Here is a 72089-nt window from a genome sequence, read left to right as displayed (position 1 = left end):
GGACAAAAATTTTGCTTTTCTTTAAAAAACAAGGACATTTCTAAGTGACCCCAAACTTTTGAACGGTAGTGTGTGTTTAACAGTTGCTTTTCGACTATGCTTCACTTTGGTCTGAAAGAAAGCCAGACAAGTGTCTCACAGTGGCTGATCCGCCCCCTCACAACGTTGATCCATATTATAGGGCTCTTACCTTAGATACAGCTGTCTGTCTGGACTATCAGTCATTTAAAAAACATGTTTAATCTGGGAGGGATAGAGGAGAGATGCTCAGCTAACCCTTTAGAAAAGTGTGTGTGTCTGTGTTGTCTGGAAGCTGTGAGAGACCTGTTGTTTGACTCAGCCACCATGTTGCTCTTACCTGTTCAGGCAGTGTGTGTGTGTGTGTGTGTGTGTGTGTGTGTGTGTGTGTGTGTGTGTGTGTGTGTGTGTGTGTGTGTGTGTGTGTGTGTGTGTGTGTGTGTGTGTGTTCAGTTCACAGAGGTTAAGAACTTTAGGAGACTGGCAAGTTTCAGAAGAAAGTTCTTTGTTTCTGGCCATTTTGAGCCTGTAATCGAACCCGCAAATGCTGATGCTCCAGATACTCAACTAGTCTAAAGAAGGCCAGTTTTAATGTTTCTTTAATCAGGACATCAGTTTTCAGCTGTGCTAACATAATTCAAAAGGGTTTTCTAATGATCAATTAGCCTTTTAAAATGATCAACTTGGATTAGCTAACACAACATGCCATTGGAACACAGGAGTGATTGTTGCTGATTATGGGCCTCTGTACGCCTATGTAGATATTCCATAAAAAATCTGCCGTTTCTAGCTACAATAGTCATTTACAACATTAACAATGTCTACACTGTATTTCTGATCAATTTGATGTTATTTTAATGGACAAAAATTTTGCTTTTCTTTAAAAAACAAGGACATTTCTAAGTGACCCCAAACTTTTGAACGGTAGTGTGTGTTTAACAGTTGCTTTTCGACTATGCTTCACTTTGGTCTGAAAGAAAGCCAGACAAGTGTCTCACAGTGGCTGATCCGCCCCCTCACAACGTTGATCCATATTATAGGGCTCTTACCTTAGATACAGCTGTCTGTCTGGACTATCAGTCATTTAAAAAACATGTTTAATCTGGGAGGGATAGAGGAGAGATGCTCAGCTAACCCTTTAGAAAAGTGTGTGTGTCTGTGTTGTCTGGAAGCTGTGAGAGACCTGTTGTTTGACTCAGCCACCATGTTGCTCCTACCTGTTCAGGCAGTGTGTGTGTGTGTGTGTGTGTGTGTGTGTGTGTGTGTGTGTGTGTGTGTGTGTGTGTGTGTGTGTGTATGAGAGGATACAGGTGCAGTAGAGAGTACTTTATACACCAGCACAAACAGCATGTCCTGAAACATGGTAATCTCAACAAGTGACTTTCTTTCCTTCACAAGGTTTATCCTAGCTTTCAGGTCAATCATGTTCCCCCTCCCTGGAGATGAGGCCTAGATTCTCCCAGAATCCCTAGATTCTCCACATGGTCTGTGTCCAAAATGGCACCCTAGTCCCCATATAGTGCACTGCTTTACGAAAACAAGGGGCCCTATGAAGGGAATAGGGTGCCATTTGGGATGGAGTCAATATAACTAGCGAGTGCTTTCTTCAGAGCCATTTTACCGTGACTGTGCCTGTTTCTGTGAGCCAGATTACACAGTGCTGTCTGTCTGTTTATGAAGAAACTCAGATGATCAAAGAGCAGGCAGAACAGCACTGTCAGTCAGCCAGAGGAAATCCCCTCAGAGACTTACACAACAGTGTGACACAAACATCTGGGAGTTTGGTATGAGTAACTGAGTACACTGAGTAACACAGCAATGTATTTTGGCTCTGTACTATACAATCGATTAAAGGTTGCAAGATTGTTGCTGTAACCAATGGCAAAACCCAGAACATTGTCACCCTGCCCTCCAATCAAAGCTAAGTAGGACAAACAACAACAAACATGGTATCTGCAGTGCCCTCACGTTCTCCCACCTGTCACTCCACGACACACTCCTGTCAGGTACACAACATGCCACAAACACCCCTTTCTCACCTTTTCAATCATTCTCTTTTCTCTTTCTGTCTTTCTCTCTTTCTTCTCCTTTCTGCATCCACCTGTCTCACCTTCTTTCTCCTTCAGTCTCTCTATTTTACTAGCTCTCTCTCTCTCTTTTTTCTAATTTCGCTACCCCACCCTTTCCCCCCCTCTCTCTCTCCCCACCCTCTCCCCCTCTTTCTCCCCACCCTCTCCCCCTCTTTCTCCACTCTTTCTCCCCTTCTCTCCCCCGAACCCTCTACCCTTCTCTCTCTCCACCCACCCTCTCCCCTTTTCTCTCTGGCCCCACCCTCTCCCCTTCTCTCTCTCACCCACCCTCTCCCCTTCTCTCTCTCACCCACCCTCTCCCCTTCTCTCTCTCTCTCACCCTCTCTCTCACCCACCCTCTCCCCTTCTCTCTCTCACCCACCCTCTCCCCTTCTCTCTCTCACCCACCCTCTCCCCTTCTCTCTCTCTCACCCACCCTCTCCCCTTCTCTCTCTCACCCACCCTCTCCCCTTCTCTCTCTCCACCCACCCTCTCCCCTTCTCTCTCTCACCCACCCTCTCCCCTTCTCTCTCTCACCCACCCTCTCCCCTTCTCTCTCTCCACCCACCCTCTCCCCTTCTCTCTCTCACCCACCCTCTCCCCTTCTCTCTCTCTCTCACCCACCCTCTCCCCTTCTCTCTCTCACCCACCCTCTCCCCTTCTCTCTCTCTCTCACCCACCCTCTCCCCTTCTCTCGCTCACCCACCCTCTACCCTTCTCTCTCTCCCCCACCCTCTCCCCTTCTCTCGCTCACCCACCCTCTCCCCTTCTCTCTCTCACCCACCCTCTCCCCTTCTCTCTCTCTCTCACCCACCCTCTCCCCTTCTCTCGCTCACCCACCCTCTACCCTTCTCTCTCTCCCCCACCCTCTCCCCTTCTCTCTCTCCCCACACCCTCTCCCCTTCTCTCTCTCTCTCTTCCGCTTTCTTTTACTGTTCAGTGCACAGCTTGAGGTTAACATATCAGCTCCAGTCATCCTTCTCTCCCTCCCTCCCAGCAGTCTCTCTGTCATTTGGGCCCTGACCGTGGCCCTCCACAGCCCCACATATCCAAACCATCAGTCACTCTGATGGGAGTTCTGCCGGAGTCCTGCTGCATGTCGGGACACACACACATATACAGTGGGGGGGGAAAAGTATTTGATCCCCTGCTGATTTTGTACGTTTGCCCACTGACAAAGAAATGATAAGTCTATCATTTTAATGGTAGGTTTATTTGAACAGTGAGAGACAGAATAACAACAAAAAAATCCAGAAAAACGCATGTCAAAAATGTTATAAATTGATTTGCATTTTAATGAGGGAAATAAGTATTTGACCCCTCTGCAAAACATGACTTAGTATGACTTAGTACTTGATTCCAGGGTTGGAGGGATGGAGGGTTGATGCCAGCCAGGGTCCCAGAAATAGATCACCCCCTCTGCCACCCTCTGTCACCTAATAATTTGCCATTTGGCTGCATATGCATTTGGCCATAGATAGTACCGGAATTAGACTTGAACCCTAGGATGGAGTGCCTATATCCCCTTAAACCATAGTCTGTGGTGTAGTTTGTTATTACGCCCCCTGGGATAAGTGGTGTCCGACTGAGTCCTGCTGTTCTGATTGGACCTCACTGATAACCCGCTCTGCGCATCACTTCCTGCCAGTGGGGTGAACCACGTATGGTGGGGCCAGATTGCACCTTACGAACATGTCATTTCCTCCTGGGAATGAGAGGATTATTTGCATGCCAGGTGCATTGTGGGGTATTGGAGGAGTAACTCCTTTCTCAGTTTGTCTTTCCTTGGTTACTTGTGTCCTTTCTCCTAACCACCTTCTCAAAATGCATTGGATGAGAAGACCTAAGGGAAGAGACCTTGAATCTCCTCCCCCAATGTGTTTTGAGAAGGAGGCAAGGAGAGAGGACATGAGGAATTGAGGAAAGATGAATAACTAGTTAGCTTCAAGAACCTTCTCCACTGAGAAAGAGCCATAAGGTTCTTCAAGAACCTTCTCCTCAGTGAACTAGCTGTAGACTTTGAAGACTGGCCTCCAACAATATGTCTGCCAACGTCTCTCTGCCTGATATAACACTTTACTAAAATTACATTTCATTTAATCATCAGGAGAATCCGTATTCTCTGTCCAGTGCAGGTGTTAACTTTTGTCAATTCAGTTCAATGGAAACCATTGGAGAGCAGGACCTCAGTTCAGAGCGTTCAATTATTTACACCGTCCTCACGGCAGGTAAAACGTCTCTCCTCTCGTCTCTCCAACAGGTTGATAAGCGGGTGTGTAATTGGACATAAAGGATGTGTAACACGTTAAAGCTGCTGTGGAAAATGGATTGGTGTCAACACTGTGGTGGAGAGAGAGAGGGAGAGGGAGGGAGGGAGAGGGAGGGAGGGAGGGAGAGGGGGAGAGGGAGGGAGAGGGGGAGAGAGAGGGAGGGAGGGAGGGAGGGAGGGAGGGGGAGAGAGGGAGGGAGGGGGAGAGAGAGGGAGGGAGGGAGGGAGGGAGCGAGGGAGGGAGGGAGGGAGGGAGAGAGAGAGAGATGCCCTGACTTAGCGCCGGATAATTGTTGAACGTAATGGGAACCGGCTTCACAAAATACCCCTTGAGGTTCATCTGGAAAAGAAAAGAGAAACGTTCTCTGAACTGTAAGTATGTTTGGTGTTTACTTTGTTTTAATGAACACAGGTCATCACCACCACTAGGCTGGAGAGATGGTGCTTATTTACACAAACAGTATGCTAATGTCTGTTGGTGGCAATACAAATATACCAGTTTGTTTGTGTAAATACAGAAACAGGCGGAGAGGGAGGGTGAAATAGAGAACATTTTAGATTTGGTTGGGTTTGTCTCTCTTTGTGTTTCACTCGTTTAAAAAGCACTTTGGGGCCCTAATGTGGAACAGCCCTTTGCTGTCTAAATCATCCCTGTGCGGCCGTAGCGTAGCTAGCCGTATCTCTAAATGCCTGTGGTTGTTTAGTATTCACCAGGCCACTGTCTCCTTTCCTAATAGGCTGTTAATCACACGGCTCCTATTCATCTAGGGCCTGTCATCACACCCACGTTCCAACACTAGTAAAGGAGAGGTTAATTACAATGTCTGTTCGTTTTCTCATTCAATCACTCTCTTTATCATTCTCTCTCTTCTGCTCTTTCTCTCTCTCTCTCCCTCTCTCTCCCTTTAAGATTTATATTCTTCTACACCTGAGCTGTCATGATTCCAACTGAGCTGTCTTGAGTCACAGGATGTTTCTCCATAGCAGCATTGTCTGTCCTGCTAGTCGTAGTCAGTGAGTGCTAAATGCCTTAGCAGGTGACCAGTCACTTCTTATATCAAAGACCCGTCTCCAAAGCCAGGATTCAGCCAGATGTTTTCCTTCAGGCTGTCTGCCTACACTGTATCCTGTATACAGTCGTGGCCAAAAGTATTGAGAATGACACAAATTTTAATTTTCACAAAGTTTGCTGCTTCAGTGTCTTTAGATATTTTTATCAGATGTTATTATGGAATACTGAAGTATAATTACAAGCATTTCATACGTGTCAAAGGCTTTTATTGACAATTACATGAGTCAGTATTTGCAGTGTTGACCCTTCTTTTTCAAGACCTCTGCAATCTGCCCTGGCATGCTGTCAATTAACTTCTGGGCCACATCCTGACGGATGGCAGCCAATTCTTGCATAATCAATGCTTGGAATTTGTCAGAATTTGTGGGTTTTTGTTTGTCCACCCGCCTCTTGAGGATTGACCACAAGTTCTCAATGGGATTAAGGTCTGGGGAGTTTCCTGGCCATGGACCCAAAATATCGATGTTTTGTTCACCAAGCCACTTAGTTGCCACTTTTGCCTTATGGCAAGGTGCTCCATCATGCTGGAAAAGGCATTGTTCGTCACCAAACTGTTCCTGGATGGTTGGGAGAAGTTGCTCTCGGAGGATGTGTTGGTACCATTCTTTATTCATGGCTGTGTTCTTAGGCAAAATTGTGAGTGAGCCCACTCCCTTGGCTGAGAAGCAACCCCACACATGAATGGTCTCAGGATGCTTTACTGTTGGCATGACACAGGACCGATGGTAGCGCTCACCTTGTCTTCTCCTGACAAGCTTTTTTCCGGATGCCCCAAACAATCGGAAAGGGGATTCATCAGAGAAAATGACTTTACCCCAGTCCTCAGCAGTCCAATCCCTGTACCTTTTGCAGAAAATCAGTCTGTCCCTGATGTTTTTCCTGGAGAGAAGTGGCTTCTTTGCTGCCCTTCTTGATACTAGGCCATCCTCCAAAAGTCTTCGCTTCACTGTGCATGCAGATGCACTCACACCTGCCTGCTGCCATTCCTGAGCAAGCTCTGTACCGGTGGTGCCCCGATCCCGCAGCTGAATCAACTTTAGGAGACGGTTCTGATGCTTGCTGGACATTCTTGGGCGCCCTGAAGCCTTCCTCACAACAATTGAACCGCTCTCCTTGAAGTTCTTGATGATCCGGTAAATGGTTGATTTAGGTGCAATCTTACTGGCAGCAATAACCTTGCCTGTGAAGCCCTTTTTGTGCAAAGCAATGATGACGGCACGTGTTTCCTTGCAGGTAACCATGGCTGACAGAGGAAGAACAATGATTCTAAGCACCACCCTCCTTTTGAAGCTTCCAGTCTGTTATTTAAACTCAATCACCATGACAGAGTGATCTCCAGCCTTGTCCTCGTCAACACTCACACCTGTGTTAACGAGAGAATCACTGACATGATGTCAGCTGGTCCTTTTGTGGCAGGGCTAAAATGCAGGGGAAATGTTTTTGGGGGATTCAGTTATTTGTATGGCAAAGAGGGACTTTGCAATTAATTGCAATTCATCTGATCACTCTTCATAACATTCTGGAGTATATGCAAATTGCCATCATACAAACTGAGTCAGCAGACTTAATATAAAATTAATATTTGTGTCATTCTCAAAACTTTTGGCCACGACTGTACCTGGTCCTGTGATTGGAATACATATACTGTGTTTTGAATTACATTCCAGCCCGAGAGTAGAACTCCACTGTGTGTCTCTCTGTATGCTTCTCTTTTCACTGGTATCTTCATCCTCTTGCCTGGTCCCAGATCTGTTTGTGCTGTCTTCATCCTCTAGCCTGGTTCCAGATCTGTTTGTGCTGTCTTCATCCTCTAGCCTGGTCCCAGATCTGTTTGTGCTGTCTTCATCCTCTTGCCTGGTCCCAGATCGGTTTGTGCTGTCTTCATCCTCTTGCCTGGTCCCAGATCTGTTTGTGCTGTCTTCATCCTCTAGCCTGGTCCCAGATCTGTTTGTGCTGTCTTCATCCTCTTGCCTGGTCCCAGATCTGTTTGTGCTGTCTTCATCCTCTTGCCTGGTCCCAGATCGGTTTGTGCTGTCTTCATCCTCTTGCCTGGTCCCAGATCTGTTTGTGCTGTCTTCATCCTCTTGCCTAGTCCCAGATCTATTTGTGCTGTCTTCATCCTCTTGCCTAGTCCCAGATCTATTTGTTCTGTTTTGACAACTCCTATACTGTATATGTCAATTATATTTCGTTTTTTTGCCATTTGAATTAAATTCCAGCCTGACAGTATTAATATCCAATCTCTCTGTGTATCTTTCCATTTCACTAGTGACTTTATCCTCCCCCGCATGCTGAAGGATGTTGTTGTTCTACCGTTCCCCGGGATAGATGGGGACAAGATGTCACCTGGAAAGAATTATGGTTGTGGCGTTGGTGGTGAAATTACCCATGAGGGGGAACCAGCCGTAAACAGCTCAATAATGGTTAATTACTGGTTTTGGTTAATTACAAGTCAAAATGGGACCAGAGGACATTTATAGGCAAGCTGTCGAATAGAGGGGAGAGGTTGTGTTCCAGTCAACTTGATTTATTGTTGGAGAATGGTTATGAGACATGAAGGGCCGTGTGTTCGAGGTTGCCAGGTTGGAGTATATCCTAACCATGGTCCTTTGTCTCAGCTATTCAATAGAAGGAGAAGTTGTATTCCAGTAAACCTTTTCTTGTTGGAGAATAACAGGTTTTGACACATGGAGGTTGTCATATTCAGGGTTGCCAGTTTGGTCATGTCCGTGTATGCCAGGTTGAAGAATAACAATTATTTACCCCTGGCTCAACTGGTCTGGTTAGGAATAAGGCCCCTCATAGTATTCTGCTGTGTTGTGCTGTTCTGTGGTGCACCAATAGGAAATGCAGTGCTTTACTAGTCAGACAAGGTTAAGGAGAGCCAACGACTCAGTTCTGTTTTAGTTTGTTACTCTGTTGCCCTGATAGGGAGTGAGTTGCGTTGACGATGAGCAATGTGACATTGTGTCTTTTCCAGTCAAGTTCCAAGCAATAAAGTGTCAAGAATGAATCAATAGTACAACATTCAAATCAAAATATGTTGATCCATCACCGATTACTCATGTCTGTATTCATGTGCTCACATCTAGTCGATAAGTAGCAAAGTGCTCAATTGAGTAAATGACAGTTGGTCATATAGAATGTAAATAAGTGGGGAACGCATTTACTGTGGGAGACATTGTACACTGTCCTGAATTGGGTATTACACACTCTACTCTCCTGAATCACTCTGTTCTATAATATTCAAAAAGACGACCCAAGTTTAACTCAATTATGTCAATTAAGGAAGTAAGTTGAAATTCCTAATTTAGGTTTCAGTTTACTTCCTGAATTGACTGAGTTGAAATTGAATTGACCCCAACCATGATCTCAACCATAGACATGACTGTTTTAATGTCTCCTTGGTTTACATTGTAAACACAAGTAAATGGCCCCTCTAACATCTTCTGTCTCCATCTGCCTCCCTGTTTATCTGGGTGAGTAAGGTTGTGTACTCTCAGGCAGGCTCTGAGGGCATTCATCAGCCTGAAGAGGTGGCCTGGAGGCTGGGTTGTGGAGGCAGGGTCTCCCCCTCCCTTCCTTGGCCCATGGTGCCTCTCTCCTGGGTTATTACCTGGGTTGTGTATATTAGGGCACACAAAGGAAAACATTTTAAAACGCTTTGCAACGGAAATTAGCGTTTCTTATTGGATGAGTCAAGGTATTCCAATAAGTTTGTTTTCTTCTGTTTTGGAGCCTAATGAACTGAGCCCTGCCTAAACATCCCTGACCTCATTAGCGCTGAGTACATTAAAACACAAATCTGATTTCCTATAGTGAACTCAGAGGCTAAAAACACCCTCAGACAAAGGAATGGCTTCTCTCCTAACAGGCTGAGGAGGTATGAGTGTTGAAGACAGATAATACATGTAGTTATCTTCTTATAGCCAACCATCGTCTGTCCAGATGGGCATACATTACAGAGGTTAGAAGTTGTTTTCACACACACACGGCTACATGCATGGCGCACACTGCACACTACCAGGGTTGGAAAAAGTACTGAAATATCCTACTCAAGTAGAGGTAAAATTACTGGAACGACTCATATAAAAAGTGCTCAGAGTAAAAGTATTTGAGTTAAATAAAAACATTGACCTTGACAATTAGCTAATTTCAGTAAGGTTACCTGAACGTTGTTTACACGTGATCTTTTCCATGCATTACAGGAAGTGAGGAAATGAATGTACAGTAGGAACTAAGTACAAGAAGGCACATCTGTATGTTAAAAAAACGTAAGTATTTGTAAAAAAATATACTATTAACATTTGAAAATAAATTAAACATTCAAAGCAATTAGTGTATTGATAAATAAAAAAGCAATACAAAATAAAGTGCATAAACCATAAAGTTGCCAGACTTCAATATACTTCAGCCTCCATATAAAAACATGTCTTTCACCAATTCAACCCTCTGTTTCTAATTACTTTACACCTCTGCACACTACACACACTACACACACTACACACACTACACACACTACACACACTACACACACTACACACACTACACACACTACACACACTACACACACTACACACACTACACACACTACACACACTACACACACACCAGAGGGACCCAAACTCACTCAATTACTATACAAATACAACACTGACAAATTACAACATAAACAGAGAAGCCTTCCCTTGGTGGTTGGTAATGGAAAACACCTGGCTGTACTGCAAGACAACTCAACTGTCTGGATTTAGTTAGTAGTAACTGTCTGGGCTTAACAGCACATTGATAGACATGCTAATGGAAATATGGCTAGCGCTCCATGTTGGGCCTAATGTAAAGCCTTTTACAATAGCCATCAACCGCACAATACAAGATGTGAGAGAGGGAGAGAAATGGGGAGGAAGAGGGAGGGGAAGAGAGAGGGAGTGGGAAAGAGGGAGCATTCCACGCTTTGCCTTTAAAATAGCAGTCCATCAAAACCCTATTCTCCTGGATGTCATCACACAATGCTGCACTGAGTAATGCTGCCCTTTTATGTAAAAATGAACATTCAACAATCAGCCATCGCACAGGGACGAGCACATGGAGGTTGCAAAGTAGATTTTCAAAGTGCATGCTAATTCTGGTTACAGCTGAAGTGTAAATTCACAACACCACAGAAGGTTTTTGCTCAGTCGTGAATTGAACACCTTGTTTCCGCCCCCCTTTTATGTTCAAACTGGGCATTGTGGGTATGCTACGATGCTACACTACAGCCATCGGACCATTGAGGGAATGCTTCCTTTGAAATCAATGAAAGCTGCTATACTGCCCGTGTTGCGTCACGTCCAATGGCAGCATCCAAGCTCAAGAATCGCAGAGGTAAAAAAAAGGCTGTAAGACTGACGCGGGTTCATTCTATTTTGTGAATCGAAATAATGAGAAATAAAGTTGATTTTGGTTGCATATGGCCTCCACGAGACACCACTGGCTATTGTACTAAGATTTATGAAGTCAAGAAGCTTCTAGCTAGCAGAAACTCAAGCTAGCTAGCTACATTGACTAGTACAGTAGGGAAAATAAAGATACTCTTCCATTCCTCAAAACAACACGCTCTGTGTAGGAGGTAGAACGTTGCATTGACACGACGCTGATGACAACGCAACGCTTATAGTTGGGCTGAGGAGTTAGCCTGGTCCCAGATCTGTTTGTGTCCAAACATGACAATGACCATAGGAGTTGGCAAGACACAAACAGATCTTGGATCAAACTATTACACAGTGTTTCTACAGCTGATCCCACCCCCCTGTACAGTCATGGAGATGTTGTTTTGTCAGTAACTCCACTTGAGTCTATGAGAGACCCATTGGCTATTAAAGACGCACAGACTCACATTAGGATCATTAAAGTGTTGACATGGTATCCAATGTGCTCTAATGAGTCAATGACTTCACCTTTATCACTATTATTCTGTTTGAGTGACTAACTAATGGCATCCCACTGGGCACAGACGTCAGTTCAACGTCTAGTTTTGATTTACATTTGGTTGAGTTGTCAAATGACATGAATTCAACCTGAAATCCTCCGTCATTGTATTTCGGTTCAAAGTTGGGTGAAAAAAATACATAATTCCCTTACATTGATTACTTTTTTCAAATCAAATCAGTTTTCCACTTTCATTTAATGTCATCACATAGAATTTGTGGGTTGAAATTAGAGGTTGACCGATTATGATTTTCAACGCCGATACCGATACCGATTTTTGGATAACCAAAAAAAAAGCCAATACCGATTAATCAGCCGTTTTTTTTTATATACATATATTTGTAATAACGACAATTACAACAATACTGAATGAACACTTATTTTAACTTAATATAATACATCAATAAAATCAATTTACTCAAATAAATAATGAAACATGTACAATTTGGTTTAAATAATGCAAAAACAAAGTGTTGGAGAAGAAAGTAAAAGTGCAATATGTTCCATGTAAAAAAGCTAATGTTGATTCCTTGCTCAGAACGTGAGAATGCTGGTGGTTCCTTTTAACATGAGTCTTCAATATTCCCAGGTAAGAAGATTTATGTTGTAGTTATTAAAGGACTATTTCTCTCTATACCATTTGTATTTCATATACCTTTGACTATTGGATGTTCTAATAGGTACTATAGTATTGCCAGCCTAATCTCAGGAGTTGATAGGCTTGAAGTCATAAACAGCGCAATGCTTGAAGCACAGCGAAGAGCTGCTGGAAAATGCAGGAAAGTGCTGTTTGAATGAATGCTTACGAGCCTGCTGCTGCCTTCCGCCGCTCAGTCAGACTGCTATATCAAATCATAGACTTAATTATAATATAATAACACACAGAAATACGAGCCTTAGGTCATTAATATGGTCAAATCTGGAAACTATCATTTCGAAAACAAAACGTTTATTCTTTCAGTGAAATATGGAACCGTTCTGTATTTTATCTAACGGGTGGCGTCCCTAAGTCTAAATATTGCTGTTACATTGCACAACCTTCAATGTTATGTCATAATTATGTACAATTCTGGCAAATTAATTACAGTCTTTGTTAGGAAGAAATGGTCTTCACACAGTTCGCAACGAGCCAGGCGGCCCAAACTGCTGCGTATACCCTGACTCTGCTTACACAGAACGCAAGAGAAGTGACCCAATTTCCCTAGTTAAAAGAAATTCATGTTTACAGGCAATATTAACTAAATATGCAGGTTTAAAAATATATACTTGTGTATTGATTTAAAAAAAGGCATTGATGTTTATGGTTAGGTACACATAGGTGCAACGACAGTGCTTTTTTTTGCGCTTGTTAAATCACCCGTTTGGCGAAGTAGGCTGTGATTCAATGATAAATTAACAGGCACCGCATTGATTATATGCAACGCAGGACAAGCTAGTTAAACTAGCAATATCATCAACCATGTGTAGTTAACTAGTGATTATGTTAAGATTATTTGTTTTTTATAAGATACGTTTAATGCTAGCTAGCACCTTTACTTTGGCTCCTTGCTGCACTCGCATAACAGGTAGTCAGCCTGCCACGCAGTCTCCTCGTGGAGTGCAATGTAATCGGCCATAATCGGTGTCCAAAAATGCAGATTACCGACTGTTATGAAAACTTGAAATTGGCCCTAATTAATCGGCCATTCCGATTAATCGGCCGACCTCTAGTTGAAATGATGTGGAAACAACATTGATTCAACCCATTTTTGCCCAGTGGGATGTGTTTCAGAGGTTTATCAGATAGTTAAAGGGATAGTGAATCCACATTACAAAGAAAACAGGATTCAGAGTAAGGAAACCAATATGTCATTTGGTTGAACTATCCCTTGAAGTTTGATTAGATATCAAGTCAAGTATCTTTTATCCTTTAGCTTCACAGTTTAAAGGCACAGTACAACATTAAAACATCAAAGCAAGCTTACCAAGTCCAGACATAGGCCTTCAACATTTGAAAAAGAGCAGCACAGCATAGAGTGTGGCTGTGCAGTGGCATCTGCTTTGAGTTTGGCCATCCAATGCAAATGCGCTAGGTTTATTGTGGCTCATATATCATTCTGTTCGATGTGGCTGGATGGGCAGAGCTGGGAGCCAGGGTTTCTTCCTTGGTTTGGAGGTGTAGCTGATCTGAGACCTGGGTTCAAATAGTATTAGAAAACTTTGAGTTAGCGTTAGCCTGCCTGAAGTGGGTGGGGTTTTGGGACTACTCCATTGGTTAAATTGTGCCAAGGCAAGCTCAATCGATCACATCTTATCAAACATTTTGAACCCAGTTCTGCTGCTGATCCAGGTGAGGGGATGGGATGATGTGGCAATAGGCTGGTGTATACATGCTGCAGATGGGTGGGGGGGGGGTTATTTGGCTGCAGAGTGTCCTCATCCCTTATTCTATCAGATGTGGGCATTGCCTTACAGAGGTGATGATGGGCTTGAATGTGAATGAGAGGCTTTGAAGATGGAAACTCCACCTCCAGTTGGACAAAAGTTGGCCAGACAACTCCACACTAGTGTGTGTCATCAGATTAAGGCAAAAGTTACGTCCTGATTCTCCACTCTTCTCCCAAACAGTATGCTAGATGCACACTCCTAATCATGTTTTGAAAAGGATTGGATAAGTGTCAGCATTGCCTGGCGCACCGTTCTGCCATAGGGCATGGATGGATTGAACAGTCTCTTTTCCCCCAACATGACCACTGACGTCAGAGGACTTTATTGGTAGAAGGGTCATGTTTCCCCAAGACGCTGATTTTTTTCCCCATTAATGGTTCAGGTTAGGATAGAGGGAGGGGAAGTTGATCCTAGATCTGCACCAAGGGGAAACATCCCCCGGAGCACTTTATAGGCCTCTAATTAACAGGTCATCAGTATGTGACACAGCTGTTAACAGAGAGGTCATTATTTAACTTCTCCTACTAAAATGTGCTCAACATGGACCGTGGTAGACCTGATGTCATCACCGATTTCCCTGTAAGGTCTCTAATGGGTTCACCACAGGGTGTCTCTCCCATTCCTCACACACAAACGTAAACACACACTTACACACACACACACCAGGTCATCTCCATGTGACCGAGGGGTTAAATCGTTACACCCACCACGTCATCTCCATGTGACCGAGGGGTTAAATCGTTACACCCACCAGGTCATCTCCATGTGACCGAGGGGTTAAATCGTTACACCCACCAGGTCATCTCCATGTGACCGAGGGGTTAAATCGTTACACCCACCAGGTCATCTCCATGTGACCGAGGGGTTAAATCGTTACACCCACCAGGTAATCTCCATGTGACAGAGGGGTTAAATCGTTACACCCACCAGGTCATCTCCATGTGACCGAGGGGTTAAATCGTTACACCCACCAGGTCATCTCCATGTGACCGATGGGTTAAATCGTTACACCCACCAGGTCATCTCCAGATGTAATTAGAAGAGTCCCAACTTGGAGAAACAGACTCTCGTCTCCATGTTCAAACAGAAAGGAGGATTGATTGCGGTGCAGTCAGAAAGCCAATGTGGACTTTTTCACTGGGATGGAGCAATTAAGCATCATTATAGTGGTGCTCTGCACGGAGTACAGCTGAGATGAGGGATATTATGTTGGTGAGGGGTGGATCTATGCCCCAGTCGATTTAAAAACCTATTAACGATGGCATTGATGTATGGCCTGGCCTTCTTGCTGCTCAGTGGTCAGAAGTGTTACTGTTGTTGTTGTGATGATGAGGCATTGGGTTGCCAGGTGACAGTGATTATATGGGCTGGTGTGTAATAAAGCTTTTTATTATTTCCCTTATGCCCTGTCCAGGCCTTGTCTCTAGAGGGGTTTATTACTGCTGATGCTGTTTGGACTGTACTCATTCTATTCCCTCTGTCTCTCTCCCTCTGTCTCTCTCTCCCTCTGTCTCTCTCTCCCTCTCTCTCTCCCTGTCTCTCTCTCCCTCTGTCTCTCTCTCCCTCTGTCTCTCTCTCCCTCTCTCTCTCCCTCTGTCTCTCTCTCCCTCTGTCCCTCTCCCTCTGTCTCTCTCCCTCTGTCTCTCTCCCTCTGTCTCTCTCTCCCTCTGTCTCTCTCTCCCTCTGTCTCTGTCCCTCTCCCTCTGTCTCTCTCTCCCTCTGTCTCTCTCCCTCTGTCTCTCTCCCTCTGTCTCTCTCCCTCTGTCTCTCTCCCTCTGTCTCTCTCTCCCTCTGTCTCTCTCTCCCTCTGTCTCTCTCTCCCTCTGTCCCTCTCCCTCTGTCTCTCTCTCCCTCTGTCTCTGTCTCCCTCTGTCTCTCTCTCCCTCTGTCTCTCTCCCTCTGTCCCTCTCCCTCTGTCTCTCTCTCCCTCTGTCTCTCTCCCTCTGTCTCTCTCCCTCTGTGTCTCTCTCCCTCTGTCTCTGTCTCCCTCTGTCTCTCTCCCTCTGTCCCTCTCCCTCTGTCTCTCTCTCCCTCTGTCTCTCTCTCCCTCTGTCTCTCTCTCCCTCTGTCTCTCTCCCTCTGTCCCTCTCCCTCTGTCTCTCTCTCCCTGTCTCTCTCCCTCTGTCTCTCTCCCTCTGTCCCTCTCCCTCTGTCTCTCTCCCTCTGTCTCTCTCCCTCTGTGCCTCTCCCTCTGTCTCTCTCTCCCTCTGTCTCTCTCCCTCTGTCTTTCTCCCTCTGTCTCTCTCTCCCTCTGTCTCTCTCCCTCTGTCTCTCTCTCCCTCTGTCTCTCTCTCCCTCGGTCTCTCTCCCTCTGTCTCTCTCCCTCTGTCTCTCCTTGCTTAAGATTTCTTAACCTTTCTTAACCTTACAAAGATATGTAAATAAGTCTGTGGGTGCTGTACCCAGGAGTAATTTGAAAATGGCCAACAGTCGTAAATAAAGTTTATTTCTGTACATTTATTGTATCTGCAGTCTCCAGTCGTTCTGCTGATGTAATAGATCCAAAGACAATTTATGTGCAAGTGCTGGCCATCATTTTCATTCAATATCTCTCCTCTACCTTTTTTATGTGTCAGCTGCAACAGCCTCTCTGTTCTTCCTTTGTCCTATGTCTTATTGGATCCCCTCTCCTTACTTGTCCTTTTGTGTCCTCAGACAATATGTGTCTCTGTCTGACTCCTCTCTTTCTCATGAGCATCTCTTCTTCCATACTTGTCCTTGTTTTTCCTCTGAATGTCTGACTGTCTGTCTCTCTCCTTTGTCTCGTCTATGCCTCTCCTCTCTCCTCTCTGTTTCTGTATCCGGAGTGACTCTCCTCTCTGTCTCTGTATCCTGGGGGTCTCTCCTCTCTGTCTCTGTATCCTGAGTGACTCTCCTCTCTGTCTCTGTATCCTGAGTGACTCTCCTCTCTGTCTCTGTATCCTGAGTGTCTCTCCTCCCTGTCTCTGTATCCGGAGTGACTCTAATCTGTCTCTGTATCATGAGTGTCTCTCCTCTCTCTCTGTATCATGAGTGTCTCTCCTCTCTCTCTGTATCATGAGTGTCTCTCCTCTCACTCTGTATCCTGAGTGTCTCTCCTCTCGCTCTCTGTATCCTGAGTGTCTCTCCTCTCGCTCTCTGTATCCTGAGTGTCTCTCCTTTCTGTATCCTGAATGTCTCTCCTCTGTATCCTGAATGTCTCTCCTCTCTGTATCCTGAATGTCTCTCCTCTCTGTATCCTGAGTGTCTCTCCTCTCTGTCTCTGTATCCTGAGTGTCTCTCCTCTCTGTATCCTGAGTGTCTCTCCTCTCTGTATCCTGAGTGTCTCTCCTCTCTGTATCCTGAGTGTCTCTCCTCTCTGTCTCTGTATCCTGAGTGTCTCTCCTCCCTGTCTCTGTATCCTGAGTGTCTCTCCTCCCTGTCTCTGTATCCTGAGTGTCTCTCTTCCCTGTCTCTGTATCCTGAGTGTCTCTCCTCTCTGTCTCTGTATCCTGAGTGTCTCTCCTCTCTGTATCCTGAGTGATTCTCCTCTCTGTATCCTGAGTGTCTCTCCTCTCTGTATCCTGAGTGATTCTCCTCTCTGTATCCTGAGTGTCTCTCCTCTCTGTATCCTGAGTGTCTCTCCTCTCTGTCTCTGTATCCTGAGTGATTATCCTCTCTGTATCCTGAGTGATTATCCTCTCTGTATCCTGAGTGACTCTCCACTCTGTATCCTGAGTGTTTCCTTATCATGTCACTCCTCTTGTTGTCATCTCCACCCCAGGCCTGGCTGACTGAGATCCATGATTACGCCCAGCAGGATGTGGTCCTGATGCTGCTGGGAAACAAGGTGAGGTTTCCTGGGATAGGCCTGAACCCAGACGGACACACCTGCAGCCACACCAGACGGCAGCCCAGACACAACACAGACCGACAGGCATACACAAAGAAAACAGACAGACACAACAGCCATAAACAATAGACAGAGAAACTAAAACAACTGTACAGTATAAACGTAGCCCAGGACTTGAAGGATCTATTCACAGTATATCCTCATAGTGTAACACTAAACACTAAATCTACCTTTTAAGTGAGAATACGCATTTTTCTGAAGCTCAAAAAGAACGGAAATTCACATGAGCACCACAATGCCTACTCCACCCATGCTCTACCAAGGTTTTCCAGCACACAGCTTTGACCTAATACAGTAGCTGTGTTGGTCTACTGTACTTTAAAACTACATGTAGGCAGGTTGCAATCATTCTGGTTTTAACATTGAGCATCAATCTGAGCCTACTTAGTAACCCAGCATCCGGATTCACTTGTATATGTTCTATGAGTACTTCAGTGTCTACTTCCTGATTCAAAACTATGTGTCCATTGGAACAATAAAGTTAACTCTAGTCTACTGGAATTGCTTCTAACACTGACACATCTGCTGCCAGATGACAACACAGACACAACACCGGATCAGCACATTAGGAGGGATGTAACAAATCACTGCTACTATAAATAAGTCCCATCCATATTCTACTAGAACAGGGAACAGATGCTTGATCTGGAAGTTTAGTCTAATCTAAACAGTCCCCACACACCGGAAATCATCCCCTCATTTGAATGCTCACACATAATCTAGACTCATTAAGAATTCTAGGTCTGATCCCATATTATGTATGGAATGTGTTGTTTTCCATTATGTAATCCTCCTGGAACAATATGATTTTAAGACAATGCCCCTGCGGTGATGATAGTGAGACTGAGGACTGAGGCTAGTCATGCATGGTGGTGCTACGGTGGTATCAGGGAATCTCTACCTTTCTCATTTCTCTCTTTTTCTCTTTCTGTCTTTCTTTCGGTCTCTCTCTCGCTTTTCTTTTTCTGATCTCTCCCCAGGCTGATGCCACACAGCAGAGGGTGGTGAAGAGAGAGGATGGAGAGAGGCTGGCCAAGGTGAGTGTCACTTTAAAGAAATGAGTTAATAATGAGGAAGATGCAGATTGACTCAAGCAGTGAACGACACCACAGTCAATTAACTGTCTCCCTCTCTCTCTCTCTTTCTCTCTGTATCTCTCTCTCTGTATATCTGTATCTCTCTCTCTGTATCTCTCTCTGTGTATCTACGGTTGAAGTCGGAAGTATACATACACCTTAGCCAAATACATTTAAACTCAGTTTTTCACAATTCCTGACATTTACTCCTAGTGAAAATTCCCTGTCTTAGGTCAGTTAGATGACCACTTTATTTTAAGAATGTGAAATGTCAGAATAATAGTAGAGAGAGTGATTTTATTTCAGCTATTATTTCATCACATTCTCTGTGGGTCAGAAGTGTACATATACTCAATTAGTATTTGGTAGCATTGCCTTAAACAATTTAAACTTGGGTCAAATGTTTCGGGTAGCCTTCCACAAGCTTCCCACAATAAGTTGGGTCAATTTTGGCCCATTCCTCCTGACAGAGCTGGTGTAACTGAGTCAGGTTTGTAGGCCTCCTTACTCACACACATTTTTTTAGTTCTGCCCACAAATTTTCTATAGGATTGAGGTCAGGGCTTTGTGACGGCCCCTCCAATAGCCTTGACATTGTTGTCCTTAGGCCATTTTGCCACAACTTTGGACGTATGCTTGGGGTTATTGTCCATTTGGAAGACCCATTTGCATTCAAGCTTTAACTTCCTGACAGATGTCTTGAGATGTTGCTTCAACATATCCACAGAATTTTCTTGCCTCATGATGCCACCTATTTTGTGAAGTGCACCAGTCCCTCCTGCAGAAAAGCACCCCCACAACATGATGCTGCCACCAATGTGCTTCACGGTTGGGATGGTGTTCTTCAGCTTGCAAGCCTCCCCCTTTTTACTCCAAACATAACGATGGTCATTATGGCCAAACAGTTCTATTTTTGTTTCATCAGACCAGAAATACGATCTTTGTCCCCATGTGCAGTTGCAAACCATAGTCTGACTTTTTTATGCCGGTTTTGGAGCAGTGGCTTCTTCCTCGTTTAACTGTGGATATAGATACTTTTGTACCTGTTTCCTCCAGCATCTTCACAAGGTCCTTTGCTGTTGTTCTGGGATTGATTTGCACTTTTCTCACCAAAGTACGTTCATCTCTAGGAGACAGAACGCGTCTCCTTCCTTAGCGGTATGACTGTGTGGTCCCATGGTGTTTATACTGGCGTACTATTGTTTGTACAGATGAACGCGGTAACTTCAGGCGTTTGGAAATTGCTCCCAGGGATGAACCAGACTTGTGGAGGTCTACAATTGTTTTCTGAGGTCTTGGCTGATTTCTTTTGATTTCCCCATGATGTCAAGCAAAGAGGCACTACGTTTGAAGGTAGGCCTTGAAATACATCCACAGGTACACCACCAGTTGACTCAAATGATGTCAATTAGCCTATCAGAAGCTTCTAAAGCCATGACATAATTTTCTGGAATTTCCCAAGCTGTTTAAAGGCACAGTCAACTTAGTGTATGTAAACTTCTGACCCACTGGAATTGTGATACAGTGAATTATAAGTCAAATAATCTGTTTGTAAACAATTGTTGGAAAGATTACTTGTGTCATGTACAAACTATAGTTTGTTAACAAGAAATTTGTGGAGTGGTTGAAAAACAAGTTTTAATGACTCCAACCTAAGTGTGTGTAAACTTCCGACTTCAACTGTATCTCTCTCTCTCTCTCTCGCTCTGTATCTCTCTCTGTTTCTCTCCGTATCTCTCTCTCGCTCTGTATCTATCTCTCTTTCTCTATGTGTCTTTCTCCCTCTGTATCTCTCTCTCTCTGTATCTCTCTGTATCTCTCTCTCTGTATCTCTCTGCATCTCTCTGTATCTCTCTTTCTCTGTGTCTCTCTTTCTCTGTATCTCTCTCTCTGTATTTCTCTCTCTCTCTCTGTATCTCTCTCTCTCTCTCTGTATCTCTGTCTCTCTCTCTCTGTATATATATCTCGCTCTGTCTGTCTGTCTCTCTCTCTGTCTCTCTCTCTGTCTGTCTCTCTCTTTCTCATTCGCTCGCTGTCTGTCTCTCTCTCGCTCTCTCTCTTTCTCTCGCTCTCTTTCTCAATTCAATTCTAGCAGCTTTATTGGCATGGAAAACAAATGTTTATGTTGCTAAAGCACTCTCTCTCTCTTATTGGACTCAGTCCCTTGATCTAATTCATATTGATTTTCACCATTGGGAGGAAAATGCACCATCTGCAAAAATCAAAGATAAATATCAAGAAGAAAGGCCAGGTTTATGAGATATTACTTTACCATAGAACATGAATGTAGTCAGTGTACAAAGACAATCTTAGCACCAAGGATCACATCCTGCTATCTTGATATTATCTACAGGCTCTTTCATGCTTCTACAGGATGGACATCTAGTCTCCTTTTTCATATGTTTGTATTCTCTCTATAAACATATGCATACAATACAACAGTGGGATGAGGAATATTTGGTTTAACTCAATTTCACAGCGATGCACTCTCAGATGAATACAGATACTGGTGCAAATAGGACTTTGAACGTTGCAGGAAATGTGAATACACTTTCTCATTCCCCCTGACTACTGCTGTGGAACACGGCTACAATATAAATATCAAGGTGCCTTGCAGACCTGGGTTTAGATACTATATGAAATCATGTCAAATAGTTTAGATGGGCTTGATTGAGCTTGCTTTGCGCAATGGAACCAATAAGAAAGTCCCAAAATTCCAAACCCTGCCCATCCGACTCTCCAGACAGGCTAAAGCAAACGCTCAAAGTATTTAATGGACTTCAAATAGTATTTAAACCCAGTCTGGTGCAGTCCTCTAGTGCTGATAGCATAAACCTGGAGAGAGGAACACATTAGCCTAGTCATTACTATGGTGCTGGATGCTGAGAAAATCTCCCACGCACACCCTGCCTGAGGAATAGTTTGTCACATAGCTAGCATTCCAATCTGCTCATTGGAATGGTTCTGAACTGAAGGTGCACTCCCAGCAGTACTATAGTCACCCCAGGACAGATGTGTTGTAGTGTCTGTATGATTTCCCTGTGGGTCTCTGTGTTGTTGTGTCTTCTGGGTGCTGATGATGAATGTTAATACGGGTTTATGCGCAATATTCTTTGTCATTAGCTGCTGTGCCTAAAACACACACATCATTTGTTACTGCCTGGCCAGCCAGAGGGCAACAATGGTCTCTAATACTGTTACCATTAGCAGCAAAGTAACCTCGTCCCCAGGCTATCAGGGAGGATATCTGGTGCTCCAGACTAGCTACAAAGACACTCAAGACAATGTGAATGTGGAGTGTTCAACTCAAGATGCCCTGCCTGTCTGTTTCTCTGCAGGAGTTTGGGGTTCCATACATGGAGACCAGTGCAAAGTCTGGCCTCAATGTGGAGTTAGCCTTCACTGCTGTGGCCAAGTGAGTATGAAACTACACAGGGGTCCAGTCCAGAAACAAGCCCTAGCCCCTGGCCTCTAGCCTTTAGCCCCTTGTCCCTGGCCTCTAGCCTTTAGCTCCTTGTCCCTGGCCTCTAGCCTTTAGCTCCTTGTCCCTGGCCTCTAGCCTTTATCCCCTTGTCCCTGGCGTCTAGCCTTTAGCTCCTTGTCCCTGGCCTCTAGCCTTTAGGCCCTGTCCTCTAGCCTTTAGCCCCTTGTCCCTGGCCTCTAGCCTTTAGCTCCTTGTCCCTGTCCTCTAGCCTTTAGCTCCTTGTCCCTGGCCTCTAGCCTTTAGCTCCTTGTCCCTGGCCTCTAGCCTTTAGCCCCTTGTCCCTGGCCTCTAGCCTTTAACTCCTTGTCCCTGGCCTCTAGCCTTTAGCTCCTTGTCCCTGGCCTCTAGCCCCTTGTCCCTGGCCTCTAGCCTTTAGCCCCTTGTCCCTGGCCTCTAGTCTTTAGCCCCTGTCCTCTAGCCTTTAGCCCCTTGTCCCTGGTCTCTAGCCTTTAGCCCCTGGCCTCTAGACTTTAGCTCCTGGCCTCTAGCCTTTAGCTCCTTGTCCCTGGCCTCTAGCCTTTAGCTCCTTGTCCCTGGCCTCTAGCCTTTAGCTCCTTGTCCCTGGCCTCTAGCCTTTAGCCCCTGTCCTCTAGCCTTTAGCCCCTTGTCCCTGGCCTCTAGCCTTTAGCTCCTTGTCCCTGGCCTCTAGCCTTTAGCTCCTTGTCCCTGGCCTCTAGTCTTTAGCTCCTTGTCCCTGGCCTCTAGCCTTTAGCTCCTTGTCCCTGGCCTCTAGCATTTAGCTCCTTGTCCCTGGCCTCTAGCCTTTAGCCCCTTGTCCCTGGCCTCTAGCCTTTAGCCCCTTGTCCCTGGCCTCTAGCCTTTAGCTCCTTGTCCCTGGCCTCTAGCCTTTAGCCCCTTGTCCCTGGCCTCTAGCCTTTAGCTCCTTGTCCCTGGCCTCTAGCCTTTAGCCCCTTGTCCCTGGCCTCTAGTCTTTAGCTCCTTGTCCCTGGCAACTAGCCTTTAGCCCCTTTTCCCTGGCCTCTAGCCTTTAGCCCCTAGACCCTGGCCCTCTAGCCTTTAGCCCCTAGACCCTGGTCTCTAGCCTTTAGCCCCTAGACCCTGGGTCTCTAGCTTCAGCCCCTAGACCCTGGTCTCTAGCCTTCAGCCCCTAGACCCTGGTCTCTAGCCTTCAGCCCCTAGACCCCGGCTCACTCTCTCTCTCTCTCTCTATTCATCTACACTGTTCCACTTCCTCCTACTCGACTTCTCACTCCATTCCATCTATTTGTCTCTTTTCCTCCTCCCTTCTCTTCTCTTCCTTTCTCTCTCAGAGAGCTGAAGCACAGGTCTATGAAGGAGCCCAACGAGCCCAAGTTTAAGCTTCAGGACTACGTCAACAAGGAGATGAAGAGTGCTGGATGTGCATGTTAGAACACTGTGTGTGTGTGTGTGTGTGTGTGTGTGTGTGTGTGTGTGTGTGTGTGTGTGTGTGTGTGTGTGTGTGTGTGTGTGTGTGTGTGTGTGTGTGTGTGTGTGTGTGTGTGTTAGCTTGTGTCTTGCTCCACGTCTGATGTATTACACTCATACAAGGTGATATATGACTACCTGTGGCCTCAGCCTGTGAGATAGAGAGCCAGTCATGTGTGAGATATACCTACATCACTAACCACACAGTTTGCCCTTCCTTTGTCCTCTCTATGCCCTCTGAAAAAATCCATTATGTCCATATTCTAATGTTATCTGTGAGGCATCTCTCTCCTCTCCTCACCTCTCTTTTCCTCTCCTTTCTCTCTTCTCTCTCCTCTCCTCCTGTTTTCTGGGACCCACTGCTCCACCTCCTTCTGCATCTGTGAATGTACTTCTATATCCAGCCATGACTCTTACCCCATCAGTGCTGTCTGACACTGTTAACCCTATGAATGTCTGACACTGTTAACCCTATGAATGTCTGACCCTGTTAACCCTATGACTGTCTGACCCTATGACTCTCTGACCCTGTTAACCCCATGACTGTCTGACCTTGTTAACCCCATGACTGTCTGACCTTGTTAACCCCATGACTGTCTGACCTTGTTAACCCCATGTCTGACCATGTTAACCATATGACTGTCTGACCATGTTAACTCTATGACTGTCTGACCATGTTAACCCCATGACTGTCTGACCATGTTACCTTTTTGGCTGTCTGATCATGTTAACACCATGACTGTCTTACCCTGTTAACCTCATGACTGTCTTAACCTGTTAACCCCATGATTGTCTGACCCCGTTAACCCCATGACTGTCTGACCCTCTTAACCCTATGACTGTCTGACCCTGTTAACCCTATTACTGTCTGACCCTATGACTCTCTGACCCTGTTAACCCCATGACTGTCTGACCCTGTTAACCCCATGACTGTCTGATGCTGTTAACCCCATGACAGTCTGAAGCTGTTAACCCCATGACTGTCTGACCCTGTTAACCCAATGACTGCGTTACCATATTAACCCTATGACTGTCTAACCATGACTTTCTGACCATGTTAACCCCATGACTGTCTGACCCTGTTAACCCCATGACTGTCTGACACTGTTAACTCTATGACAGTATGACCTTGTTAACCCTATGTCTGTCTGACCATGACATTCTGACCCTGTTAACCCCATGACTGTCTGACCCTGTTAACCCCATGATTGTCTGACCCTGTTAACCCCATGACTGTCTGACCCTGTTAACCCCATGACTGTCTGACCCTGTTAATCCCATGACTGTCTGACCCTGTTAACCCAATGACTGCGTTACCATATTAACCCTATGACTGTCTAACCATGACTTTCTGACCATGTTAACCCCATGACTGTCTGACCCTGTTAACCCCATGACTGTCTGACACTGTTAACTCTATGACAGTATGACCTTGTTAACCCTATGTCTGTCTGACCATGACATTCTGACCCTGTTAACCCCATGACTGTCTGACCCTGTTAACCCCATGATTGTCTGACCCTGTTAACCCCATGACTGTCTGACCCTGTTAACCCCATGACTGTCTGACCCTGTTAATCCCATGACTGTCTGACCCTGTTAACCCCATGACTGTCTGACCCTGTTAACCCCATGACTGACACCGTTAACCCAATGACTGTCTGACCATGTTAACCTTATGACTGTCTGACCATGTTATTCTTATGACTGTCAGACACTGTTAACCATATGACTGTCTGATCTTGTTAACCCTATGACTGTCTGACCATGGTAACCCTATGACTGTCTGACTCTGTTAACCCTATGACTGTCTTACCATGACTGTCTGACCATGTTTACCTTGACTGTCTGACCATGTTAACCCCATGACTGTCTGACCCTGTTAATCCTATGACTGTCTGACCCTATGACTCTCTGACCCTGTTAACCCCATGACAGTCTGAAGCTGTTAACCCCATGACTGTCTGACCATGTTAACCCTATGACTGTCTGACCATGACTGTCTGACCATGTTTACCTTGACTGTCTGACCATGTTAACCCCAAGACTTTCTGACGCTGTTAACCCCATTACAGTCTGAAGTTGTTAACCCCATGACTGTCTGATGCTGTTAACCTCATGACTGTCTGACCCTGTTAACCCCATGACTGTCTGATGCTGTTAACCCCATGACTGTCTGATGCTGTTAACCCCATGACTGTCTGATGCTGTTAACCCCATGACAGTCTGACGCTGTTAACCCCGTGACAGTCTGAAGCTGTTAACCCCATGACTGTCTGACCCGTTAACCCCATGACTGCCTTACCATATTAAACCTATGACTGTCTGACCATGACTTTCTGACCATGTTAACCCCATGACTGTCTGACCCTGTTAACCCCATGACTGTCTGACCCTGTTAACCCCATGACTGTCTGACCCTGTTAACCCCATGACTGTCTGACCCCTTTAACCCCATGACTGTCTGACCATGTTCGCCTTATGCCTGTCTGAACATGTTACCTTATGACTGTCAGACACTGTTAAACCTATGTCTGTCTGACCATAACTGTCTGACCATGTTAACCCTATGACTGACTGACCCTGTTAACCCTATGACTGTCTGACCATGTTTACCTTGACTGTCTCACCATGTTTACCTTGACTGTCTGACCATGTTTATCTTGACTGTCTGACCATGTTTATCTTGACTATCTGACCATGTTTTCCTTGACTGTCTGACCCTCTTAACCCCATGACAGTCTGACCCTGTACAGTCTGACCCTATTAACCCTATGACTGTCTGACCCTGTTAACCCCATGATTGTCTGACCATGACTGTCTGACCCTGTTAACCCTGTGACTGTCTTACCCTGTTAACACCATGACTGTCTGACCATGACTGTCTGACCATATAAACGCTATGACTGTCTGACCATGACTGTCTGACCCTGTTAAGCCTATGACTGTCTGACCCTATTAACCCTATGACTGTCTGACCATGTTAACCCTATGACTGTCTGACACTGTTAACACTATTACTGTCTGACCCTGTTAACCCTATGACGGGTTGACCATGTTAACCTAGTCTAACCATGTTAACTGTATGACTGTCTGACCCTGTTAACCCCATGACTGTCTGACCCTGTTAACCCCATGACTGTCTGACCATGTCACCTTTTTGGCTGTCTGATCATGTTAACCCTATGACTGTCTGACCCTGTTAACCCTATGACTGTCTGACCATGACTGTCTGACCATGTTTACCTTGACTGTCTGACCATGTTAAGTCCAAGACTTTCTGACGCTGTTAACCCCATTACAGTCTGAAGCTGTTAACCCCATGACTGTCTGATGCTGTTAACCCCATGACTGTCTGATGCTGTTAACCCCATGACTGTCTGACCCTGTTAACCCCATGACTGTCTGACCCTGTTAATCCCATGACTGTCTGACCCTGTTAACCCCATGACTGTCTGACCCTGTTAACCCCATGACAGTCTGATGCTGTTAACCCCATGACAGTCTGAAGCTGTTAAACCCATGACTGTCTGACCCTGTTAACCCTATGGCTGCCTTACCAAATTAACCCTATGACTGTCTGACCATGACTTTCTGACCATGTTAGCCCCATGACTGTCTGAACCTGTTAACCCCATGACTGTCTGACCCTGTTAACCCCATGACTGTCTGACCCTGTTAACCCCATGACTGTCTGACCCTAGTAACCCCTTGACTGTCTGACCCCGTTAACCCCATGACTGTCTGACCCCATTAACCCCATGACTGTCTGACCATGTTAACCTTATGACTGTCTGACCATGTTACCTTATGACTGTCAGACACTGTTAACCCTATGTCTGTCTGACCATAACTGTCTGACCATGTTAACCCTATGACTGACTGACCCTGTTAACCCTATGACTGTCTGACCATGACTGTCTGACCATGTTTACCTTGACTGTCTCACCATGTTTACCTTGACTGTCTGACCATGTTTACCTTGACTGTCTGACCATGTTTATCTTGACTGTCTGACCATGTTTTCCTTGACTGTCTGACCCTCTTAACCCCATGACAGTCTGACCCTGTTAACCCCATGACAGTCTGACCCTATTAACCCTATGACTGTCTGACCCTGTTAACCCCATGACTGTCTGACCCTGTTAACCCCATGACTGTCTGACACCGTTAACCCCATGACTGTCTGACCATGTTAACCTTATGACTGTCTGACCATGACTTTCTGACCATGTTAACCACCTGACTGTCTGACCCTGTTAACCCCCTGACCGTCTGACCCTGTTAATCCCATGACTGTCTGACCCTGTTAACCCCATGACTGTCTGATCCTGTTAACCCCATGACTGTCTGACCCTGTTAACCCCATGACTGTCTGACACCGTTAACCCCATGACTGTCTGACCATGTTAACCTTATGACTGTCTGACCATGTTTATCTTATGACTGTCAGACACTGTTAACCCTATGACTGTCTGATCCTGTTAACCCTATGACTGTCTGACCCTGTTAACCCTATGATTGTCTGACCATGACTGTCTGACCATGTTTACCTTGATTGTCGGACCATGTTTATCCTATGACTGTCTGACCCTGTTAACCCCATGACAGTCTGACCCTGTTAACCCTATGACTGTCTGACCATGACTGTCTGACCATGTTAACCCTATGACTGTCTGACCCTGTTAACCCTATGACAGTCAGACCCTGTTAACCCTATGACAGTCTGACACTGTTAACCCTATGACAGTCTGACACTGTTAACCCTATGACTGTTTTACCATGTTAACCTAGTCTGACCATGTTAACCCTATGACTGTCTGACCCTGTTAACCCCATGACTGTCTGACTATGTTAACCCCATGACTGTCTGACCATGTTACCTTTTTGGCTGTCTGATCATGTTAACACCATGACTGTCTTACCCTGTTAACCCCATGACTGTCTGACCCCGTTAACCCCATGACTGTCTGACCCTGTTAACCCTATGACTTTCTGACCCTGTTAACCTTATGACTTTATGACCCTGTTAACACTATGACTGTCTTACCCTGTTAACCCTATGACTGTCTGACCATATTATCCCTATGACTGTCTGACCCTGTTAACCCTATGACTGTCTGACCCTGGTAACCATATGACTGTCTGATCCCGTTAGCTATATGCCTGTCTGACCATGACTGTTTGACCCTGTTAACCCTATGACTGTCTGACCATTTTAACCCCATGACTGTTTACCCCATGACTCTCTGACCATGACTGTCTGACCATGTTACCCCTTTCACTGTCTGACCATGTTACCCCTTTGACTGTCTGACCATGTTACCCCTTTGACTGTCTGACCATGTTACCCCTTTGACTGTCTGACCATGTTACCCCTTTTACTGTCTGACCATGTTACCCCTTTTACTGTCTGACCATGTTACCCCTTTTACTGTCTGACCATGTTACCCCTTTGACTGTCTGACCATGTTACCCCTTTGACTGTCTGACCATGTTACCCCTTTGACTGTCTGACCATGTTACCCCTTTTACTGTCTGACCATGTTACCCCTTTGACTGTCTGACCATGTTAAGCATATGACTGTCTGACCCTGTTAAGTGTATGACTGTCTGACCCTGTTCACCCTATGACTGTCTGACCCTGTTAAGCGTATGACCGTCTGACCCTGTTAACCCTATGACTCTCTGCACCCTCTATTACCCATAGAATGACTGACTGTATACCTCCATGTATAAAATCCTCCTCGTCCCTGTGAGATCTTCAAATGCGGCCTAACTGGTCATTTTCATGGTTCTTTGAGCCAGATAGTGTACATTTTCCTGGACCAATCCGCATTACGCTATGACCCCTGTATTTAACCTTATCACTGACTGACAACCTCTTATCATTGACCATCTAGCTATGCGCTTCCAGAACCTCTCATGACCGCAGCTGCCCGTCTAGCTCACTCAAACTATCTGATCTAGAACCACTCAAACTGTCTGATCTAGAACCACTCAAACTAGCTGATCTAGAACCACTCAAACTAGCTGATCTAGAACCACTCAAACTAGCTGATCTAGAACCACTCAAACTAGCTGACCTAGCTACTGTTTTAGCCTATTTCTTTTTAAATTACTTTTTGTTGATTATTTTGCTTAACAAGCACCTTGAGATTCTGTCTATAATGAAAAGCTCTATAAAAGTTTAATCAATGATTATTATTATCCCTGGTTGACCCCATGACCCTTGCAGTCTAGCCTCCTATCACTGTATGACTCCTGGCCTATGTTCCAATTATCACTCCTTTTTCCCACAGTGTGCACTTGTTTATTTCCCTTCACTGATCTGAAAGGGTTAGTATGATTGGTATAAAAAACATGATGGAAACTAGCCTATACCTCCACCAATCCAATGCTTTTATATTTGTGGTAAGTAGTCAACAAGTGCACACGAAAAATATGTTTATTGGGACACACCACTTATATCCCCTATCACTGAATGAACCTCCATCACTGTCTTACTTGGTTAAACTCCACTGTCAGTTCTCCTGCTTGATCCAACGTGTTCATAATAAGAAAAGGAAAAGTGACAATGTCCCGCAGAGCTCATTGTATGAATGTATCCCTGTACAGTATCTGGATGAATGTATATATTGTATGTAGTCGAATGTTTATAGTCAGGTCATTGTCAGTTGTCAGGCTGGCTCAGTATCACAGTACAGATGTAGGATCTTAATCTGAGCCAGTTCTTGACCGCAGGAAAATAATCCTGCAGCAACAGGAAATGTGAATTATTATGTGGATTATAATTAATGGGCATTTTTGTAGGGGTTGATACATTTTCGTTAAGGCAAATCAAGTCTGACATTTTAAAGTGGAAATTACAATCTTTAGAAGCCTTTTTAAACCTTGAATACATTACACGTTTGCTTTTCCTGCTGTGCAGGAAAATTCTCAGCGACAAAAATTTATCAAATTAAGATTCTACATCATTAAGTCATATGTTCAGGCTTTTTCAGCCAACTTCAACTCACCAGCATTCTAATCTCCTACAGTGATATTCATTTATAACAAGCATTTTCCTAAAGATCACCCATAAGCGAATGTAGTGAAATGTATATTCAACGTTAGATTTAAGACATTGATGGAAAATGTTAGAAGTTAAAGTATAGTGTTTTACCTGTCAATCAAAATAATGTCAGATTTGAATTTAGTGGCAATTTCAAAATCACTCTGAAGTCCAATAAATCTAAAGTAAATACAGTTTTAGAAATAGATTATGGTTAATGCATACATCTATTTTTCTGGTGGAAAAATATTAATTACAATGTACAAAATCTTGAATTTATTTAAGTTGGCTTATCCTGTCAGTAAATGTTTAGTCGAGCCTTCGGTCCATAGATCTCTTGTAGTTGTGTTAAGTGTAGACCTAGCTTGATAACGAAGCTTTGAACCTAGAGAGAACTCAAATGAAGCAAATAAAAGCATTTTTTGTGAATTTTGTCTAAAGTGTTGTACAGTAATTTGGAATGAAATATACAATAATGAAGAAAGGGAAACCAATAATATTTTGCAATATCTTGATTACTAGGCTATTGTTTGTTGTTTGAATCATCAATACTCTTTTGCTGCCTATTTTTTGTAATATATGTATATGGTGAATGTTATGTATATAAAGTGTTTGTCATATTTAAATGTTTAATCGGGGTCATATCTTTTGAAAATCTTCAAGGATTTTTGTATTTACATGACATCATTTTTATTTTCTTTCTTAACCACAAATTAAGATGCCATGTTGTTTAATTCTCATCTTTTATCAGTTCTCGGTTAATAATCAGTATTTCACAAAGATCCTTCATGTACTTTCAGTGTATTACCATCAACATCCATAGAAACAGAATATTAAATGTACAGTATTTACAGAACTTGAAATTAGATGTCCAGACAATGTATTGTTATACCTTCATGAGATGTTTTACTACTTTTCAGTGTGCAACAACATTCTTCTCAAATTAAAGTTCAATACAATAAAGATTACAACAAAATACTAATCATTGTTGGGACTCTTGATCCAATCCCATGTGTCTCAATCTCTTTTTGTCACTTAAAAAGAACACATTGGAAATCATAGGAGTTTCTCAATTGGAGAAAAGTCTGTCCTCTTCTCGACTCCTAAATACTTTTGTCTTTTGTGACCCATAAAATGAAAAGTGGTCACCATATGTAGACGAGTGTCAATTTGTTAATAGGCGAATGGAGTAGTGTCCTCAATTGCCTTCTCCCAGCGAGGAAGCACAAATGTATCCTCTCCGCATCGTAGAAGCGTTTTGAAATCTGCCACAAAATCATATTTTTTCTTCTCGGAAGAGAAACGCATGCTCACGTTTAAAAACAATATGCTGCTAAATCTGTTGTCTATAAATGTCTGGCTACATTTATTTTTAACACTTTACACATATTTTCGGATTCCTATCTAACTGTAATTTGCCTGATGGCCACTAGTGAAGGAAGGTCTAATTTAATGCAAGCACATTTGTGTCCACGTTTTCCACCAGGAGAGGGCGGCGGAGAGGACGCGAGGAGTCGAGCAAATCCAATTGAGATTCTCCCCGTGTAAAAATCTGAGTACGAGTCTGTTCAACGTTTTGACTTTTTCTTCCTCTGCTAGTAAAGATAAGTTACAATATGTGGAAAGGACCTGTAGGCAGGACACCAAAATTACATATTAGAATACTTTAGAAATTCATCCTTCCCTGTTTTCCTTTAGATTAGCAATTTCTGAAGTATTTTAACAGGGCCCATAACATCAACTGACATTAAATAGTATTTTTTCACTGGAGAAACTTATTCAAGTAATTCACAATTCTCCCTTTCAAATTTAGTCACTTACAGCTATAAAATAAAGGTTCCTGTACGTGCAGTGCTTGTCATAATGTTAAGCATCACAACACAAAGTGAAAATTAAATTAATATACATCTGCACCAATACAAAGAAATGAACAAAGAAATACATCCACAGTATCAATGTCTGTTTTGGAAACTACTAGAGAGACAGAGCAGTTATTATTCACTAGAGACACAAAATGGCCCTATCACATTCAGTCAGTTCCCACTGGCCTTGAAATGTATTATTCAGTCCAGTCTCAAAAGAGAAGAAGGAAAATATTCACTATCAACTATCAAAGCAGCATAACATTAGCTTGGTCCCGGATCTGTTAGTGCGGTTTTGCCAACTTGAGAATGACCATAGGACTTGTCAAGATCGCAATAACAGATCTGGGACCAGGTTAGCATATCATGTCATTTAACAAACAAGGTCCACATCACACTCGTACATTCAGTCCAGGAGCCAACATTACACATATACCAGCTGTATCTCCTTTGTAAATGGTCAAGTTATTTTCTCACGACAACTGTAGGGCAGTTAGGAAAACATTCATATGACTTTTCATTGGGCCGATTTACTGAACCTTCTCATCAATGACCTCAAACACTAATCTGCACTATACTGCCTTTGCAGTATGTACACCTCCGTACAACACAGAATCCACAGCAGGATCCCTCCCTCTGCTTATATAGATATAGCCCCTCTGTAAATGGTTTATTCCCACTGTAATCAGCCTATTGTCATGTCCTGACCAGCAGATGGCGCTAGTGTTTTAGTTTTGGGGTCAGGACGTGGCATGTTTGTGTTGTGAATGTTTGTGGATGATTGGGACTTCCAATTGAAGGCAGGTGTGTATAGTTGCCTTTGATTGGAAGTCCTATATAGGTGTGTGTTTTTCTTTGGGGTTGTGGGTGGTTGTCCTTGCACTGCGTTGTATGTGCCTGCAAGACTGTTGCTATCGTCTTTTTTTGTGTTTTGTCCAGTGGATACTTTACTCCTTTTTTTAAATTAAAAAACATGAGTATCCACACTTCCGCTGCGCCTTGGTCTTCTCTCCAGTACGACATTTTCTGTGACACCTATACTCCACAGTTTGATGTTTTATGGTTACTGTTCCGATGTTGTATATTCTCTATGATGTCTATTTGTCTGTATTCTGTTTGTATATTGTCTACTGCTGGCAGAACCAAGGCACATTCTGGGTATGTGTAAATGTACTTGGCAAATAATGGTGATTCTGATTTGGATTAACAGTGTGCGAGTATGAAATGGCCCCCTCTTCCCTATAGTGTACTACTACCAGAGCCCTATAAAGGTGCTTTATAGGGAATAGGGTGCCATTTCAGATGTACTCCTGAGTCCAACGACATGGAAAGATAAAGTGGCTAAAAGGGTGGAGTTGGCACAAAGCTGAGTCTGGAGCTGAATTAACGTCGGTTAAATTATTTGAATTCCATTTTGTTCGGGTTGCACAGTTTCTCTAGAGATAAATTGCATACAGCCTGAACTGTGCAATATAGTAGGGAGTTGTAGTTTCCAACAGGGATAATATTCTACAAAGTTTAGAGCATAAAATGTGGTAATTAACTACAATGACCATAATCCATTGTGAATCTACTTGTCCCATCTGTGTTTATTTTCAATTGCTATGGAAGAGACAGAATGCGTGATTGTGAGGTGATATAGAGAGCATCTGTTGCTTCACAAGGTATCTCTACCTGAAAATACATGATCTAAGTGATTGATAGCTGGTATTCAGCAGTCATAAAGTATGCCTTATATACTTTAAAGAACTACTAAAATTTAACTACTAAAATTGTGATTTTGTCAGACAGCATAGGCAGCAGCTCTATGGAGATGAGATGATGACTTGGAATGAAATAAGTCATAAAATGAAACAAATGTAAATACACGACAACTGAAATATTTGATGAAAGTAATGTGAATAAAGTATGGGTAATAAGTGATAAGCAGTAATGAACAGTCACTACCTTCATGGGAATTTTATTCATTTGTTTTATTCTGTGTTACAGTATTCAACCCACATTATGAATAGCGCATTTAATGTAAAAAGTACTTGATTATTTTCTTATCTAACCGAAACCGACCTCAAAGAGCACTAATCACTCAGCACTAGCAGCGCCATTGAAGGGTATGTTGTCAACTTGGTGGGACTTCTAATGAGTTAAGGAGGTCAACATAATTCTGGGCTCTCTTTCCAACTATACCGAACAAAAATATAAATGCAACATGTAAAGTGTTGGTACCATGTTTCATGGGCTGAAATAAAAGATCCCAGAAATGTTCCATGTGCACAAAAAGCTTATTTCTCTCCAATTTTGTGCACACATTTGTTTACATCCCTGTTAGTGAGCATTTCTCTTTTGCCAAGATAATTTACCCACCTGACAGGTGTGGCATATAAAGAAGACGGTTAAACAGCAGGATCATTACACAGGTGCACCTTGTGCTGGGGACAATAAAAGGCCAATCTAAAATGTGCAGTTTTGTCACAACACAATGGCACAGATGTCTCAAGTTTTAAGGAACCATGCAATTGGCATGCTAACTGCAAGAACGTCCACCAGAGCTGTTGCCAATGAACTGAATGTTAATTTCTCTACCATAAGCCATCTCCAACGTCGTTTTAGAGAATTTGCCAGTATGTCCATCCAGCCTCACAACCGCCAGCCCAGGACCTCCACATCCGGCTAATTCACCTGCGGATGATGAAACGGAGGAGTATTTATGTCTGTAATAAAGCACTTTAATGGGGAAAAACAAATTCTGATTGGCTGGGCTCCCAAGTGGGTGGGCCTATGCCCTCCTAGTCCTCCCATGGCTGCGTCTCTGCCCAGTCGTGAAATCCATAAATTAGGGCCTAATTTATTTATTTCAATTGACTGATATGATCTGTAACTCTATAAAATTGTTGAAATTGTTGCATGTTGCGTTTTATATTTTTGTTCATTATATATGGGCAGGATTTGGGGTAAGGCAGAGTAGAGGAGTATGGCAACAGGACAGTAACACCACCCTCTGTAGTCCTCTCTACCCCTCTCTTTTACTGCTCTGTGTGGTTTATCTTTAATTGTATATATTTTTTTCTCTTATGAGGAGAAGGATCCTATTTGTCTGTCTTCATCCAGGGGATATGTCCAGCCTCCCTCTTTTTCCTTCTTCTCCTCCTCTCAGGGCTTGTGCTTAAATTGGGCCGCCACTGCAAAGAAAGAGAGAGAGAGATAGAGAGAGCAGTCACTTAACCAGGTACGAGGACAAATCAACTGTGTAAAATAGAGTGGTTCAGCTCCACATAAACTGTCATAGCCTCTACTGTCATGAACTCAGTGGAAGCATATAGCTATCAATTCACCAATCATCAGAAGGGCATCAAATGTATTGGCGAGAAATATCCAACAACGGAAGGTGATTAGGTCACTATTAGTATGCTGGACACCATACTCAACATATCACCCATAGTAAAAGACCCCAAATATTATTCAACTAAGGGGCGGCAGGTAGCTTAGCGGTTAAGAGTGTTGGGCCAGTAATCAAAAGGACGCTGGCTCGAATCCCCAGGCCGACTAGGGGGAAAATCTGTCTATGTGCCCTTGAGCAAGGCACTTAACCCTAATTTCTCTTATAAGTCGCTCTGGATAAGATTGTCTGCTAAATGTAGAAAATGTATATGTTTTCCTTAGACAAATCCTGGGTAGAGCCATGTGAATGGTTACCTGCATATTCCTGGGGCAGCATAGGTCGATTCACCAAACCCTGAAAGGCAGCCATCCAATCCTGCTGCTCCTCCTCGGTCTCGCACGTAAACAGGAACTTCCTGTCGGGCGTTACTATGGTGATGCCAAACTGCCAGTGGTAGCCCTGGGTGGATGGGGGAAGGCCGGGGAGCACAGTGTAGCTGTTCTCCTTACTACCAATGAAGACCTCACCGCGCGCATAGGCATCCTCGCAAAGAAACAGAGAGGAGAGGAGACTCAGAGAAGTGTGTGTGTGTGAACGTGTTTAACTATACTTGTGGGGACCAGAAGTCTCCGCAAGAATAGTAAACAAACAAAAATTTGACCAACTGGGGACATTTTGTCAGTTCCCACAAGGTCAAATGCTATTTCTAAGGAGTTTAGGGTTAAGGTAAGAATTAGGTTTAGGTCCAGGGTTAGGATCTATGGTTCGTTTTAGGGTTAGGTTAAGGGTTAAGGTTAGGTATTTTGGTTAGGGTAAGGGTATGGGTTAAGGTTAAGTTTAGGGTTAGGGGTTAGGGAAAATAGGATTTTGAATGGGACTGAATTGTGTGTCCCCAAAAGGTTCGTTATACAAGACTGTGTCTGTGTGTACCTGTTACATGTGTAATGTGTGCGTCTGACCAGCCACATTGTATATGAGGTCCAATAAATCATTTGGGTATATTTGTTTGCATAATATGACATGCAAATAACATTAGTTCAGTACCACTGTACTATAAGTGCCATAATGCTTTATGACTTGTCATGAACTGCTTATAATGGGTATTATGCATTTATTATCAATCAGAGCTATTATCAGTCATTTTGGAGCCTGTTGAACTGTAAGCCCTAAATAAATTGTTACTAATAGTTCTGAAATGGTACAGCACCATCTCTTTGACCCATATGACATGGCACCTAATTTACCCACTGACTATCTTACCAGAGGTTCCTTGAAGTACATGAGTCTCCTGTCATCCATAGTGAACCATCTCTTCTTGAAGCCCTCTGTGTGCTGTAAGAGGGAAACAGGAGACTGAGGTTGAAGGAATTAAAGAGGCTGTATAGAGGTTTAGTTGCTAATGATTCACCTAAATATATTGTCTTTCTGTCCAATGAGGTCATTTCTGGGCAATATGTCTGTCCATTTAGGGGACACCTTTTAGTTCCAGAGGCCCCCCCAGAGGCAAAAGTTCTGTATAACCTCTTTAATGAAGAAACGTTGTTAACAACTGTGATAATGCACTATTATTGCACTCTCATAACGAATGGCTTTCTTTGCTTACATACAGGATCACATACTGGAATAACAATACATTATCCACACCAAGCAGTACAAGGCAAGCATTCAGCTCACAGGCCCTGCAAATATACTGTGGCTAAGGTTGTACATGGCCATTATTAATGAGGTAGTTTTGTGTGGTACAAATTAAACCCCATTCGCAGTGAAACCCGATGGGCTGATGAAGTTACAAGCAATAAGTGCTGTGTCACAAAGTAACTAAAGTGTAAGTAACTAAAGTGTATGTATTAAAAGACTTCACCTTTGGACCCGTCTTCTCCATGTAGCCTTCCTTGATGTAGTTTCGTGTTAGCTTTGGCACCAACTGAACGAATACATGAGAAGAAGGAGAAATGTTTTATTCTGTGACCATGTGATGGTGTGTGTAGCCAGTCCCAATTCCCTCCCTACCCCTTCCCATTGGCCCTAACCCTTCCATGTTTGCAGATCCATAAGGTATAAGCAATATGATGGAAGATACACCAGTACACTGCTTATATCTATCAAGACCCTTGGGATATGCAAACATTGAAGGGTTAAGGCCAAGGAGAAGTGGTAGGGAGCAGAATTGAGCCAGCTGTATATAATACCTGTGTATACTAGAGAGGAAGGGACTGAGGGATTAATGAGAGAACAATAAGATGAGAGAGACTCACATCAGCGTGATGGGCCCCAGGGAAAGCGACCTGTAGGTAGTGAAATCTGGCTGCTCTGATGGCGTTGAACCAGTCCACCATTTCCTTAAAACACAACAGACATGCTAACATGATCTGGGTCCAGTTCAATGGGCATGAAATGGAAGGCAACTTTTTGTGCTACCTACATTGAACACGACCCAATACACACTGACACCCGATAGAGACTTTCCTGGCAATAATCCACCATTACTGTAAACAGCAGTCGACTTTGATTTCAGAATATTTCCTACTGGGTTTAGGGTGTATTTAAAGGCATGCGATTGCAACGTATGTCCTGCAGAGGGAAATATACTGCTACTCAGCTGCCAGCCACTTCACAACACAAATGCTTCTGACAGTCGATAGAGACAGTCCACTCCTGGGTGGTGTTCTCCAGGAAACAGAAGAAAATGCTTTAAAACTGAGTGAATCAGGGAGGTACTTACTGAACTTGACCAATAAGAAATGCTCATTTATGTTTTCCGTTGGAAAATGTTTTGCTACAGTGTGCTAAACAAACATGACCTAGATGAATGTAATTTTGTGGGACTGGTGTGAATGCAAATGAACCATTCCGGAGCATGCAGATATCCAGATCAAGTCAAGAGAATTTACTTGATATGGGACTGTTGACCTGCATTGCTCACGGTCGTGTTCATTAGACACCAAACAAAAGAAAAACAAACTGGAACAGGGAGGAACTCATCCAATAAGAGATGTCATTTTCGTTTCGAGATCCGAATGTTCTTTTTTATTCTGTTTTTATTCTGCACCCTAATAAACATGGCCCAGGAGTCGACTGTACATTCATGACTGTCTATTTGTGTCCAGCAGCAGCCAAGCGAACACCGAACAACCACACAACATTGCCTCAAATTTGTTCACCTCACCTTGCCATCCTTGTGGTAGACAAAGATGTTCCTAGTGCTGTTGTCCTTCAGATAGGTGACCTGCAGGCCATGGGGCTGGCCTATCTTCCCAGGCTGGAAGGAGGCGTTCAGGGTGTGGATCTTCATCAGAGCCTTGGGCTCTCTGGCCTGTACAGGGAGAGAAGGCAGGGGGAGGAGAGTATTCATCATCATCATCATCATCACCACCGTCATCACCATCCTCACCACCACCACCATCATCATCACTGTCGTCATCATCACATTTTTGTACATTTTAGTCATTTAGCAGACGCTTTTATCCAGAGCAACTTACAGTAGTGAATGCATACATTTTCATACATTTCATGCATTTTTTTTTTGTGCTGGCCCCCGTGGGAATTGAACCCATAACCCTGGCGTTGCACACACCATGCTGGCGTTGCAAACACTATGCTCTACCAACTGAGCCACAGGGAGCCTCATCACCACCGTCATCATCATCATAACTACCACCATCGTTACCACCATCACCACTGTCGTCATCATCATCATCATCACCCCCACCATCATCACCACCACCACCATCATAATTACCACCATCATCATCCTCAACACCACCACCATCACCACAATCATCATCACCCCCACCATCACCACCACTACCTCCATTGTCATCATCACCCCCACCACCACCATCATCACCCCCACCACCCCCACCATTATCATCACCACCACTACCACCACCACCACCATCATAACCACCACCATCATCATAACCACCACCTCCACCATCATCACAACCACCACCATCATCACAACCACCTCCACCATCATCTTCATCACCATCATCACCACTACCCCATCATCACCACCACCATCACCACCACCATCATCATCACCACCACCACCTTCATTACCATCATCACCACCATTACCATCTTCACCACCATTACCATCTTCACCACCATTACCATCTTCATCACCACTACCACCATCATCATCATCATCATCATCATCATCATCATCATTGTTCGGCTGCAGAACAATCAACTATGAGCCTCCTCTAGTAACTACAGTCACTAGCAAGGTTTTCTATTTTATGTGGCTGAAGCCAGTGTTGTCCCCCATCAGGCCTAGAATGTATGGGAGGTATGATGTTCACTGACACCCAGGTCTTCTTTTGGTGGAATGTAGAGTATGTAGAATTTGTCCTGAACAACTGATTAAGGGTCAGATATTCTTTGCATTCAACTGATGGTTAAGGTAAGGATTGGGAATAGAGTAATCTGATCTGTGGTTAAGGACAACTTCTATTTGAAACAGGCACAGGGAGTCGCCAATGTTTATGGTGAGGTATAGGGCATCATACTTTACTGGATTTAACATGCATCTTTTGTTGATATGCAAAGTAGGAGACAATGCCACTATGTGGAACAGAACAACTGGGGAATGTGAGCAGATCAGAATCAGAAGTTTGAGACGATAACAGTGTACTATTGTCAGAGATAGTCAGGAGAAAGGAATGAAGGGGAGAAGGAAGAGGAGGAGGACAGGGAGGAGGAGGAGAAAGGAATGAGCAGGAAGGCAGAGGAAGGGGGTATGAGAAATGGGAGATTTTGCATAATGATCTAAGCAATTATAATATACCTGACATTTCCCAAGGTGTGTGTTATTTCAAGCAATTGCAGCTCAGGACCTCAGAGTGCAATTGAGATGAGACTCAGACACTCACAAATGCAAAGAGAGAGAAGAGTCTGAGAGAGAGCGAGTGAGGGGGAGGAAGAGAGAGGGAGGGATATAGAGAGGGGAGACAGAGAGGGAAATGAGAGATAGAGAGAGAAAGGGGGGAGAAAGAGAGAGATATACATAGCACTACACTCACATCATGCTTGTTGAAGTACTTCAGAGCACCATCCCGCTCTGACAGAATACATTTTCGGCTCAGGAACTGTCCGTTATCTCGGCCCCGTTTCCATAGAAACCCCTCTCGGTACCCTGCAAGGAGAGGAGAGGAACCACAGGGGTCCCATTCCAAAGACAAGGAGCAAAGGAGAGAAGGAGAGAGAGGAGATGAGGAGAGCGTAAAAGGGGGAGCCACAAAAGAACAGGATTCAGTAGTGAAGCTGGGGTCCAGTAGACTGTGTGTGTGTGTGTGTGTGTGTATGTGTGTGTTAACCACCTAACCGAGGAACTCAATTTGACCTTGCGCAATACCCTAGATGCAGTTGCACCCCTAAAAATTAAAAACATCTGTCATAAGAAACTAGCTCCCTCGTATACAGAAAATACACGAGCTCTGAAGCAAGCTTCCAGAAACTTGGAACGGAAATGGTGCCACACCAAACTGGAAGTCTTCCGACTAGCTTGGAAAGACAGTACCGTGCAGTATCGAAGAGCCCTCACTGCTGCTCGATCATCCTATTTTTCCAACTTAATTGAGGAAAATAAGAACAATCCGAAATGTCTTTTTGATACTGTCGCAAAGCTAACTAAAAAGCAGCATTCGCAAACGGAGGATGGCTTTCACTTCAGCAGTAATAAATTTATGAACTTCTTTGAGGAAAAAATCATGATCATTAGAAAGCAAATTACGGACTCCTCTTTAAATCTGGGTATTCCTCCAAAGCTCCATTGTCCTGAGTCTGCACAACTCTGCCAGGACCTTGGCTCAAGGGAGATACTAAAGTGTTTTAGTACTATATCTCTTGACACAATGATGAAAATAATCATGGCCTCCAAAGCCTCAAGCTGCATACTGGACCCTATTCCAACTAAACTACTGAAAGAGCTGCTTCCTGTGCTTGGCCCTCCTATGTTGAACATAATAAACGGCTCTCTATCCACCGGATGTGTACCAAGCTCACTAAAAGTGGCAGTAATAAAGCCTCTCTTGAAAAAGCCGAATCTTGACCCAGAAATTATAAAAAACTATCGGCCTATATCGAATCTTCCATTCCTCTCAAAAAAAATTGAAAAAGCTGTTGCACAGCAACTCACTGCCTTCCTGAAGACAAACAATGTATACGAAACGCTTCAGTCTGGTTTTCGACCCCATCATAGCACTGAGACTGCACTTGTGAAGGTGGTAAATTACCTTTTAATGACGTCAGACCGAGGCTCTGCATCTGTCCTCATGCTCCTAGATCTTAGTGCCGCTTTTGATACCATCGATCACCACATTCTTTTGGAGAGATTGGAAACCCAAATTGGTCTACATGGACAAGTTCTGGCCTGGTTTAGATCTTATCTGTCGGAAAGATATCAGTTTGTCTCTGTGAATGGCTTGTCCTCTGACAAATCAATTGTAAATTTCGGTGTTCCTCAAGGTTCCGTTTTAGGACCACTATTGTTTTCACTATATATTTTACCTCTTGGGGATGTCATTCGAAAACATAATGTTAAATTTCACTGCTATGCGGACGACACACAGCTGTACATTTCAATGAAACATGGTGAAGCTCCAAAATTGCCCTCGCTAGAAGCCTGTGTTTCAGACATAAGGAAGTGGATGGCTGCAAACTTTCTACTTTTAAACTCGGACAAAACAGAGATGCTTGTTCTAGGTCCCAAGAAACAAAGAGATCTTCTGTTCAATCTGACAATTAATCTGGATGGTTGTACAGTCGTCTCAAATAAAACTGTGAAGGACCTCGGTGTTACTCTGGACCCTGATCTCTCTTTTGAAGAACATATCAAGACTGTCTCAAGGACAGCTTTTTTCCATCTACGTAACATTGCAAAAATCAGAAACTTTCTGTCCAAAAATGACGCAGAAAAATTAATCCATGCTTTTGTTACTTCTAGGCTGGACTACTGCAATGCTCTACTTTCCGGCTACCCGGATAAAGCACTAAACAAACTTCAGTTAGTGCTAAATACGGCTGCTAGAATCCTGACAAGAACCAAAAAATTTGATCATATTACTCCAGTGCTAGCCTCCCTACACTGGCTTCCTGTTAAGGCAAGGGCTGATTTCAAGGTTTTACTGCTAACCTACAAAGCATTACATGGGCTTGCTCCTACCTATCTTTCCGATTTGGTCCTGCCGTACATACCTACACGTACGCTACGGTCACAAGACGCAGGCCTCCTAATTGTCCCTAGAATTTCTAAGCAAACGGCTGGAGGCAGGGCTTTCTCCTATAGAGCTCAATTTTTATGGAATGGTCTGCCTACCCATGTGAGAGACGCAGACTCAGTCTCAACCTTTAAGTCTTTACTGAAGACTTATCTCTTCAGTAGGTCCTATGATTAAGTGTAGTCTGGCCCAGGAGTGTGAAGGTGAACGGAAAGGCTGGAGCAACGAACCGTCCTTGCTGTCTCTGCCTTGCCGGTTCCCCTCTTTCCACTGGGATTCTCTGCCTCTAACCCTATTACAGGGGCTGAGTCACTGACTTACTGGTGTTCTTCCATGCCGTCCATGGGAGGGGTGCGTCACTTGAGTGGGTTGAGTCACTGACGTGGTCTTCCTGTCTGGGTTGGCGCCCCCCCCTTGGGTTGTGCCATGGCGGAGATTTTTGTGGGCTATACTCGGCCTTGTCTTCGGACGGTAAGTTGGTGGTTGTAGACATCCCTCTAGTGGTGTGGGGGCTGTGCTTTGGCAAAGTGGGTGGGGTTATATCCTGCCTGTTTGGCCCTGTCCGGGGGTATCATCGGATGGGGCCACAGTGTCTTCTGATCCCTCCTGTCTCAGCCTCCAGTATTTATGCTGCAGTAGTTTATGTGCCGGGGGGCTAGGGTCAGTCTGTTACATCTGGAGTATTCTCTTGTCTTATCCGGTGTCCTGTGTGAATTTAAATATGCTCTCTCTAATTCTCTCTTTCTCTCTTTCTTTCTTTCTCTCGGAGGACCTGAGCCCTAGGACCATGCCTCGGGACTACCTGGCATGATGACTCCTTGCTGTCCCCAGTCCACCTGGCCATGCTGCTGCTCGTTTCAACTGTTCTGCCTGCGGCTACGGAACCCTGACCTGTTCACCGGACGTGCTTGTTGCACCCTCGACAACTACAATGATTATTATTATTTGACCATGCTGGTCATTTATGAACATTTTAACATCTTGACCATGTTCTGTTATAATATCCACCCGGCACAGCCAGAAGAGGACTGGCCACCCCTCATAGCCTGGTTCCTCTCTAGGTTTCTTCCTAGGTTTTTGGCCTTTCTAGGGAGTTTTTCCTAGGGAGTTTTTCCTAGCCACCGTGCTTCTTTCACATGCATTGCTTGCTGTTTGGGGTTTTAGGCTGGGTTTCTGTACAGCACTTTGAGATTTCAGCTGATATACGAAGGGCTATATAAATACATTTGATTTGATTTGAGTGTGTGTGTGTGTGTGTGTGTGTGTGTGTGTGTGTGTGTGTGTGTGTGTGTGTGGCTGAGGCTGGGTCAAGGTGGTGATGTCTGTCGTCTTTGTCTTTAGCTGGCATGAATAATTCACCTTGAATTGTCTCAGCAGAGATCAATGGCTTCTTCCAACATTACGATCAATGCTGAAATCAACACTCTGCCCTATTCAGCAAGCACACACACACCATGGCTTTGTGCTCCCTGTCTGTTCCTGTCACTGGCCTCTCTGTCCTCACTAAGTCTCAGCCAACAGACAGAGACAACTAGGACTGTCACTGTCCTACACTGCCAACACACACACACACACACACACACACACACACACACACACACACACACACACACACACACACACACACACACACACACACACACACACACACACACACACACACACACACACACACACACACACACACACACACACACACACACACACACACACACACACACACACACACACGAATAGAGTATTAATATCAAACTATCAAATCCCATTAATCTGCAATGCACTAAAAGACAGACAACAGGGTGAAAGAATGAGACTGAAGAATGAATAGCAGACTGGCATTTCATCTCAGTTAATACTGCTGTGAAAGTGTTCCATTCTCCTTAAGGCCTACGCAGACTGTACGATTTTAGCTGTCTTATGCCACGATTTTGCCATCCCAGAACAATTGTCCACGTCGTGTGAACATTCTTAGGTTGCAAATGATTTTTGGACATCTTGGCTCGTTCAGTGTGACAGGGTCTACGGTCGGACATCTTGGCTCGTTCAGTGTGACGGGGTCTACGGTCGGACATCTTGGCTCGTTCAGTGTGACAGGGTCTACGGTCGGACATCTTGGCTCGTTCAGTGTGACAGGGTCTACGGTCGGACATCTTGGCTCGTTCAGTGTGACAGGGTCTACGGTCGGACATCTTGGCTCGTTCAGTGTGACGTGGTCTACGGTCGGACATCTTGGCTCGTTCAGTGTGACGGGGTCTACGGTCGGACATCTTGGCTCGTTCAGTGTGACGGGGTCTCTACGGTCTGACATCTTGGCTCGTTCAGTGTGACGGGGTCTCTACGGTCTGACATCTTGGCTCGTTCAGGGTCTACGGTCGGACATCTTGGCTCGTTCAGTGTGACAGGGTCTACGGTCTGACATCTTGGCTCGTTCAGTGTGACGGGGTCTACGGTCTGACATCTTGGCTCGTTCAGTGTGACAGGGTCTGATTAAGTACCACTACATGTGGTCGTAGGCTATAACAAAGTTCTATCAGTGTCACAATGTTTTCACCTTTTATCGTGTAGTGTGGCTGGTGGTACGAGCCAGTCCCGGTGACTGACCAATAGGAAGACGTCTGGAACTGAGTATGCACACAATAATACGATTATTGTGAATAGTCAGATTAATATAATCATTTCATTTAAATGTTTACATGCTGTGAAGGAAGAAGGATGCCCCTAATGTTGTTTATAAACACATCTGAAATCAGCAATCAAAATAAACATTGTACTACAGCGACCATGTTATTTTGGGGAAGCCTGTTTGATTCTGAGTTTGAACATGTAGAGTTAGTATGTGAAAACTGTTTCTAAGATGCATACTTTCAGTTCACTCACACATAAGCATAGAGAGAGGCTTGCGCTGCTGGTGCTGGCACATGTGCAGATCAAACATACCGCTGCAGTTTAAGTAGCCTACGTCAGCTGATGTCACCAAGATGGCATAGCAGTCAGACATCCTTTGTCCTCGTCTTGTCCCGTGTATATATATATTTACATATTTTCTTCGCATATCTTTTTATATATTTTTTTCTAAAAACTCAACTTCAAAACACTCTTCTGCAACCCGCCTCACCAATTAAAAAAAAATATATATTATTCACCTCAAATCTGAAATCCACAACAGAAGCTAGCCAGGAGTTAGCCAGAAGTTAGCCAGTTCACTAGCTAACGTTAGAACTCAGCTAACCATGGTTGGCGGTCATCAGCTATCCCTTAGCTCGAAAAGCTGTCGCCAGTTTTGTACAACGCGACTCAGACCAGAGCATACCGGACCTATTTTCTCTCCATATCCCCAGATTTCTACCGCAAGCTCTGGACATTTACACCTGGATCTTGCAGCTAGCTAGCTGCTATCCGAGTGACTATTGGCTAACGTCGGTCCCGGAGCTAACATCAATTATTCCGGCGCTAGCCAGCTGAAGAGTTCCATCAGCCACTCCTGGGCTACAATCAACTATCCGGACCTGTTTTACTGCCGATGCGGAGCCCCATCGGACCTTCACGACTGGACTACCAACGTTATCTGCCCGATGGAGTTATCCAACTGGCCCCTCCGTCACGACGTAACCTGAATACCCATCTGCGGCCAGCTAATCGTTAGCTGTCTTATTGGCTGCTATCTGAATAGGTCTATCGGCCAATTTTCTTGGGCCACTATAACTATAACTATTTTGCCAATTGGATTGGTCCCCTCTACCACACGGAACCCCACTAATCTACAGACGGAAACACACGAGGTGGCTAAAAACAGACCATCTTCTGCCAACTTATAGATAGCTACCCATGGCCCGGCTATCTGTCTGAATCACCGTGACCGCAACCGACCTCACTACTCACTGGACCCTTTTGATAACTTGGCTAAGCATGCCTCTCCTTAATGTCAATATGCCTTGTCCATTACTGTTCTGGTTAGTGTTTTTTGGCTTATTTCACTGTAGAGCCTTTAGCCCTGCTCATTATACCTTATCCAACCTCTCAGTTCCACCACCCACACATGCGATGAGATCACCTGGTTTCAATGATGTTTCTAGAGACAATATCGCTCTCATCACTCAGTGCCTAGGTTTACCTCCACTGTATTCACATCCTACCATACCTTTGTCTGTACATTATACCTTGAAGCCATTTTATCGCCCCCAGAAACCTGCTCCTTTTACTCTCTGTTCCGGACGTCCTAGACGACCAATTCTCATAGCTTTTAGCTGTACCCTTATCCTACTCCTCCTCTGTTCCTCTGGCGATGTAGAGGTGAATCCAGGCCCTGCAGTGCCTAGCTCCACTCCTATTCCCCAGGCACTCTTTTGATTACTTCTGTAACCGTAATAGCCTTGGTTTCATGCATGTTAACATTAGAAGCCTCCTCCCTAAGTTTATTTTATTCACTGCTTTAGCACACTCTGCCAACCTGGATGTCCTAGCCGTGTCTGAATCCTGGCTTAGGAAGACCACCAAAAACTCTGAAATCTCGATCCCGAACTACAACATTTTCAGACAAGATAGAACGGCCAAAGGGGGCGGTGTTGCAATCTACTGCAGAGATAGCCTGCAGAGTTCTGTCCTACTATCCAGGTCTGTACCCAAACAATTTGAACTTCTACTTTTCAAAATCCACCTCTCTAAAAACAAGTCTCTCACCGTTGCCACCTGCTATAGACCACCCTCTGCCCCCAGCTGTGCTCTGGACACCATATGTGAACTGATTGCCCCCCATCTATCTTCAGAGCTCGTGCTGCTAGGTGACCTAAACTGGGACATGCTTAAAACCCCAGCCATCCTACAATCTAAGCTTGATGCCCTCAATCTCACACAAATGATCAATTAACCTACCAGGTACCACCCCAAAGCCGTAAACACGGGCACCCTCATAGATATCATCCTAACCAACTTGCCCTCTAAATACACCTCTGCTGTTTTCAATCAAGATCTCAGCGATCACTGCCTCATTGCCTGCATCCGTAATGGGTCAGCGGTCAAACGACCTACACTCATCACTGTCAAACGCTCCCTGAAACACTTCAGCGAGCAGGCCTTTCTAATCGACCTGGCCCTGGTATCCTGGAAGGATATTGACCTCATCCCGTCAGTAGAGGATGCCTGGTTATTTTTTTTAAATGCCTTCCTCGCCATCTTAAATAAGCATGCCCAATTCAAGAAATTTAGAACCAGGAACAGATATAGCCCTTGGTTCTCTCCAGACCTGACTGCCCTTAACCAACACAAAAACATCCTGTGGCTTTCTGCATTAGCATCGAACAGCCCCCGTGATATGGAACTTTTCAGGGAAGTTAGAAACCAAGGCAGTTAGAAAAGCCAAGCTTTTTCAAGCAGAAATTTGCTTCCTGCAACACAAACTCAAATAGTTCTGGGACACTGTAAAGGCCATGGAGAATAAGAGCACCTCCTCCCAGCTGCCCACTGCACTGAGGATAGGAAACTCTGTCACCACCGATAAATCCACTATAATTGAGAATTTCAATAAGCATTTTTCTACGGCTGGCCATGCTTTCCACCTGGCTACACCTACTCCGGTCAACAGTACCCCCCACAGCAACTCGCCCAAGCCTTCCCCATTTCTCCTTCTCCCAAATCCAGTAAGCTGATGTTCTGAAAGAGCTGCAAAATCTGGACCCCTACAAATCAGCCGGGCTAGACAATCTGGACCCTTTCTTTCTAAAAATTATCTGCCGAAATTGTTGCAACCCCTATTACTAGCCTGTTCAACCTCTCGTGTCGTCTGAGATTCCCAAAGATTGGAAAGCAGCTGCGGTCATCTACGTCTTCAAAGGGGGGGGCCACTCTTGACCCAAACTGCTACAGACCTATATCTATCCTACCCTGCCTTTCTATAGTCTTCGAAAGCCAAGTTAACAAACAGATTACCGACCATTTCGAATCCCACCGCACCTTCTCCGCTATGCAATCTGGTTTCAGAGCTGGTCATGGGTGCTCCTCAGCCACGCTCAAGGTCCTAAACGATATCTTAACCGCCATCGATAAGAAACAACTGTGCAGCCGTATTCATTGACCTGGCCAAGGCTTTCGACTCTGTCAATCACCACATCCTCATCGGCAGACTCAAAAGCCTTGGTTTCTCAAATGATTGCCCCGCCTGGTTCACCAACTACTTCTCCGATAGAGTTCAGTGTGTCAAATCGGAGGGCCTGTTGTCCGGGCCTCTGGCAGCCTCTATGGGGGTGCCAGAGGGGTTCAATTCTTGGGCCGACTCTTTTCTCTGTATACATCAATGATGTCGCTCTTGCGGCTGGTGTGTCTCTGATCCACCTCTACGCAGACTACACCATTCTGTATACTTCTGGCCCTTCTTTGGACACTGTGTTAACTACCCTCCAGACGAGCTTCAATGCCATGCAACTCTCCTTCCGTGGCCTCCAACTGCTCTTAAATACAAGTAAAAGTCAATGCATGCTCTTCAACCGATCGCTGCCTGCACCTGCCTGCCCGTCCAGCATCACTACTCTGGACGGTTCTGACTTAGAATATGTGGACAACAACAAATACCAAGGTGTCTGGTTAGACTGTAAACTCTCCTTCCAGACTCACATCAAACATCTCCAATCCAAAGTTAAATCTACAATTGGCTTCCTATTTCGCAACAAAGCATCTTTCACTCATGCTGCCAAACATACCCTCGTAAAACTGACCATCCTACCGATCCTCGACTTCGGCGATGTCATTTACAAAATAGCCTCCAATACCCTACTCAATAAATTGGATGCAGTCTATCACAGTGCCATCTGTTTTGTCACCAAAGCTCCATATACTACCCACCACTGCGACCTGTACGCTCTCGTTGGCTGGCCCTCGCTTCATACTCGTCGCCAAATCCACTGGCTCCAGGTCATCTACAAGACCCTGCTAGGTACAGTTCCCCCTTATCTCAGCTCGCTGGTCACCATAGCAGCACCCACCTGTAGCACGCGCTCCAGCAGGTATATCCCCAAAGCCAATTCCTCCATCGGCCGCCTCTCCTTCCAGTTCTCTGCTGCCAATGATTGGAACGAACTACAAAAATCTCTAAAACTGGAAACACTTATCTCCCTTACTAGCTTTAAGCACCAGCTGTCAGAGCAGCTCACAGATTACTGCACCTGTACATAGCCCATCTATAATTTAGCCCAAACAACTACCTCTTCCCCTACTGTATTTATTTATTTAGCTCCTTTGCACCCCATTATTTCTATTTCTACTTTGCACTTTCTTCCACTGCAAATCTACCATGGCCTTTTTTGCCTTTACCTCCCTTATCTCACCTCATTTGCTCACTTTGTATATAGACTTATTTTTCTACTATATTATTGACTGTATGTTTGTTTTACTCCATGTGTAACTCTGTGTTGTTGTATTTGTCAAACTGCTTGCTTTATCTTGGCCAGGTCGCAATTGTAAATGAGAACTTGTTCTCAACTTGCCTACCTGGTTAAATAAAGGTTAAATCATTTTTATTATCACAGAACTGAAGCAAATCATGCAATCTGGCCAGGTTGATATCAAGGGAAACATGCTGGAAGGAAGGAACACAAGTACTGCTTTTATTCTTCCATCCCTCTTTTCCTTCCTTCCTTTCTCCATCCCTACCTCCCCCTTTTTTCCTACCTCTCTCCATCCCCCACCTCTTTCTCTTCATCCCTCCCTCCCTCTCTTCTTGGTGTAGTGATGAAGTCATCATGCTCTGAGAGAGAGAGAGAGCGAGAGAGAGAACGGTGGATAGAGGGAAAAGGTGAGATGGGGTGAAAGGAAGCGAGAAAGGGAGAAAATACGAGAGTGAATACGAGAGAGTGAAATAAAGATAAAGAGGAAACAGAGAGAGAAACAGACAGACAGAGAGACAGATAGAGAGAGGAACAGAGAAACAGAGAGACAAATATAGAGATACAGAGAGGGAGGTAGATAGAGAGAGAAACAGAGAGAGAAACAGAGGAACAGAGAGAGACAGATAGAGAGATAGAGATAGATAGAGGAACAGAGAGACAAATATAGAGATACAGAGAGGGAGGTAGATAGAGAGAGAAACAGAGAGAGAAACAGAGGAACAGAGAGAGACAGATAGAGAGATAGAGATAGATAGAGGAACAGAGAGACAAATATAGAGATACAGAGAGGGAGGTAGATAGAGAGAGAAACAGAGAGAGAAACAGAGGAACAGAGAGAGACAGATAGAGAGATAGAGATAGATAGAGGAACAGAGAGACAAATATAGAGATACAGAGAGGGAGGTAGATAGAGAGAAACAGAGAGACAGCTAGATAGATAGACAGAGAGACAGATAGAGAGAGAGATATAGATAAACCCAGAACACACCCACCATTCAGCCACTGGCACGATCCTGGTACAGCCACATCACTCTCTATAGTACCACTCGCGCTAACAGAGATCACAGCTGACAGACTCCAGGTCAGATCTAACACCAGAGTCAGCTGAGACAAGAACCAGAGTCACTGGGAGTAGGAGTGAGTGACCATGTTAAAGAGGTTTTGCTGACTTCCCCGGAGTCAGATTAATTTGTGGATACCATTTTTACGTATCTGCATCCAGTATGAAGGAAGTTATTTTCGTGAGGTATTTTCGCGAGTCAATGCTAACTGCCGTTAGCACAAAGACTAACATGCTCCCCAGAGTCCAGCTTCATACTGGACACAGATATATAAAAATGGTATCCACTAGTTCATCTGACTCCAGGGAAGTCAGCAAAATCCAAACTATCCCTTTAAGGCTGATTCCTCTTTGGCGGCAAAGAGGACAGAGACACTCATCAGCAAGATAATGATGATGCCCGACTACATGACGACTGACTGACCGACTAACATTGACTAACTGACTGACTAACCGACTGTGTGTGTGTTGCTGAGGCTGGGTCACGGTGGTGTAATCTGTTTACCCCAAAAAATATTGTAATAAGTAGATGATTAATGCTTGGATTACTTTTAAATTCAGAAAGGATGTTTGTGGAAAAAAATACATTATCACACCTTTCTGTTTTCTTAATGGTTTTTCAATGCAGCATTGAAAAAAGGCGCAAGTTTCAGTTTGTTCCACCTGAGTGAGTCTCACCACAAGTCAGAGACCACTATGATGTCACACCTAATGATGACCACCAATCAGAGACCACTATGATGACACACCAAATGTGTTTGATGGCCATTTTTGTCTTCTTCTAATGCCTCTTAAGGGGAAAGTAATCCAAAAGTAACTGAAAATAATCAGATTTATGTGACTGAGTTTGGGTAATCCAAAAGTTACGTTACCGATTACAATTTTGAACAGGTAACTAGTAACTAACGGATTACATTTAGAAACTACCCAACCCTATTAGCACATTTCTGTCTCGCTTTCTGCATCACAGAGGGGTTTTGTAGAGGAAAGGACGACAATGTGGCGGTTGCTGAAGCGAGATGACAAGGCGGCACAAGGCTTATACTATTACCGTCTCCAAGTAACAGCTCTTTACTGCTCATGTAGTCCTGAGATAACATAATGTAGGCATAGCATTGATGAATCCACATGAATGGAAAGAAGCACGAGAAAAAACTCTCAAAGACAGTCAAATCTCTCAAAGTTGAATGGCCTTTGATATTATTTTAATGGCTTTCCAGGAAAGAGAGGGAATGTTGAGGTCTCTTTCTTTCTTTGTTCTCTCTCTCTTTCCCACACTATTTCTCTCTTTCTTTCAATACTGATTGTATCAGCTGTTGAGCCTTAGAAAGTCCATTATTCTCTGAGTGTGGAATGCAGGGGTGTTAAGGAGCGCACTGGGGTGAGAGGATAAAGACCGAGAGAAAGGCTCAGGCTCATTCTGTCTGTCTGTCTGTCTGTCTGTCTGTCTGTCTGTCTGTCTGTCTGTCTGTCTGTCTGCATGCGAGCGTGCTTGTTCGTATGCATATGTGCATGTGTTTGTGTGTGTGTACTCAGTCTTACCTGCAGAGTAAGGCTCCTGTCTCTCCACACACACAAACTCCTTCCTCTCGTATCTGGCTCTGATCCACTGTTCCCGAAGGAGCCTGCAGAAACACTTGGTGTTTGTTTACTATATTTACTGTGTTCATGCTTGAAAAGATTCACTGTCAATAATGTCTCATTAACCAACATGGATGACAGATCAGGGTGGTGTTCATTGGGGCACGCAACTGTTTTGCAACGGAACACAAAAAGGAGTATTTCTTATTGGACCAGTCCAGAAAGTTCCTCCTTGTTTCAGTCCGTTTGGTGCCTAATGAACACAACCCTGGAGTTCTCATCCAGTGAGTGTATAATGATGCACTTATCTTTTAAATATGGTAAATATTATATTGCTCCTCTGTCCTGTCAAATAATCAGGATTGCCAAGTCAAAATATTTTTATTACAAAAATGATTGGAATGGACAATCACCAATAAAAATACTTGGACACCCTTCTCTCCAATTCCCTCTGCCTCGCTCTGAATGTATCATTCCCATTCCATGTCTAGTTCCCTCCCTCCCTCCCTTCCTCCCCCTGCCTTCCTCCCTCCATCACCACCCTTGTCTTCCAACACTTTCCCTCACTCTATCTCTCTCTCTTCTCTCTGTCTGTCTTATCAGTGTAACCCTCTCACCAGGCTCGTATATGACTCTCACAATATTAACTTATGTAGAGTATCTCAACAGCATGGGATATTAGGTGAGAAGGACATCTCCAATAAGAATTCCTATTGTAAACTATCTAGGGTTATGACAATAGGGTATTAACTTCAGATGAAATGATTATAGGTTTCTGTTATTGAATCAGGATAAACTATCCCATGCATTAAAATTTAATTGAAACAATCAATGACTCCACCAAGGCAACATACATAAGGTTCCATATGTGTATTAAAACATTTTCAAACACAAATACATTTTCAGACACAACATCAAAAGAAATAAAAAATAATAAACCCCAATGAGTCGTGCACAACCCGGGTCCAAATTATTTCAAGTTTTCTTAAATAAACCGTTGGCACGCGTTGGAGCTCAAAAAAAAATGACGACACACAAAAATATCCTGAAGCACCTCATGTTGTGGTTACTCACTGCTTGGTAGATATTCCCTCAGCGAAGTATGGCAGTTCCATGCAGGTTTCCTCACAAAGTCCAAGGCAAGCACAGCTACCCATGCAGACAGTACTCCTTAGCCGTAACCGATATCCCATGGGAACACGAACGCGTAAAGCTTCCCAAGCAATTATCTCCCTGTGTCACACGATGCTAGGCTAACCTCAAGGCTGGCAAATACCTCCACGATGAGACGGTAGCTTCAGTCTTTACTAAGTTAACAAAATTATAACAGCTCTTTTATAAAATAAAACATGTATTTCCCTTCATGTCTTAGTAGGTATGGGTTTTGTTCTAGTTCCGTCGTCATCTTTTATAATTTTTCTTCACCAACGGTCCTAATGTAAAACGTCCATCCTTTTATCAACGTCTCTTTCCCTCTCTTTCTTCCCAGGCCTCCCGTTAACCAGGTCAACTCCCATTGGCCACAGCTTAACAAGCGACCTTATTGGTCAAAGCTTAAACTTCAAAGTAAACCAAACTTCACTTATACATTAAATAAATATTTCTTAAAAAAGCATAATGCATTAACAACATTACAGTTTAGGAGCAACTCAATCATCTTTTAAATATAATACCAATTAATTATAACAAATAAACTCAATACTTGGTTCAAACAAGGGTATTACATCAGTAATCCGTCTTAAAATGCACACAGGCAATATGAACAAACACAAATGTATAAAGCCTGAGACTGTGTGTGTTTGTTTGCTCTGTCTCTCTCTCTCTCATGTGTATTCTAGTCTTTCTAGTCTCTCTACCACACCTCATCAATCCTCCTCTCCTCTCTCGTGTATTCTAGTCTTTCTAGTCTCTCTACCACACCTCATCAATCCTCCTCTCCTCTCTCGTGTATTCTAGTCTTTCTAGTCTCTCTACCACACCTCATCAATCCTCCTCTCCTCTCTCGTGTATTCTAGTCTTTCTAGTCTCTCTACCACACCTCATCAACCCTCCTCTCCTCTCTCGTGTATTCTAGTCTTTCTAGTCTCTCTACCACACCTCATCAACCCTCCTCTCGTGTATTCTACTCTTTCTAGTCTCTCTACAACACGCTCATCAATCCTCTCTTCTCTCTTGTCGCTCTACTCTATTGCGTGTGGTTACCTCTCAACTCTAAAAATACCTTCCCAGATCTCCCCAGCAGTAGAAGCCCTGTGTAGCAGCTTAAAATATTGTGGGTGATTGTGTTGTTATTGATATCACTGGAGGCCATTCACTGGTTGAATCAACATTATTTCCATGTCATTTCAACCCCAAGAATGTGTGTGATTGAATCAACGTGGAGAAAACAAGTTAGATTTGCAGAAAGTCCTAGTTCATATCTAAATCCAATGACATTTTGAAAAAAATTTCTGATTTCACATTGAATTCACGTTAGTTGACAACTCAACCAAATGTAAAACTAAACTAGACGTTGAAGTGACGTCTGTGCCCAGTGGGACTGTTATCCCCCAGGAGAACTAGGCTGAGGACTCTACTTGGAAGGGTACTGTCAACACTTGGGCCATTATCTTACATCCGGTAGCGTCACTCCTACACTCGTCCCTCAACCAGAGCAAGCGGAATCCTCCAGCGATCTGACGTAAGACAATGAACGCACTGTGGCTGCATTCCAAACTGTTGCCTTTCCTCTGGCCTCTGCCATTGATGACTAAACGTTGCACACCTGAAAGGAGGAACCTGTCTAGGTAACCAACATCTGGTAATGGTTCTACCTCCTAGACTCTACATGGAGCTTCCTCCATATGACTATAACCCATTTAGTCTTTGAGAAGTTGTCATCTTACAGGTGTGCCAATGAGAAGCCCACAAGTTTAAAGTTGGTCATGTTTGGTGAAGTTTGGTAAGCCAGGACAGCAGACGTTTGTTCATGTTGGTTACAAATCTAGCCTTTGCATTGTGTTATGTTACAGTGTTTAGAGGGCCCACTGAGTGGAGCGGTCACACAGACAGAGGGTGACCCAGCTGAGCGACCTAGATCATGGCATGAATGGGTGGGTGGTTAGGCCAGCAGTCTATGTGTGTTGGACGGTTGTAGGGCCAGGGACCAAGACACTTACTGGCAGTCTATGTGTGTTGGACGGTTGTAGGGCCAGGGACCAAGACACTTACTGGCAGTCTCTGTGTGTTGGACGGTAGTAGAAAACAGGCACCTTCTGTTCATATTTGGCTTTAGCAGCATCGTTGCCGTTGGTCGCCATAAACTGCAATCACAGAGAGAAAGAGATGTTTCATGAGATGGGTTTCACTCACACACACACACACACTGTGCTGGCATGCACACAAGATCAATACCAAACCTTGACACCTCCCCCCTTATCTCTAGCCTCCCACCCCCTTTTCTCTCATTCTGCCTTCCTTCAACTCATTTAGTCTCCATCTCCCTTCTTTCCCTTCCTCCATCAATCACCTGCCAGAATTAGGGCCGCGAGGCTGTCCTCACAACACTGCCCCCCATACACACACACACACAAACACACCACACAAACACACACACAGACACACACAACACACCACACAAACACACACAAGCACACCACACAAACACACACAAGCACACCACACAAACACGAACACAGACACACAACACAACACAACACAACACAACACAACACACACACACAGAGAACCAATGGCAAACTCAAATCATCTATACCTCTGTACCACTCCATGGGTCCAGCAGGACAGACTCACCTCTACCTCTGCATCCCTCCATGGGTCCAGCAGGACAGACTCACCTCTACCTCTGCATCACTCCATGGGTCCAGCAGGACAGACTCACCTCTACCTCTGCATCACTCCATGGGTCCAGCAGGACAGACTCACCTCTACCTCTGCATCACTCCATGGGTCCAGCAGGACAGACTCACCTCTACCTCTGCATCACTCCATGGGTCCAGCAGGACAGACTCACCTCTACCTCTGCATCACTCCATGGGTCCAGCAGGACAGACTCACCTCTACCTCTGCATCACTCCATGGGTCCAGCAGGACAGACTCACCTCTACCTCTGCATCACTCCATGGGTCCAGCAGGACAGACTCACCTCTACCTCTGCATCACTCCATGGGTCCAGCAGGACAGACTCACCTCTACCTCTGCATCACTCCATGGGTCCAGCAGGACAGACTCACCTCTACCTCTGCATCACTCCATGGGTCCAGCAGGACAGACTCACCTCTACCTCTGCATCACTCCATGGGTCCAGCAGGACAGACTCACCTCTACCTCTGCATCACTCCATGGGTCCAGCAGGACAGACTCACCTCTACCTCTGCATCACTCCATGGGTCCAGCAGGACAGACTCACCTCTACCTCTGCATCACTCCATGGGTCCAGCAGGACAGACTCACCTCTACCTCTGCATCACTCCATGGGTCCAGCAGGACAGACTCACCTCTACCTCTGCATCACTCCATGGGTCCAGCAGGACAGACTTGACTTTGCTGATCTGGGAGATGTTTCTATGGAGACCCGAGCAGCTCTGACACACAAACACACCCAGGGTGTAGGACGCCCACTCCGGGTCTGAAAAACACACCACACACACACACACACACAGAGAGAGAGAAGACATGCATACACGCACACAGGAAACACCCTTAGCAACAATGACAGTACTACAAATGAGGAAGTTCATTTCAAGGCTGCCTCAGACTAACAGAGACAGAACAGGCCACTACTACCATGACATGGTTACCACAGACCTCTAGACTGATATCTTAAAGGTCCAAAGCAGCCGTTTTTATCTCAATATCATAGCATTTCTGGGGAACAATTAAGTACCTTACTGTGATTGTTTTCAATTAAAATGGTCAAAAGGAACCAAAATAGCTTCTTAACAAAGAGCAATTTCACAAGCAAGAGTTTTGCTAGGATTGTCTGGGAGTGGTCTGAGTGGAGAGGGGAAAACGAACTGTTATTGGCAGAGGTTTGAAACTCTCTTTCTTATTGGTCTACTAACTAATTGTGATGTCAGCAGGCAGGCCAAAACTCCATCCCACCAAAACTTCCTGAAATTTCAGCCGTTCTTTTCAAACAGCTCTAACACTAAAAGGGCATTATCATCATTTTAATTGGAGTATTATTCTAACATCAAAGTGTGTAAATATATATATAAAACACAGGAAAATGACTGCACTGGGCCTTATAGTTCTAGTTCTCATTGAGCACAGTGATAATCAACGTCTGCTACTTCCTGTCTGCATCTACACTATCCTCATAGTAAATAAATAAGTACAACACTGCTACAAGAAGAAGCATTTATTGGTTGAGAAGATAAAATGTTGAAAGCTTGAGATTTGTTGAATAAATTGTTACTGTCATACAGTGACAAAATAGTTTGTATGAAAAAGAGGGAGGACAGACAGGCAGGCAGACAGACAGAGGGAATCTATAGAGCCCTATGACCCCCTGGAAAGCATACTGCTCTGCTGTAACAAGATATGGTATAACTTTTTTTCTAAAAAGACTGATGTGGCTCAGTATGTTTGCATGAAATGTAGCTTTAATACAAGGGAGCCAAGAAGGAGTGATGTGAAGCACATTCTAGTGTCATTCTAGGCCTTCAGGGCCTGTATTCTGTTTTACAGTCTGTCCCCAACATCAGCACATGTCTCAGTAAGTTCAACCTAAACTGGAAAAGGCAGAGCCTGTGGTCAAAATATGATGAAAGCAACAGAAGACTTTAGAAGAATGTGGTATATGTAATTTCCTGCATGAGCTCTCTAGCTATGCCTAAGTACATTGTTTGTAGACTGGTATGTCTGATCAGCATTGTTGTTTGAGATGCTTTTATTCTGTTTTGGTTTCAGTGGCTGCTGTTTATGACTGGGTCATAGAAATAGAGCAAGTAGTTTTCTATGGAGGATGTAGTCATTGTATCTAACTCGTGTAACTCAGCCAAACAGCACACCAGGGTAACATTGATATCCTTAAGTAGCCTGCCACTGCTCTGTTGCACTTAGATATATACATATACATTAAAAAGATAGTGGGGATATACAGTACATCTACTAATTAAAGGGATAGTGGGGGATATACAGTACATCTACTAATTAAAGGGATAGTGGGGGATATACAGTACATCTACTAATTAAAGGGATAGTGGGGGATATACAGTACATCTACTAATTAAAGGGATAGTGGGGGATATACAGTACATCTACTAATTAAAGGGATAGTGGGGGATATACAGTACATCTCCCAATTAAAGGGATAGTGGGGGATATACAGTACATCTACTAATTAAAGGGATAGTGGGGGATATACAGTACATCTCCCAATTAAAGGGATAGTGCGAGATGATCATAAACCTCCAAAAAAGACGAGTCACACAGTGAATAGATTTATGTCTATGGTAAATTCCACAGAGAGAGGGAGGGTGGGGGATGGCAAAGATATTGAGAGATAGAGGAGGAACAACTGATAAGAGGAGAGGACAGAAAAGAGACAGATGGGGAAAAGAAAATGGAGAAGGCATTAAGTGAAAGTGAGAGACAGAGACACAGAGAGGGAGAGAGAGACAGAGACACAGAGAGGGAGAGAGAGACAGAGACACAGAGAGGGAGAGAGAGACAGAGACACAGAGAGGGACAGAGAGACAGAGGGAGAGGGACAGAGAGACAAAGACACAGAGAGGGAGAGAAAGACAGAGGGAGAGGGAGAGGGAGAGAGACAGAGGGAGAGAGACAGAGACAGAGAGACAGAGAGACAGAGAGAGCAAGAGAGCGAGAGAGCAAGAGCGAGAGCGAGAGCGAGCGAGACCTTCATGGTTGTGAGGTCTGGGGTCTGCTCACCAACCAAGAACTCACAAAATGGGACAAACACCAAATTGAGACTCTGCATGCAGAATTCTGCAAAAAGATCCTCAGTGTACAATGTAAAACACCAAATAATGCATGCAGAGGCGATACCCGCTAATGATCAAAATCCAGAAAAGAGACGTTCAATTCTACAACCACCTAAAAGGAAGCGATTCCCAAACCTTCCATAACAAAGCCATCACCTTACAGAGAAATGAACCTGGAGAAGAGCCCCCTAAGCAAGCTGGTCCTGGGGCTATGTTCACAAACACAAATAGACCCCACAGAGCCCCAGGACATTAACACTATTAGACCCAACCAAATCATGAGAAAACAAAAAGATAATTACTTGACATACAACTAGAATGCTATTTGGCTCTAAACCGACAGTACACAGTGGCAGAATACCTGACCACTGTGACTGACACAAAATTAAGGAAATCTTTGACTATGTACAGACTCAGTGTCACGTTCCTCGTATTCTCCCTCATCGGAAGATATGTCGAAATCACTTGATGACCAATACGCAGCAGGTTGACTGTTCCACATCATATTTATTATAGATGGAAACGACAAAACAAAATAAACACGCAAAGGCGAAAGTTTCACAGGAGAAACTAAACCCAGTGCAAAATACAATTACCCACAAATACCAAACACAAACACACCCCACTATATGGGACTCTCAATCAAAGGCAGATAGACAACACCTGCCTTCAACTGAGAGTCCCAACCCCAATTAACCAAACATAGACATACACCTACACATAGAAAACCTAACCTAGAACCTAACCCAACACTCACAACCCCACTATACCATAACCAAACATAACTCTGCCACGTCCTGACCAAATATAATACAAAAATACCTAAGTATATGGTCAGGACGTGACACTCAGTGAGCATAGCCTTGCTATTGAGAAAGGCCACCGAAGGCAGACCTGGCTTTCAAGAGAAGACAGGCTATGTGCACACTGCCCACAAAGTGAGGTAGAAACTGCCAAATGTATGACCATATTAGAGACACATATTTCCCTCAGGTTACACAGACCCACAAAGAATTTGAAAACAAATCCAATTTTGATAAACTCCCATATCTATTGGGTGAAATACCACAGTGTGCAATCACAGCAGCAAGATTTGTGACCTGTTGCCACAAGAAAAGGGCAACCAGTGAAGAACAAACACCATTGTAAATACAACCTATATTTATGTTTATTTATTTTCCCTTTTGTACTGTAACCATTTGCACATCATTACAACACTGTATATAGACATAATATGACATTTGAAATGCCTTTATTATTTTGGAACTTTTGTAAGTGTAATGTTTACTGTTATTTTTTTATTGCTTATTTCACTTTTGTTTATTATCTATTTCACTTGCTTTGGCAATGGAAACATATGTTTCCCATGCCAATAAAGCCCCTTAAATTGAAATTGAATTGAGAGAGAGAGAGAGACAGATAGAGTGAGAGTGAGTGAGAGAAAGAAAGAGAGACAGAGAGAAAGAGAGACAGAGAAAGAGAGACAGACACAGACACACAGAGAGAGAGGGAGGCCATAAAGAGAGGCATTGTCTGTTAGACCAACCAACCTTTATATCTTCCTGTTAATAAATTATTTTTTAATTTATTCTCATTAGTAAAAAACAACCCCACCCCACCCTTGATTATTGTTGTTACTGATTGTCCTGTTTGTGGCAATCTTGAAATATTTTGTTTAATTATGTTTTTATTGATATTGTTAATTAATCATTTCCAAAGTGCTCTTTGGCAATATGTACATTGATATGTCATTCCAATAAAGCAATACAAAATTGAGAGAGAAAGAGAGAGAAAGCAGTGTGATGACAGAATCTACTTGGCATGGTTCCAAATGATATTACACATTTACAGTTTATCTCAACCAACCATCTCTTCTCTCAATTACAGAAAGTAATGGCACAAACCCATACAATACAGACAGACAGACAGACAGACAGACAGACAGACAGACAGACAGACAGACAGACAGACAGACAGACAGACGCCATGAAGTGAGTTTAAAAAATAAACTGACACTGCATGCAATGTTTTCAGTATCAGTTTGCTCATACTAACAGCTTTAACGAAATACACATAGGCTGTTTAGAGACAAATTTACTTATCCAACAATGGGTGACTGACACTTTAGCACGTGTTCCAGAATTTCCAAATGAGAAGTTATCTGTTGTATCTTTTGTTTAAAATCTAGTAAAAAAAACACATCATCCCTGATCCCAACCACCCAAAAAGATGGAAGAATTAAATGAATAAAGAGATTGATACAACCCCAAGAGGCCTGCACAGTCCCCACACTGACCAGATACTGCTACTAGCAGAGAAACATCTGAATGAATTCTACCTTGTAGATACTGTACTTCTTTCAAAAGCCAAGCAGGACAAGACATAACTGTGAACTCTGTGACCTCGGCTCCAGAGATGAGCTCATAGCTGAGTCACCATGGGAACGTGTGGGTGTGCTCAGCACTCAGCCGTGGGTTATGCTCATTAGGGCATGTAACAAAAAAAATGCTTTACATTATGCAACGGAGCAAAATAAATTGAGCTTCTTATTGGAAAATTCCAGGCAATCTGTCCCTGTTTCAGTCTGTTTTTCTTCCATTTGGTTCCTAATGAACACAACCCTGGAGTATCTATCGTCTCCATGCAGAGCAGACTAGCTCCACAGGCTAAACTGGTCCTCTGATCAGAATCATTGATAGCACAGCACTCCTGATGAAATATTAGTGTCTCTTGGCATTGGTCTTATGAAAGAGCAGGTGGCATTTGCAGGATTTAAAAGATTACATTCTACTATGTGATGAGGCCCATGAAACATTTTTTTAAAACTCTTTACAGTTAAGTATGACATACTGTGTGTCTCGTCCTCTCATATCACTGACATCTTGTAAGAACGGGAAGCTATATTCCAAATTTGCTGATGTCTTATTTTGTCACCATGTTATCAAATCAAATTTTATTGGTCACATACACATGGTTAGCAGATGTTATTGCTAGTGTAATGAAATGCTTGTGGGACTAGAAGCGCGGCAGCCATCTCAAACAAAACACATTGCAGATCCTCTTACATTCTTCCAAGAAACACTTGATACAGAAGAAGGAGGCAGACAGACTTCCTGAGGAATCTAAATGATCCATAAGGATAGTTAAATTATTTAATGATGGAATACAGTAGATTTTATGTTGACTGGACCCTCTTAAGTCTTTTCAAAATCCATGCAGTTGCTTTTCATTGCACATATGAATTACTACCCCGGAAAAAACATCCACTTGAATGAGTCATAGCTAGAGGTCGACCGATTAATCGGAATGGTCGATTAATTAGGGCTGATTTCAAGTTTTCATAACAATCGGAAATCGGTATTTTTGGACACCGATTTGGCCGATTTAAAATGTTTTATTTATTTATATATATATATATATATTTTTTTTTTACACCTTTATTTAACTAGGCAAGTCAGTTAAGAACACATTCTTATTTTCAATGATGGCCTAGGAACGGTGGGTTAACTGCCTTGTTCAGGGGCAGAACGATAGATTTTTACCTTGTCAGCTCGGGGATTCAATCTTGCAACCTTACGGTTAACTAGTCCAATGCTCTAACCACCTGCTTTACATTGCACTCCACGAGGAGCCTGCCTGTTACGCGAATGCAGTAAGAAGCCAAGGTAAGTTGCTAGCTAGCATTAAATGTATCTTATAAAAAACAATCAATCAATCATAATCACTAGCTAACTACACATGGTTGATGATATTACTAGTTTATCTAGCCTGTCCTGCGTTGCATATAATCGCTTAGGTACACGTTGCTCCAACGTGTACCTAACCATAAACATCAATGCCTTTCTTAAAATCAATACACAGAAGTAAATATTTTTAAACCTGCATATTTAGCTAAAAGAAATCCAGGTTAGCAGGCAATATTAACCAGGTGAAATTGTGTCACATCTCTAGCGTTCATTGCACGCAGAGTCAGGGTATATGCAACAGTTTGGGCCGCCTGGCTCATTGCGAACTAATTTGCCAGAATTTTACGTAATTATGACATAACATTGAAGGTTGTACAATGTAACAGGAATATTTAGACTTAGGGATGCCACCCGTTAGATAAAATACGGAACGGTTCCGTATTTCACGGAAAGGAAAAACGTTTTGATTTCGAGATGATAGTTTCCAGATTCTACCATATTAATGACCAAAGGCTCGTATTTCTGTGTGTTATTATGTTATAATTAAGTCTATGATTTGATAGAGCAGTCTGACTGAGCGGTGGTAGGCAGCAGCAGGCTCGTAAGCATTCATTCAAACAGCACTTTTGTGCGTTTTGCCAGCAGCTCTTCGCTGTGCTTCAAGCATTGCGCTGTTTACGACTTCAAGCCTGTCAACTCCCAAGATTAGGCTGGTGTAACCGATGTGAAATGACTAGCTAGTTAGCGGGGTGCGCGCTAATAGCGTTTCAAACATCACTAGCTCTGAGACTTGGAGTAGTTGTTCCCCTTGCTCTGCATGGGTAACGCTGCTTCGAGGGTGGCTGTTGTCGATGTGTTCCTGGTTCGAGCCCAGGTAGGAGCGAGGAGAGGGACGGAAGCTATACTGTTACACTGGCAATACCAAAGTGCCTATAAGAACAGCCAATAGTCAAAGGTATGTCAAATACAAATTGTATAGAGAGAAATAGTCCTATAATTCCTATAATAACTACAACCTAAAACTTCTTACCTGGGAATATTGAAGATTCATGTTAAAAGGAACCACCAGCTTTCGTATGTTCTCACGTTCTGAGCAAGGAACTTAAACGTTAGCTTTCTTACATGGCACATATTGCACTTTTACTTTCTTCTCCAACACTTTGTTTTTGCATTATTTAAACCAAATTGAACATGTTTCATTATTTATTTGAGGCTAAATTGATTTTATTGATGTATTATATTAAGTTAAAATAAGTGTTCATTCAGTATTGTTGTAATTGTCATTATTACAAATAAATGTTCAAAAAAATTGTCCGATTAATCGGTATCGGCTTTTTTGGTCCTCCAATAATCGGTATCGGCGTTGAAAAATCATAATCGGCCGACCACTAGAAATCATAAATAGTCTGTAACGTATTCCTGGTCAGTAGACACAATAAGCTTATGAAGACTGTATTACAACCTACATTATGATTAGATACAGGTCTCACTCTGTTGAGGTAGATAAAGCTATAGACTGGCATTGGTCACATGGGCAGTGTGCCAGGGAGAGAGAGAGAGAGCCTGGGGAACTCACACAGGGAATTAGGCCTAAATCCCCAAATATTATGTTATTCTGTCTGTCTGCCTGTCACTCTCTCAAGGTTCCAGTCTCTTGCTCTCTCTCTCTCTCTCTCTCTCTCTCTCTCTCTGATACAAACACTTAAATGTTGACCAGATTTCACTATTGTTATGCAATGACACCAGTTTGACTTCACTAGAGTGTAAACAGACACTGATAACTCTGATAACTGCAAACATCTGAGCACTACAGTAGCCTACTGTACTTGCATGATAGCGTCTTGGATTTACATACAGAATAATACGAAATCCTCTGAGACCAGGCTGTGCAGTGAACATGATCACTAGAGTCTCCAATCACCCAAATCAAAACACATTTACACCATCAAGACAGATTATTCCTATATTAACCTACCCGCAACTTGATGGTATATGGTCTGTGATTAAATAATCCATTATCTAATGCGAGAAGGTAGCGTCTGGAGAATCGCGCGGGCCACCTGACCTGACATACTTGAGACATTGATGGGACCATAGTAGCCTAGACTGTACCTGCGGCTCCGCAATCCACACAGCTCCCGTTCCCTGGTCTCTCCAACAGCTTTATCAAAAGCTGTTTATTCTTTTCTTGATCCGTAGCCATGTTGAGAATGTATTTTCTAATTCAACTAATTGATCGACTCCAAAACCTCGAAAGTGAAGGCTGAAGGCTGTTCGAGCGTAGTTAAATAATATCCACTGTAGTTGTCACTCACTGGACACCGGGGGCAGTGATGTGATGAAAACACGATCACATCTGAGACATGAGAAATAGTGTCCACGTCGCAATAATTGTTATGAAAACATATAGCCAACGAAATGTACAGATGAATATTCCGTGTGAATTCCACCCTACTCTTACTCCCAGTTCCTGCTCTCTACACATCAGTGTTCTCTATCTCTCTCTCTTTCTCGCTCGCTCGCTCTCTCTCAAAAGTGAGACCTCAAGCGGACATTCAGTTCTTGAAAACATTTTCCAAGACAGTCCCATTACAAATAATTTCCCTTCCGTTTTGCTTCATCTTAATCGATAACTTTATTGATTCTCTGTAGCTCAGGCTGGCTGAAATGTAATGTTGGCAAAAACGGGCATTTACCTGTTCTGGAATGTTTAGTCCGCTGAAAAGTATAATGGAATTTGTGCAACCAACTGACAAAAATGTATATTCGGTAGAAAAAGACTATTCAGTTGGTGCCCATTCACATCACTTGGGGGTGAGTGGAGCATCAATCACACAATGCACGTGTACTACATTATTTATGGCTCTGCTCCATCCGCCTATCCTTCAGATTAATAATCTTGAAGACTGGAGGGCGGTAGAGCTGCATTTTGCGTTTTATTCCCGCTCACTTCACAACTCACCGGCTCCAGCAATTTCAGTGACGTCTCCATTTCAAGAGAATGTAGACCTATGTAGGCCTAAGCTTTTCCGAGAGGAACATTTTTCTGGAACATGCTTATTCCTGACATTGTCTGGAAAAATGCATGGTTAAGGCCTTACAAATATTGTATAACAAACAAAGTTAAGGAAGTGCACTTCAAAATTTTACATAAGATATAGCCATGTAATTCTATGATATCCAAATGTGTGGCTATTGATGATATCTGCGTTTTCTGTGAAAAAGAAGGTTAGAATCTGTCTCACTTGTTCTTTGAATGTAAATTTGTGTCTGAATTTTGGGAAAATCTTGCAAAATACTTATTTACCATTATGAACACTACTCATGTTTTTGACATGAAAGATATAGTATGTTACTATTGCAATGATAACAAGACGATTGAAATGATTGTGAATTTTTTTATTCTTGTTGCTAAATACTTTATACACAAACAGAAATTCCAAAATTCTATACCAAAATTAGACGTTTTTTTGATTGAATTTAATTATCTTGTTAAGATATTATCCCTAGTAAGTAACAACAAGAATAATATCTTCCTGCATCATTATAATTCGATTTTTTCAGAGTGAATACAATTGCATTAAATTGTTTATTATTTTATTATTTTATGAATCTTTTTTGTTTGATGTAGCAATGTAGCAATGTAAGTTGATTTTTGTATTATGAATAATAAGAATAAATAAAAAAATAATAAATAAAAAAATATTTAAAAAATGTAGACCTAAAACTAAAATGGCAGTACGAAGATGACTCTTTCTGGTCATCCTCAAGAGTTTTACTGTGCATCATTGTATTTATTTAACCTTTATTTAACTAGGAAACTACTGTAGAAACCTTGTTTGCAAGTGGGGCAATAGGTCACCAGGAAATTGAAAAAATGGGGAAAAAATGTTGTATTTTCTTTAACGTTTGGATGTAGAGTGTTGCATTCAGAAGAATTACAGTTTTTTTCCAACTGCTTACACACAAAATCTTTTCATGTCACACGATTTTTGAAACCTCACACTCAAAGTGCAAAACTACACACCAAATTTCCAAAACCATAAGCTATTTCTCAGCCTTTGACTCAGTTGTCAATTGCATAAAACACTTTTTTCAAAACACTACACACAATTCTCTACCTAAAACACAAAAATCTAACAGGAAGTGACTTGCTTTCCTTTTCCAAACACAACCAATCAAAATGCTACACTTATTCACCAGGTCACACACACACTCCTCACATGTGCAAACACTAATTGCTTAACTGATCACTAACCAATCACTGCTTTACTGTAGTATAGGCCTATAAATAGGTCAATGGTCAGATTACCTGTTTTGAACAATGGATGCCAACAATGGACAGAGAGCAAGAGGAGTAGGAGGGAGAGGCAGGGGACAACAACGAGGACAAATTCAAAGACGAAGAGTTGGAGGAGTAGGAGGAAGAGGAAGATGAGGAAGAGGACGAGGGCAAAGAAGACAAGGAAGGAGAGCCATCTCTAATGAGATTAGGGCAACACTTGTTGATCATGTGATCAACCACGGTTTGACCATGAGAGACGCTGGACTGAGAGTCCAGCCCAACTTCAGTTGATTTACAGTGGTGTCCATAATTCAAACCTTCAGAGATGAGAACAGGTATGCAACTATCTAATGACTATTTTAGCATTACAGTAATGTACTGTAAAATACGTATGACTGCATAGTATTGCATAAACATTTGTAACTCTAAGCCATCCATTTACTGCACTGCATTGAATGAATGAGGTTGGTTATCATGCTGTACTACCTTTTTTTGTACATTGTTTACAGTTCCTATGCTGAACACATACTGTGTTTGAATTCTGTACAGAGTGGAAAGGCAAAGACATCATGGAGGACGAGGACGCTTGTTTAGAGATGTACAAGAGACTGCAATTATAAATATGGTTTTGGCCAACAATACAATTAGGATTTGAGAGATAAGAGAGCTTATCTTGAATAATGACACCATATTTAACAACATCAATGCTGTAAGCCTGTCGACCATACAACGCATCCTCCAACGGCACCGAGTGCCGATGAAACAACTTTACAAGGTGCCATTTGAGAGAAACTCTGAGAGTCAAGAATATGCGACATGACTTTGTAGAGGTATGTATGCAACACTACTTCCAGTACTTCAGACATACCATATTTACTCATCTGTATATCCTCTTGTCTGTTACAGAGTATTGGAGCTGGATGCCCATGTAATTCGCCATGAATTTATTTATGTGTATAAGGTTGGCTTCAACCTCACCAAAACCAGGCACCACGGAAGAAATGTAATAGGACAGAGGGCAATTACCAATGTCCCTGGACAGCGTGGGGGTAATATAACTATGTGTGCTGTCATCACTCAAAACGGGGTCCCCCATCACAATGCCACACTGGGTCCGTACAACAACGGCCATATGCTCACTTTTCTGGATGCAATTTACACAATGCTTGTCCCTGATCCAGATCAGGAGCTTGCTAGATTTGTGGTTTTATGGGACAATGTTAGTTTTCACCGGGCTGTTCTGGTCCAAAACTGGTTTGCCACCCATCCACAATTTGTAGTTTTGTACCTACCCCCATATTCAACTTTTCTAAATCCCATAGAGGAATTATTCTCAGCCTGGCGCTGGAAAGTGTATGATCGCCAACCCTATGCCCGCATGCCGCTTCTCCAGGCAATGGAGGACGCATGTGGGGACATAGAGGTTGCCTCTGTCCAAGGTTGGATACGCCATGCTAGGAGATACTTCCCTCGATGTTTGGCAAGAGAAAACCTATCTTGTGATGTGGACGAAGTATTGTGGCCAGACCCAGCCCGGAGAAGAGATTAAGCGTAGCTTAGCACTGGTGACGGCCCCCCCCCCCCCCCCCCCCTACCAATTCCTGGACTGCCCCCACGGGACCCCACACACACAATTGTGTTCTTTACTGTATTCTAAAGAATATACTTTTGGTTTACATATGTTTATGGTTTTGTTGTATGCTACTGTATACAACAGTAATGTTTGGCCTAATAAATATTTTCTGTTTCTACATTGCATTGGTGTTTACAGTGTACTTGTTACCCCTCTCAGCAGATTACTTTCACTGTAGAACATTGTATTGAAATGTAGATATAAGCCTATGAAAGACCAAAGAGCTTTAGATTTAGAACAGTGTTTACATGGTATATCCAAAAATGTACTATTATGAAAGCAGTGTTTGCCATTTGACGCAAATGCTTCATTCTGACATGTGTTTATGGCATTTTGAATGCAGTGTTACATTTTGAAGGAGATGTGAGGCATTTTGCATTTTGTGTGTGCAGTTTTGGGAATTGTGTGTAGAGTTTTGAAAAAAGGAGTGACAGTTTTGAAAACGTGTGTAAGCAGTTGGAAAAAACTATAAGTAGGCAGCAGGCCGATAATATAGTTTACCATTCGGCAAACAGTGTTACAAAACCACCTATGGATCCTAGGCAAAGCTAAATGGTCTGTAACCTGATTTAATATTGTGTGCATTTACATGAGAAGTCAGAGTATGCAGGCCGTGTTGTATGCATGTGCCTCCATGAAACAGCAACCTTACCTAGGTCCAGGTCCAACTCCGTCTCCTTGGTCGGCCAGCCAAAGCAGATTATTGTGTGTTCAGTTGATGGTGACAAAAGAACAGTGGGGTCCAAAATGATGGGATTCCTTGATAAAGATTAGTAAAAAAAAATAATACAAATACTGAGCTATATTGTATGCTCAATAAAATCTCAATGATTTATTTTATACTAATACAATTTCTCAGAGAAAGATTATTTTAACAAGTAATAAAATAAAAAGTTTCCAATCCATGTGCCAACGCCTTTTAGCAAACTCCAGGTGGTGCCATGGTCAGATGACATGAAATTAGGGCTCTCAGGCCACGCACACCAAGAGTGGGTCTGGCCTTCAAAAGAACAACGCCTATGCAGAAAATACTTCATCCCTACTGACTACAAAGGGAAGCACAGCCGCGAGCTGCCCTTTGACATGAGCCTACCAGATGAGCTAAATCCCTATGCTCGCTTCGAGGCAAGAAACACTGAGGCATGCATGAGAGCATCAGCTGTTCAGGATGACTGTGTGATCACGCTCTCCATACCCAACGTGAGTAAGACCTTAAACAGGTCAACATTCACAAGGCCGCTGGGCCAGACGGATTACCAGGACGTGTTCTCCGGGCATGTGCTGACCAACTGGCAGGTGTCTTCACTGACATTTACAAAATGTCCCTGTCTGAGTCTGTCATACCAACATGTTTTAAGCAGACCACCATAGACCCTGTGCCCAAGAACACTAAAGTAGCCTGCCTAAATGACTACAGACCCGTAACACTCACGTCCGTAGCCATGAAGTGCTTTGGAAGGCTGGTAACAGTTCACATTAATACCATTATCCCAGAAACCCTAGACCCACACCAATTTGCATACCGCTCAAACAGATCCACAGATGATGCAATCTCTATGGCACTCCACACTGCCCTTTCCCACATGGACAAAAGGAACACATATGTGAGAATGCTATTCATTGACTACAGCTCAGCGTTCAACACCATAGTGCCCTCAAAGCTCAACACTAAGCTTAGGATCCTGGGACTAAACACCTCCCTCTGCAACTGGATCCTGTACTTCCTGACGGGCCGCCCCCAGGTGGTGAGGGTAGGTAGCAACACATCTTCCACGCTGATCCTCAACACTGGAGCCCCTCAGGGGTGTGTGCTCAGTCCCCTCCTGTACTCCCTGTTCACCCATGACTACATGGCCAGGCACGACTCCAACACCATCATTAAGTTTGCAGACGACACAACAGTGGTAGGCCTGATCACCGACAACGACGAGACAGCCTATAAGGAGGAGGTCAGAGACCTGGCCGGGTGGTGCCAGAATAGCAACCTATCCCTCAACGTAATCAAGATAAAGGAGGTGATTGTGGACTACAGGAAAAGAAGGACTGAGCACGTCCCTATTCTCATCGATGGGGCTGTAGTGGAGAAGGTTGAGAGCTTCAAGTTCCTTGGTGTCCAAATTGCCAACAAACTAGAATGGTCTAAACACACCAAGACAGTCGTGAAGAGGGCATGACAAAACCTATTCCCCCTCAGGAAACTGAAAAGATTTGGCATGGTTCCTCAGATCCTCAAAAGGTTCTACAGCTGCAACATCGAAAGCATCCTGACTGGTTGCATCACTGCCTGGTACGGCAACTGCTCGGCCTCCAACCGCAAGGCACTACAGAGGGTAGTGCGTACGGCCCAGT

The 72089-nt window shown here is 43.6% G+C and overlaps 2 protein-coding genes across 6 annotated transcripts in view; one reads left to right on the top strand and one right to left on the bottom strand.

Annotated features, from left to right (window-relative positions):
* The window catches only part of LOC115171794 (ras-related protein Rab-26-like), a 111640-nt gene extending 81423 nt beyond the window's left edge, over positions 1 to 30217 (top strand). Inside the window, exons 6-9 of the mRNA XM_029728939.1 lie at positions 17562 to 17627; positions 18671 to 18727; positions 22105 to 22181; positions 23522 to 30217. Coding sequence (XP_029584799.1) covers positions 17562 to 17627; positions 18671 to 18727; positions 22105 to 22181; positions 23522 to 23621 — 300 coding nt within the window. The 3' untranslated portion in view covers positions 23622 to 30217. The remainder of the gene's footprint in view (positions 1 to 17561; positions 17628 to 18670; positions 18728 to 22104; positions 22182 to 23521) is intronic.
* A 5412-nt stretch (positions 30218 to 35629) lies between these two features.
* On the bottom strand, positions 35630 to 66596 carry LOC115171792 (arf-GAP with dual PH domain-containing protein 1). Of its 5 annotated transcripts, none has more exons than XM_029728938.1 (11): positions 66519 to 66596; positions 57683 to 57813; positions 56397 to 56488; positions 53148 to 53230; positions 40977 to 41089; positions 39116 to 39262; positions 38205 to 38288; positions 37811 to 37873; positions 37210 to 37281; positions 36264 to 36492; positions 35630 to 35749 (listed from the first exon to the last, which is right to left on the bottom strand). In XM_029728938.1, the coding sequence occupies exons 3-11, from the start codon at positions 56483 to 56485 to the stop codon at positions 35721 to 35723; spliced, it is 909 nt and encodes a 302-aa protein (XP_029584798.1). In that variant the 5' UTR covers positions 56486 to 56488; positions 57683 to 57813; positions 66519 to 66596; the 3' UTR covers positions 35630 to 35720. The 5 variants fall into 5 exon arrangements, with proteins under 5 accessions (XP_029584798.1, XP_029584794.1, XP_029584795.1 ...); XM_029728934.1 differs by lacking the exon at positions 66519 to 66596 and adding an exon at positions 65935 to 66372; XM_029728935.1 differs by lacking the exon at positions 66519 to 66596 and having other exon boundaries at positions 56345 to 56488; positions 57683 to 57811.
* Between the last annotated feature and the right edge of the window lie 5493 nt (positions 66597 to 72089).

This window comes from Salmo trutta, chromosome 32 (genome assembly GCF_901001165.1).
Source record: "Salmo trutta chromosome 32, fSalTru1.1, whole genome shotgun sequence".
Classification (NCBI taxonomy): Eukaryota; Metazoa; Chordata; class Actinopteri; order Salmoniformes; family Salmonidae; genus Salmo; species Salmo trutta.
This window is presented reverse-complemented; position numbering and strand designations above follow the sequence as displayed.

What these genes read in the sequence shown, in the direction of transcription:
- LOC115171792 (XM_029728934.1), bottom strand. Translation starts at nt 66,025, where the DNA reads ATGGCTACGGATCAAGAAAAGAATAAACAGCTTTTGATAAAGCTGTTG. An exon ending in CTGGGGCCCATCACGCTGAT is followed by an intron (nt 37,874 to 38,204) that starts GTGAGTCTCTCT and finishes GTATTCGTTCAG; the next exon opens with TTGGTGCCAAAGCTAACACG. An exon ending in TGTACTTCAAGGAACCTCTG is followed by an intron (nt 36,493 to 37,209) that starts GTAAGATAGTCA and finishes TTTCTTTGCGAG; the next exon opens with GATGCCTATGCGCGCGGTGA.